Genomic DNA, 72,089 nt, shown 5'->3' on the forward strand with positions numbered 1-72,089 from the left:
AGGTCTTTAAAGACAGGAATACAGTCGCACATGGTAGAGGTTTACTCATGTTTTGCGGTTACTTTGCTGCATCAGGCACTGGATGTCTTGATCATGTGCATGGCATTATGAAATCTGAAGACTACCAAATAATTCTGGGGTGCAATGTAGGGCCCAGTGTCAGAACGTTGGGTCTCCGTCAGAGGTCATGGGTCTTACAGCAGGACAATGACACAAAGTGCACATCAAAAAGCACCCAGATATGGTTTTAAGACAAAGCACTGGAGAGAACTGAACTGGCCAGCAATGAGTCCAGATTTCAATTCCATAGAACACATGTGGAGAGATCTCAAAACATCAGTTGGGAAAGGGAACCTTTCCAATCTGAGAGACCTGGATTTGTTGGCGAAAGAGTGTTCCAAACTTCCAGTAGAAAGAGGTAAGAAATAGTAGTGCACCAAAACCAAAAATTCAGGATGCATTTGGCCAAAAACTGAAATGGACAGGTTTTTATTTATAATATACATTTTTGGTTCAATAGACTTCAATGGAGATGCTGCAGAAACCACATGTAGAGTTTCTGACACGCTTGCTGTTTTTGATGTGTTTCTAATCTGCCCAGCAACAAGTTGGCCAAAAAAAAACCCCATTAGAAAAAAGCATCAAACACCTGTGGCAAAATCGCATTGCAAAACGTAATCTGCATTGGTGTGAACCAGACCTGAAATGCATTAAAAAGCCATCAAAAATGCATGTATTGTGCGCAAATTTTTTTTTTTTTTTTTTGTCATACCCTTCACACTCCTCCTATACATACTACTGTCATACCCTCCACACTTCTCTCCTGGTACATACTACTGTCATACCCTCCACACTTCTCTCCTGGTACATACTACTGTCATACCCTCCACACTCCTCTCCTGGTACATACTACTGTCATACCCTCCACACTCCTCTCATGTACATACTACTGTCATACCCTCCACACTTCTCTCCTGGTACATACTACTGTCATACCCTCCACACTCCTCTCCTGGTACATACTACTGTCATACCCTCCACACTCCTCTCCTGGTACATACTACTGTCATACCCTCCACACTCCTCTCATGTACATACTACTGTCATACCCTCCACACTTCTCTCCTGGTACATACTACTGTCATACCCTCCACACTCCTCTCCTGGTACATACTACTGTCATACCCTCCACACTCCTCTCCTGGTACATACTACTGTCATACCCTCCACACTCCTCTCCTGGTACATACTACTGTCATACCCTCCACACTCCTCTCCTGGTACATACTACTGTCATACCCTCCACACTCCTCTCCTGGTACATACTACTGTCATACCCTCCACACTCCTCTCCTGGTACATACTACTGTCATACCCTCCACACTCCTCTCCTGGTACATACTACTGTCATACCCTCCACACTCCTCTCCTGGTACATACTACTGTCATACCCTCCACACTCCTCTCCTGGTACATACTACTGTCATACCCTCCACACTCCTCTCCTGGTCATCCGTCTGTCATACCTTCCACACTCCTCTCCTGGTCATCCGTCTGCCACCATATTGTTCGTACTCTATGCCTATACATCTTACCCACTACATCAGTTCTTCAACATATATCAAATATCTGCAACGTTGTTAATTCTGGCTTAGGCACACTTGCTAGCCCAGATAAAGAAAATCTTCACTAATTAATTTTTTTTTTCTGCCCATTATTGGTACTCATTTATTTAATGATTACTACTAAAAATTATAGTAACATTTAGAGGAACATGGTAAGTTAAAAAATAATCTGCTTGTCACGCTTACCCCTAACGGAGGTGGTCAGAGAATATAGCTGGCTTCTGTGTTTTTCACCTATAGCAGCCCCCTTTCCAATAAGGCAAGCAGGCCTACTGGTACCTGGTTGCCCCCAGGACTTATACACTATGCTATAGTGCCTAGCTACCACAACGGGGCAGGCCCAAACTGAGCACAAACAGGTTCTTGCGGTTGGCAGACAGAGGTTCAGTGACAGTCCAGGCGCAAGGCAGGTAAGGTTCAGAATATCCCTGGTCCAATTCGTAGTCAAAAGGCAAGCAGAGTTCAGAGAATAGTCAATATTGGATCCAAGGTCATAAACCGGGAAAACTAAGCGGCAGGGCAGACAAGCAGGGAGTTTGAGCGCATACTACAAACGCTATCACAAGCATGAGACTGCAGGCTTGGCTGCCTTGGCTCCACCCAGAGACTGGCCACATCAATCGCCATACGGGTGGCCAGACAGACAAACGGGGAGAATGTATCACAACCAAAACCAGGATGCTGCAAAGAGACCAGCAGCTGTGATGGAGCAGGAGCGCTAGGTGCTCCTGACACTGCCCAGCTTCAACCATGCTGAATTCATTACTGCTGGTCCTTCTTTCTAGACCTCGGCAAACACTAATACAGCAGGCACAATACAGTATATTAGATGAACAGCACTTAATGGAAAAAAAAAAAAAAAATCAATGTACTGATTTTCCACTGTTTCGTTACTGTGTAGCATAATTGTTTAGGTAGTTAATGTCTGCAGCTTGCAAAACCTTGGGGTCAGTGTATATTGCTGTTACTACTGGTTTGTTTTGTTGGTTGTTTTACCTTTTTGTTTTTCTTTAGCTATAACTACAGCATTCTTATTAAAGAAAGTACCTTTTTCATGTTCGTTCAATGTATTCTGTTATTCTGGACCTGTACTATGTGTAATATAGCAATAAATATTTTTACTAGCATAAAAAAGGTGATCCAGGAATTATCCGATTTTTGTCTCTTGAAAGCAGGAAGGATTTTTTTTTTTTTTCTCCCGCTGGAGCAAATTGGGATAATGCTTTACTGAGCTTTGTTTGCCTTCCTCTGGATCAACTCTGGGTATAGGATTGTGTACAGTATATGGAGGGGTTTTTTTTTCCTCTCTGGGTTGAACTGGATGGTCTTTTTTTTTTTTTTTTTTTTTTTTTTTTTTTTTTTTTTTTTTTCTTCAATCAGACTAACTATGTAACTGTATATAACTTGACATAGAATTCCATTGTAGTTTTGTACAGTTGCACCCTGATTACAGATTGTGCAAAACAGTTGAACCTTGTTGAAAATTCTGCAACTGAAATCCTTGGTAAGGTCTTTGGGAAAACTTGCATGGTATTTTGTAGGTTAATACAAATGAATGGAAATGTGCTTTTCCCTGGAAATACCATATAAAAAGTGTAATGCCGTCAATTACTTATTTTAGTTTTGAGTGGAATGGGGAATAGATTTGACATGATTTATTGCAGTGCATGGCTCAATTGAGTAGAGTTTCTTCTCTGTTTTATCTCCATAATAACGGTCATTGGGACGGGAAATCTGGGGAAATGGACAACAATTATAATTTGACAGAGGTTCTAACCTTCTCCTATTCTACTAAAAGTCAAGCTCGCATTGCTGTTTTCTCTGTTAGAGAGATTTCTGTGATTCCTTGCACTGTCAAGAACACTATCTCTCCTCCAATAGGGACAGAAATAAAAACCCAATAGAAGGCGATCTGATATTGTTAATGTTTTTATGTATTCGCTAATCGCACTTCATGGGGTTTAGTGTTCCTGTTATCTTGATCTTGTAAAACATTACTGATTTAATCCACACGTCCATAAGTTATTTCTTTGTACAGCATATTTTTCTGTTTGTCTCCAGTGGATGCAAGTCCCACCCTCTATTGTAAGCTTCAAATTGATGTTAAGTACACTTTATCATTTGTTCAATAACAGGATTGAACAAGAAAACCTCAACCGAAGATCTAACCCTTTCTCATACCATCCAAAAAAAAGATGTCTTGGCTGGAGTTTTACTTTAACTTTATTGTAACTTGTGTTTTGAGCTGTTTTACTGATCCATCCATCTGGTGCAATGTTTTTTGTAAATTAATCTGAGACTATATTTTATATTACAGCTGTTGAATGTTCAACTCCAGATGTAGCCAAAGCTAAAAAATTATCTGGATTTGCTGGTCCGTACTATTTTGATTCTGCTGTCACATTTGAGTGTTTACCAGGCTTTATAATGAAAGGCGCCAACTTGGTCAAGTGCAATACCAGCAGCCAGTGGAATCCTCCATTACCTACATGTTATAGTAAGTTGCACTCTAATTTCCTTTTAATGTGCATGTGCTGGTAAAATCAAGTTGTTCACACACTATGCTGTTTTTTATATTTTAAACAAATATTAGAACTAGGTAATTTTGGTGACTGTAAATTACTGTATCTCTGCTGTATCTTATTTGTTGGTACTTGGCACTTGTGTCTGTAGGTATTTTAAGTTAACTATTGGGCATGGGGTTGGGCATCAGCCTCAAGTGGAATTAATGCTGTCTGGAGAGTTTCTATAAATGTTGCTTTGTTAGGAAGGGTCTCAAATCTGTGCGCGCTTTCAGCTGGTGAGTCTATTTACCCAAAGCAGAGACTTCAGAACATAGTTATTGGGGGGGCTACTTGAATCGGTGGTATATCAGAGGGATCCCATTGATGCAAGCGGTATAGTCAATGTTTTTTCTTTCCAACTCTGAAAGTTGGAGAAATTGTTATTTTACAGATGTGTGTAATGTAATCTTCCAACTATCTATCCCCAGTGCAAACTGAAATTTTCACCTAGCCTGTGATATTCTGGGACATAGAAACATTGGCTAGAATATCTAGGGAGAGCCTACAGAATCAAATATGAACATGCACTTTAACTTTTTATCCCTCTTTAACACTGTAACCCTATTTTGCCCTTGCTGATTGGTAATTAACTTTGTACACTGTTATTGTATATTTGAAATAACCTTCTCTTTGTTGGATCATGAAAAAAAAAAAAGCTTGACAATAAGCCAAGAAATATCTAAAACATACCCTATTTTGACCATATAATGACACTATTTATCAACTTTAAGAGGTTTAAGAGTTCAGATTTTTTTATGTGCAATGATATGCAAAAATAAATGACCTAAATATATTTTGCCCGTAGTTTATCACGTTGTCTTGTTGCCTTTTGCCATAGTTTGGATTATTCTTTAGAAGATCATCCTTAATTACCACCATTTGTTCTGCACTTGCTACTCCTCCTGAGCTTGTTCAGAATACATAGAGGTATAATCATTAGGTGAGGCTGTGCCTTTAAATGTGCCTAGTGTTCAAACTCCTACAGCCAGGCTCCTACATTTACCTAAACCCTGGAACACCAAACTGATAAATACTGTGTAGAGCATTGTTCTCAAAACTCTTTGGCAGGTGCCATAACTAGCAAAACAAATTATGTAACCAGAAGAGATAGGACATGTGGACATTTTTGAAAAAACTACTTGTCCAGGGACTAAATAGGTGTTCCAATCTACTTTTCCCTCATGACAATCTACTTTTAAAAAACAAATTTAACCAAAGCCATATTTAAATCTGAGGTGTTAGGAATGTCTGGGACTTTTAAAATCAAAAGAGGCTATATGGCAACTTAAACATTTTAAATTTTTTTTTTTAACATTTTGGTGTTTTATCTTCTCCTCCACTCCCTACCCGGTCTCCAGTACTGCACCCAGGAACTAGCAGGGAGGAAAGAGACCTTGCAGTGTAATGAGCACGGATTGTGTGCTTGTCTCAAAAGGGGAGGGTCAGGCTTATCCTTTATCACTTTCACTGCCAGAGCCATTTTTGTGTTTTTTTGCACACTTTTAAAAAATCATTTTAGACTGTAAGATTACACAAAAGCTCCAAACATGATATATTTTCTGAAATCCAAGAACCTATAGAATAAAATAGTGGTAGTTCAAATTTTTTATGTCACATGATATTACTGCAAAGGTCTAGGAAACGCTAAATTTTAGTAAAAAATACACAATTTTAGGGCACAAAGCAATAAATGACTATTTTTTTGTAGAATATAAAAGATGAGGTTCCACCTAGTAAATATCCAACATGTCAAACCTTAAATTTGTGTGCACTCATGATATGGCGGCAAACTTCAGTACCCTATATTTTTTTTATAAGTGACCCTTTTAAAGCTCCTTATAGGTCATCAGTTTAGTGTTATGGAGGAGATCTGGTGCTAGCATTATTGCTCTCATCCTAGTGTGCATGGTGATACGTAACACATCACAATTGACATTTTCATGCGTAGGCGACCCTGAATGTGCTTTTACTTTTTGGGGGTGGGCTCAATTTTTTATATTTTTTTGAGGGGATGTTATGTGCTTGGGTGTTTGTTTTGTTTTTGTTTTTTTTCTATAAAAAAAAAAAATTCTACTTTACTTTTTTTTTTTTTCATCACATAGGGGGCAGAAAGTCCCCTAATGTGATGATTTTTTTGGTGACAGGTTATATTTAATGACATCCTGCATGTCTCCCATGTGCTCCCCTGAATGTAATGAAGAGTACATAATATTGATTTTAACCTCCTGTGCTTTTAAGTGAAAAAATAAATAACTACAAAGTTGCTGACACCCAACCCTATACCTATGGGTGAAAATTATGCTAAAAATATAAATCTAGTGGTATAAGCGCTACTACATACATAATAATACCAACCACATATAATAATGCAATAATGTTAAAAAATGCATAAACTGGGACAAATACAAAATGATCTGATCCTTCCCCGAGGATGTCACGTGATAATCGGACGCAATGCGTAGGAACGTGGTGACGTATTTCCAGCGTGGACGCCATCTTGCTACACCTGAAACCCATTTAATCTACACCATAGCATATGGTTTGAATGCTTGTCTCTGATATCAAGTGAGTGGGAAATTGGCTGTGCTATGTTTTTCTTTATGCAATAAATGGTAATACACTATGGAGGATCTCTTTTATGTCATTAACCTCTTCCATACAAGGCACTTTTATCCCCTTCCTGCCCAGGCCAATTTTCAGGTTTCAGCGCTCACACTTTGAATGACAATTGCGCGGTCATACAACATTGTACCCAAACTAAAATTTTATCATTTTCTTTACACAACTAGAGCTTTTTGGTGGTATTTAATCACCACTGGGGTTTTTATTTTTTGCTAAATTAACAAAAAAAGACCAAACATTTTGTAAAAAAAAACATTTTTTTTTTTTTTGTTATAAAAGTTTGCAAATAAATAATTGTTCATAAATTTAGGTCAAGATGTATTCTGCTACATGTCTTTGGTGAAAATAACCCAAATTTAGGATGTATTTTTTAGTTTGTAGGAAAGTTATAGAGTTCACAAACTATGGGATAGATCTGAATATTGATCAATCCTGAAGTACTGACACCCAATCTAATTTGTTGAGGTCCAAGAATGTCAGAACAGTACAGATATCCCCCAAATGACCCCTTTTTGCAGAGTAGACAGTCCGACGTACTTCATAAGAGGCATGGCGAGTTTTTTGAAGTTTGTATTTTTTTTTTGTCATAATTTTTTGGAAAATGAGAAAATTAAAAAAATTTTCACTTATTTTTTTATTTTTTTTACATACTGTCACCAGTGCAGTACAGCGTCATATAACTGGCATGGTGGTGATCAGGGACACTGGTGACAGTATGAAAATTAAAATAATTTTAAATTTTTTTTTTAACATTTTTTTCATATTTAACTATGACCAAAGTAGTACAATGTTACCATGGTAACATCGTACTACTTTGGGGAAGTGATCAGTATTTTTTTATTTTACACAATTTGCTTATAGCAAAGAATGACTTTGCTATAAGCAAGCATTTACCTGAATGACATCGATTCATTCAGGGTGGTTTTTTTTTTTTTTTTTTTTTTTGTGCTTAGCTGTGATTTGGCCATGGCTAATCACATGACACAGCTAGGCTGTGATTGGCCCAGCTTGTGCATGTGATCGCTGTGACCATTCACAGCTAGACACATTAGTATACAATGGATGGCATGAATGAAGCCATCCACTGCATACAACGGTCATGTGACCTGCTGTGATTGGTCACAGCAGGTCACATGGTACCAGCAACGGGGCCGGTACTCAGATCTGTCATCGGCCATGGTACAAGGCTGGTGACGGCTCGCGCGGCTCTGCAGGCATCCATATGGCATCCACCCGGAAAGGTGAGTGTTTTTGCCGGCCACCATTCGGCCATAGGCCGGGCGGAAAGAGGTTAATATGATCCATATGTGAATTGGCTGTATTACGGTTACGCATATCTGGAGGGGACCTGAGATGTATAACGCATACCACTGAAAGGGTCTTTACTATTTGGAAGGATACCACAAAGGAGAATCTGACCGTGGAGGATCCTTTTGTGATCCCACAGGCATATTGGCCCATTGGGTCACAGTAAGGAGGTGAGGAGGCAATTCAGCTATTTTGACTTTTATTACCAGTGGCTATAACGCACATCCACTGTATTGCCTGTATGGTCTTGAAGAAATAGTGGATCACCTGGCATATGTGCACTTTTTGGACTGTTAAAATTATTAATTTATTTTTGTTTATGTATATTTCACTATACAATTATTTCTAGTTCTTTTTGATTACTTTTATGTGATATTAATTGGGGGAGGATTGTTGTGTTTTTTTTTCCTATATTGTTTTATATATATTTGGAGTCCTTTTTTGAATTTGTCACTTTATATAGGAGGTATACGCTTTTTTTTTTTTTTTTTAGGGGATTCACTTTTATGTGTCACTTGGTTTGTTTTTTTTATTGGGTTAATTTTAGCCACTGATCCCAATTAGGGATTTGGGTTGTCTGTTTGTCTATTTATATCTTGTGTGTTCACTTAATTGGGTCCACGTGGTTTCACGTTTTTGTCATTTGATAGATCCCGGAGAGGATCAGATCACTTTGTATTTGTCAGTTTATGCATTTTTTAAAATTTTTTAAGATAATTACATTATTATATGTGGTTGGAATTATGTATGTAGTAGCGCTACACCACTAGATTTATATTTAATGCAGTGTACATCACACTGCATTACATTCTTTCCAGGCCTCAAAGGTCGGGAATCTGAATGGGGAACTGGAAGTGACGTCAAACGTCCCTTCCGGGTCCGGACAAGAGAGGGAGGGGAGCGGACTTGTTCGCTCTCCTCCCTCCCCTCTAGATGCTGACTGGTACTGCGGGCTGTGTGATAGCAATTGGGCGGCAGCGTTGCTGCCCGAATGCTTCCACCTGACAGGTGGGCCCTGCTGCTCGCCTGCAGCAGGGCTAAAGGTTGAAAGAAGCTACCTGTCCAATGCCCGGAACTACATGTCCCGGGTGATAAAAATTCAACATCCCTGAGAGAGCGTAACACTCTTAGATCTCATACAGAATGGTGGATACTTGGGCATTTTACATATACCAAAATACCTGCCTAAGCAAGTAAGTGGCACCTGCCTGGCCGAAAAACTATGAGATGGCATCATCCCACCCTACCTTGTTGCTAGAGCAGGGGTCTCCAAACTTTCTAAACAAAGGGCCACTTTGTCCTTCAGACTTTAGGGGGAGCCAGACTGTAGCCAGAGGGAGTGGAAATTTTCATGGAATCAGTGGTAGTAGTAGTGGTAGTAAACATTAACACATTTGGTATAAGCGAGAGGAATTGTGCCCCATAATTGGTATCATTGGGACAAAGCGTGCCCCATCGTTGTCGGTGGGAGGACAAGTGCCCCATAATTGGTGTCAGTGGGAGGAATAGTGTTCCATTGTTGGTATCAGTGGGAGATGTGGTGCCCCATTGTTGGTGTCATTTGGCAGAATTGTCTCTTTTCAGTGAGAGAAATAGTGTCCCAAGGGCTGGATAAAGACAAGCAAAGGGCCTCATCTGCCCTCGGGCCGCAGTTTGGAGACCACTGTGCTAGAGCATTGGTAAGACACCCTCAGCTGTTACTGTTCACTCCTTTTTATCACATGAGCAGTTCACTAGCTCTTCTCACTGAGCTCAAGGTTACTTACTGTGTCAGGGAAGAGAGTGCATGTAAAAGGTCTTGAATTGTCTGTGAAGTGTCTTCGCAACAAGGTGGGATAGGATGTCATTTCTGGGATTTTATTTTTTTTACCAGACTTCAAGAGGTATGTAAATGGCCTACACTTACAGGTGAAACTCTAACAATTGGAATATCATGCAAAAGTTCATTTATTTCAGTAATGCAACTTAAAAGGTGAAACTAATATATGAGACTCATTACATGCAAAGCAATATAGTTCAAGCTGTGATTTGTCATAATTGTGATTATGGCTTACAGCTCATGAAAACCCCAAATCCACAATCTCAGAAAATTAGAATATTACATGCAATCAATAAAACAAGGATTATACATAGAACAATATCGGACCTCTGAAAAGTATAAGCATGCATATGTACTCAGTACTTGGCTTGTGCCCCTTTTGCAGCAATTACTGCCTCCAATGCGGCGTGGCATGGAAGCCATCAGCCTGTGGCACTGCTGAGGTGTTATGGAAAACCAGGATGCTTCAATAGCGGCCTTCAGCTCTTCTGCACTGTTCGGTCTCATGTCTCTCATCTTTCTCTTGGCAATGTCCCGTAGATTCTCTATGGGGTTCAGGTCAGGCGAGTTTGCTGGCCAATCAAGCACAGTAATCCCACGATCACTGAATCAGGTTTTGGTGCTTTTGGCAGTGTGGGCAGGTGCCAAGTCCTGCTGGAAAATGAAGTCAGCATCCCCATAAAGCTCGTCTGCGGAAGGAAGTATGAAGTGCTCCAAAATCTCCTGGTAGATGGCTGCGTTGACCCTGGACTTAATAAAACACAGTGGCCCAACACCAGCAGATGACATGGCTCCCCAAATCAACACAGACTGTGGAAACTTCACACTGGACTTCAAGCATTTTGCAGTGTGTGCCTCTCCATTCTTCTGCAAAAGTTGCTTTCATCATAAAAGAGGATTTTGGACCACTGAGCAACAGACCAGGTCTGTTTTTCTTTAGCCCAGGTCAGACGCTTCTGACGTTGTTTGTTGTTCAGGAGCGGCTTGACAAGAGGAATACGACATTTGAAGTCCATGTCCAGGATCCGTCTGTGTGTGGTGGCTCTTGATGCACTGACTCCAGCCTCAGTCCACTCCTTGTGAAAGTCCCCAACACTTTTGAATGGCCTTTTTCTGACAATCCTCTCCAGGCTGCAGTCATCCCTGCTGCTTGTGCACCTTTTTCTTCCACACTTTTCCCTTCCACATAACTTTCTATTTATGTGCTTTGATACAGCACTTTGGGAACATCCAACTTCTTTTGCAATTACCTTTTGAGGCTTTCCCTCCTTTATGGAGGGTGTCAGTGATGGTTCTCTGCACAACTGTCAGGTCAGCAGTCTTTCCCATGATTGTGATTCCTACTGAACCAGACTGAGAGACCATTTAAAGGCTCAGGAACCCTTTGCAGGTGTTATGGCTTAATTATCTGATTAGAGTGGGACACTTTGAGCCTAGAATATTGCACCTTTTCACAATATTCTAATTTTCTGAGATTGTGGATTTTGGGTTTTCATGAGCTGTAAGCCATAATCATCACAATTATGACAAATCACGGCTTGAACTATCTTGCTTTGCATGTAATGAGTTGATCTCATATATTAGTTTCAACTTTTTAAGTTGCATTACTGAAATAAATGAACTTTTGCACGATATTCTAATTTTTCAAGTTTCACCTGTATAGCAAGAGCATTATTTAACTTTGGTCAAAACTGAAGTTTGTTTTTATATACAGGTGCCCCTTCCCTGCATAGAAAGTTTGTTGGTAAAGGTGAACTAACCTTTTTAATTAGTACTCTTCCTTTGCAAAAAAAATGAAGGATTAAAATTAAAAATGATTGAATGCAATTAATTAATTTAACACTAAATTGGGTATAGAGGGGAATAGTAAGAACCCATTTGTTTTGTTTTTTCAGTGTTTAAGTAGGGGAGATTCACCCTCTTTGTATTGGTGGCAATTTTCACCAGAACAGAGTTGGGAAGTCCAGAATCTTACTATTTTCATTAGATCAGATGTTGAGGTGTCTAGAGATCCTCTCTTGAAACTTTGTATTTTGACAGCGTGGACTCTGCTGTCAGAATACACTGGTCAGTGGCTGCAGCCTCTGATCTTAATTTTTCCAATAAGCCCATTTGACAGAAGTGGATCGTTAGATCAAGAACCAGGGAATGATTCTTTCCTGTGGGACACGAACAGCCAAAAAAAAAACTGATAGAGATTTTACCTTTTCCATAATCGCAAAAGTTCATCAAAATGGAAAAATTATGTACTTGAAATCATTTGTTTGCAGGCATCTCATTTTCAGTTCTTTTTTGTTTCTGCAGTTCTGGGTTGTGTACCTCCATATGCTATTGCAAATGGATCATATAGCCCTGCAAAAGAACACTATGCATACCAAGACATTGTAACATACCAGTGCAATGAAAAAAAGTTTGCACTTCTAGGACAACCTACTGTGAGTTGCACCTCATTTGGAAATTGGAGTTCTGATGCCCCTAAGTGTGTTGGTAAGTAAATTTCATTTTTTACATTGCATTCTGACAGCGTGGACTCTCTGCTGTCAGAATACAATGGTCAGTGGCTGCAGCCTGTGATCATAAAAAATTTTCCAATAACTCCATTTGACAGAAGTGGACCGTTAGATCAAGAACCAGGGAACAATTCTCCAGAACCAGGGAATGATTCTTTTCTGTGGGACACAAACCGCCAAAAAAAAAAACTGAGGTTTTACCTTTCCATAATAGCAAATACTCATTAAAATGGAAACATTTTGGCTTTTAGATGTACTTGAAATCATTTGTTTACAGGCATCTCATTTTCAGTTCTTTTGCTTCTGCAGTTCCAAGTTGTGCACCTCCATATGCCATTACAGATGGATCATTTAGCCCTGTAAAGGAAGACTATGTATACCAAGACGTTGTAACATACCAGTGCAATGAAAAAAAGTTTGCACTTATAGGACAACCTACTGTGAGTTGCACCTCATTTGGAAATTGGAGTTCTGATGCCCCAAAGTGTGTTGGTAAGTACATTTAATATTTTACATGTTTTCATTTCCACAAAAGATGTACATTTTTACAAAAAGTTTCACGAAGTACCATAGTTACTGCTTTTCACAACATACTGTATGTTTGTATTTGTATGTCGAAGGTGTAATCTCTGCAACCCCTCTGGCTTTTTTTTTTTTTTTTACCCCTTATTCCATATGTCTCACTATTACATCTTTCAATGCCAGGGGATTGAACTCCCTATTCAAAAGGAATTTGTCATGGAAAGAAGCCCTCACTCACAACTCATACCGAATTTGTGTGCAAGAAGCATCTTTTTCATTTCACAAACCCCCTTCATGTTCCCATACACAATAAAATAAAAAAAGTAAAAAAAAAAGACCCCAATGGTAAATATATAATTATTTCTGCTATAGTAAATAACCAAACTATGACTATTGTCAACATTTATGCCCCCAATACCAATCAAATGTTTCTATCGAAACATTATATGAAAATTAGAGCCTTTTTAGACTTTTTTTTTTTTTTTTTTTTTTTCCCCACCCCCCCACAAATCATATGTAGTGATATTAACCAAGTAGTGGACCCAGCACTAGACTCATCCACTGCTGCTCGAAAACATTCCACTGCTTTGTCCTCCTTGCTACACACCGAGGACCTACAGTTAGGTCCATATATATTTGGACACATTCACAATTTTTCATACTTTTGGCTCTGTATGCCACCAAATAAATTAAAACAACCCAAATGAATTTGAAGTGCAGACTTTCAGCTTTAATTCAAGTGGTTGAACATAAATATCAAGTACAAATTTTAGGAACTGCAACCATTTTTTATACACAGTCTCCATTTTCAGGGGCTAAACTGTAATAGGACAAATTAATATAATCATAAATAAATTGTTCATTTTTAATATTTTGTCGAGAATCCTTTACTGGCAATGACTGCCTGAAGTCTGGATCCCATGGACATTACCAAAGACTGGGTTTCCTCCTTTATGATGCTTTTTCAGACTCTAACTGTAGCTGTCTTCAGTTGTTCTTTGTTTGTGGGTTTTTCTACCTTTTTTTAGTTTTGCCTTCAGTAAGTGAAATGCATGCTCAATTGGGTTGAGATCAGGTGATTGACTTGGCCATTGCAGAATAATCTACTTCTTTTCCTTCAAAAGCTTCTGGGTTGCTTTTGCAGTGTGTTTTTTGGATCATTGTCCATCTGCACTGTGAAGCGCCGTCCAATTAACTTTACTGCATTTGGCTGAATCTGGGCTGACAGTATATCTCGAACCACTGCAGAATTCATCCATCTGCTTCTGTCACATCACCAATAAACACCAATGTTCCAGTGCCACTGGAAGCTCTGCATGCCCTTGTTTTACATATGACGTTGTGTGCTTTGTATCATGAGCTGTTCCAAGCCTTCTCCACACTTTTTTTTTTTTTTTTTTTTTTTTTTTTTTCTTCCTGTCATTCTGGTACAGATTAATCTTGGTTTTATCCGTCCAAAAAATGCTTTTCCAGAACTGGTCTGGCTTTTTTAGATGTTGTTTGGCAAAGTCTAATCTGGCTTTTCTATTCTTCAGGCTTATGAATGGTATGTACCTTGTGGTGAACCCTCTATTTGCTCTCGTGAAGTCTTCTCTTGATTGTAGACTTTGACAATAATACGCCCACCTCCTGGAGAGTGTCCTTCACTTGTCTGGATGTTGTGAATGGGTTTTTCTTTACCATAGAGAGGATCCTGCGATCATCCTGTTGTCTTCCGTGGACATCCATTCCTTTATGTTGCTGAGCTCACCAGTGCATTCTTCTTTCCTCAGAATGTACCAAACTGTTGATGTGGCCACTGCTAATGTGATCTCTTTGATGGATTTGTTTAGTTTTTGAAGCCTTACAACGACCTGTTTTTCACTTGCATGGACAGCTCCTTTGAACGCATGATGTAGGTTCACAGCAATAGATTCCAAATGCAAATACCACACTTTTAATCAACTCCAGACCTTTTTACCTGCTTAATTGATGAAGAAATAATGGAGTAGCCCACACTTGGCCATGAAACCGCTTTTGATTCAGTTGTCCAATTACTTTTGGCTCCTTTGAAAAAGGAGGGATGGCTACTCTTAAGAGCTCTAATTCATAAACCCTTCCTCAAATTTGGATGTACATACTTTCAAATTAAACCCGAGTGTGCACTTTCAGCCTCTATCCATTATATAACTATAGCTTGAATATGTTTGGTAAATACCTGAAAAAACTAAACTTGTGTCTGTGTCCAAATATATATGGACCTAACACATATATATATATATATATATATATATATATATATATATATATATATATATATATATATATAACCTCTGGAGATGCCTACACAATACGAAGAGAGGTTACACCACCTACTCATGCAGAAAACCAATTTTTTTTTTTTTCTTATAGAGCTGTTTCTTTCTGACAAATATGCCCATTAATCTGTTCAAGAAACACAAATTGGGCTTATAACATGGTCCGATCACACTCCTATAACACTGAAATTGTCTCCTTCTACCCCTATTAAAAGAGGGGCGATTTGGAGACTGAACACGTCTCTCATAAGAAACAAATCGCATCAAAGATCGAGAATTATTTTTCTTTGCTGAATCTGTATTATTTATAACCCTGTTGATCTATGGAATGTGCACAAGGCCTCTCTGAGGCTACCCTATCAAGATAGGAGTCCATGAGAAAAAACCGTGCAATGCTACTACTGACCAATTATTATATTGCATACGTATTCTTGAACGAGCCAATATACTATTGCATGGTTATTCCTTCTTTTTTCCTATATTGTATACTATGAAAGGTTTCTTAATAAACTATGTTTAAAAAAAATATAACTGGATAATAACAATTGTAGGTAATAACATCAAGGATAGTTGATTCAGGGATTATCTGATTGCTCCCTGGGTAATCCAGAAGGTTTTCTCTCCCCACTGGAGCAACTTGGATTATGCTTTATTGTTTTCGCCTTTCTCTGGGTTAACTGTAGGTATAAGATTGTGTATACTGTATGTAGGGTCTTCTATTCATTTTTTTTTTTTATTTCTGTTGGTTGAACTAGATGGACTGTCCTTCTTCTTCCTTCCTTCCCCCCCCCCCCCCCCAACCTGACTAAGTATGTAACTAGGTTTCCACCAGGGTGCAAGGCGCTGTTCTTGTTCTGCTGTGCTTTTGAGAGCAGCTACATTTTGGGGTATAAACCTGTACAACCTTCTGAGGAAACAACTGCCTCTGTCTCTATCAGCCAATGTCCACCAGACTTTACAGAACCTACAGAGGTTTGGGTGGATCCTAAGTCTTCAGAAATTGAAACTCATAACCAGTGCCAGCTTTTTAGGTAGGGAAAGAGCTTTGGAAACCTTCTGGATGCAGGTGGCTTGGCTGCTGGAGGAAGTTTTAATCTGGATCAGTATTCTGAAACCGAGGACAATTCAGTTGTCTCTTTAAAAATGTAATTCTCTGGTGGAAGATCACCTGGCTAGGACTCAGTTGCACAATGCCACAAAGGTGGCTTACATCAACCATCAAGGAGGTGTCTTTTTCTCACCCACATCATGTAATCGAGATATAGGGTATTCTGGTGATCATCATTGCACTGAACTGGCTCAGAAGGACATCCTTCTCGGACCTAGTCAAAATCTAAGAAATCTCTCAGTAGTCCCTCTTGGATCATCTGGATCCTCTGTCCCAGGAGCTGTTCTACCATTCTCCTTGCTGCTGGTTTTAATGCATGGTTGTTTAAAGCCCAGGTACTGAGGGACAGGGCCTTTCAGATTTGGTCATCCCTAGTCTCTTGGGTTTCAGAAATTGACTTCTTACAAAGTCTTCCCTCGCACTTGGAAAGCATACTTTGCTTGGCATAAGGCAAGAATGTTCGAATTCAGGGTGTTGTGTCCTGTCTCCTGTTTGGGTTGGATCAGAATTTGGCCTTGAGTACCATCTAGGGTCATTTCTTAGGCTTGGAAGTTGTATTCGTGACCTCCTAACTCTTTAGTGAGCACTTTGCGTCTCACTCTTTACATACCTTCCCAAGTGATGTGTCATGGAATCTCAGCCTAGCCCTGTTGGTCCTTCAAAAACCATCATTTTGAGTCTAAGGAATATTCCTCAGTCTGCCCTTTCTCACAAGGTTGCAATTCTCATTGCTATAATTTTCTGTGCGATGAGTCTGAGTTGGTTGCCTTTTAAACTGTAAAGAACCCTTTCTTGTGCTGCAAAGAGATAAGAATGTATTGAGACTTTGGCTTTTCTTCCCAAGTTGGTTTGTTTTTTACCTTTTTAACCAAGACGGTGTTTTACCATCTCTGTTCTGATTTTCTCTGTTGCCTGAATGTAGTACGAGCTGTTAGGCTGCTTCCACACTGATCTGTTTTCTTCTGTTTTTGCGTTTTTAAAAAGTGGAAAAAAACATAAAACCATTAAATCCTATGGAACCATTAACTTCTATGAAACTCTTGACATTTGTCAGTTGAAGGTCTGCCACATTTTTCAGTTGAAGGTCTGCCACATTTTTCAAAGTCCTGCAAGCTGCATTTTTGGTGCATGTTTTGGTGCAGTAAAAAAACACATACCAAAAAAAACCACCCTCTCCATGAAATGAATGTAAAACACGGCAAAGACACACCAGCAGTTGCGTTTTTTGTCACAGGTCCTTTTTTTCACAGGTGCACAATGCACTGGATCCACAGCAAAAAACGCATATGCATTTTTTACCATGTTTTTGTAACCGAGCAGTGTGAAAGTAGCCTTAGAGTTTTATCTGTTACAGCTCCCTTTTTCAACATTTGGACTCTCATTCCTGAAGGCGCCCATAGGGGACAGCCTCCTTCTCGTTCCAATATTGCTCATATTTGCATAGCTGCCATCTGGTCTTGTTTCTTGAGGTTTGTTGAGTTTTTTTCCAGATGTATCTTCAGGCCTCAGCTGATGCTGGCTTCAGTCATAATATTCTTCTGGCAGCTCTGGTAATTATTTTTTTTTTTTTTTTTGTATGTGTTTTTTTTTTTTTTTTTTTTTTTTTTTTTTTTGATTGTCTTGCCTGTGAAGTCTTTCTTGGAGTACATTATGAGAAACCAGTCCCTCCCCTCTGTTCTTATGGTACATTCTATCATTATTTGCTACAAATTAAAGGCATGAGTAGGTGTTATACTGGGCTGATCTTTTCTTTGCCATTTTGCCAATCACCTGAAGACAGCAGCAAAAACCAATGGCCTGAATACTTATCCTGTGTCCTGTTAGTCCAAGAAAAGTATTTTACAGCTACAGCAAAAATATTGTTTTATCTGTATTTCAGAAGGGCACATTATTACATTTTACATATATTTATTAACCTAAAGATTTTGTAGACTGTTTTTTTGTTTTTATAAACATTTGCATATGTATCGCACAAGGCATAAAGCAGTGGTAACATACCAGAAGATACAATATTGGTTGCTATAGATGTTGGGGCTCTGTAATCAAGTATCCCCTGCTAGAAAAGGTTGGAAATTTTCAATCTTTGAAAAATAAAAAGTATAGTTGTAATGGATATTTTTTTCAACTGTTCATTTTCATTTAGCTAAATTGCATGTGTACACCCCCAACCACTGTCTCTGTGGCTAAAGGGGGTAGCAGTTGGGGGACAGTAAAACCACAGTTCAACCTAATGTGTGAATGAGCCCTAATAGTGCAGCCAGTCAGTGTCTCAGATTTCCACCATATAGTCAGTGTCCAGAAATGTGATTGGTAGTCAGGAAACTGTGTAAATTAAGCCCCTAGAAAGACTGAAGGTGTTCCTTGAATTGTGGGCCCCTCTGTAAGATGAGGCTGTGAAACCGTTTCACATGTTGTAATGTTCTACTCAGGAGAAGAAGCAAAGTGTGTTTTGCGGTGTGTTAAAAATATTCTATTTACAAAAAAATGCACTCTCAGTTGCATTCTCCAAAAACATGGCAAAGTCTCTTGAAAAGACTCACCATGTCTCTTAGAAGATACCTTTTAGAGTGTTTTCTTTCCAAAATGTGGTCATTTTGTAGGTGCTTCTGTCCTGGTGCTCCATAGCCTCCAAAATTGTAATAAGTAATCAGGAAATTTAATAATTTCCTGCCCCTAGAACTCCTGAAGGTGCTCCTTGAATTTTGGGCCTCTCTACATGGCTAGGCTGTAAAAGTCTCTCATGTGGTATCCTCATACTCTGGAGGAGTAGCAGAATGTGTTTTGATGTAATTTTACATATACCAATGTGCTGTGTTAGAAATATCTTCTTAATTAAAAACTTCATATAAAAAGAATTTTAATTTTCATTCTGCATTTTCCAAAAACTTGTAGCAAAGGAGTGGTTGTGCTGTGGATGTACTAGAGAATTAAAAGTATTTGGGGGTACACATAAATATTATGCTGGACTGGAGCAAGAACACTGAAATTCTATAAGAAGGGGCAGAGCCACCTCTATTGTTTGAGGAGGCTTGATGTCTCTTAACATCTCACGAATGATGCTGAAGATGTTTTTATCAGTCTGTGCTGGCTAGTGCTCTCCAGTATGCGGTTGTGTGTTGGGAATGCAGACTTAGGGTCGCTGACACCAGTAGACACAGTAAACTGATTTGCAAGGCCAGTGATGTTGGATTTGAGTTGGAGTCTTTAACAACAGTGTTGGAGAGGAGAATGTTGTCCAAGGTATGTTCAATCTTGGACAACTCCTCCCGCCTACTCTACAATACACTGGCCAGTCTGAGGAGAACCTTCAGTGATAGATTGTTACAACCACAATGCACCACAGAGCAACACCGGAAATAATCTTTGCCTGTGGCCATCAAATTATATAGTTTTCTGAGTTCTGGATGTGAGGCTTTAATCTGGTTTATGATCCAGATTTTATTGTAGTTTTTATTTTATGTTGGTATTGGATTAACTATGTGTAATGATTTTTGGGTAATGTTAGGGAAAGTAATTTCCAAGTTGGTAGTCTGATTTTCTGTTATTTTTTTCAATCTGTTATTTATTCTATGTAGTATTTTAATACTATGGTATGGTTGATTACAGTACAGTATTAATTTAGTTTTATGTGGTATCAATTGCTGTTATTGGTAATTTTGCTGTGCCTTATTTGAGGTGTTTTGAATGCAATTGTATTGTATTAATTTTCCTTTTGAGATTAATAAAGTATTCTGAATAAGAAAAAAATTACACTTTCAAAAGGCTTACTATGCCTTTCAGAAAATACCTTGGGATGTTTTCTTTTCATAAGGAGGATATTTCTCCCGTCCTCACACTTCAGGGACTCAAGAAATATGGTAGGAAATAAAACACATAATTTTTAGGTGCTTCTTGGATTTTGGGACCCTGTATGTGTCTAGGCTGTGAAAGTCTCTCACATGCGGTATCCTCATACTTGAGAGAGTTGTAGAATGTATTTTCAGGTGTAACTATAAGTATGCCTATGGTGTGTGTGTGTGTGTGTGTGTGTGTGTGTGTGTGTGTGTGTGTGTGTGTGTAATAGCTTGATAATATGATCGCTTTGTGGGGGGAAAAAAAAAATCGCAACTTCAAAAAAACCTATACCTTTTTTTTGGTATTTTCCAAAAAGCAGTCATTTGAGTGGTATTTGCACTGTACTTGCATTTTAGAGCCTCAGTGAGATAGGTAGTTGGTATATCAGGATTGATCAAATTTCAAATAGATACCATAGTTTGTAGATTAACTTTCACAAAAACTAAATCTACATAGAGTTTTTTTTTGTTTTTCAAAATGTAGCAGAATATATTTTGCTCCAAATTTATGAAGAAAGATAATTTGTAAAGTTCTATAACAGAAATATGGAAAATGTTTTGCTTTTTTGTTTGTTTTTTCCTATGTACAGTAAAGCGGTAAAAAAAAAAAAAAAACCTCTTTGCCAGCAAAAGAGAGCTCTAAAATCCGGTATAAAATTAATTTGGGTACAATGTTGCATGAGTAATTGTCATGAACTAAAAGGGGTGAACTAGGCCAGTAGTTAAAGTGAACTTCACTGCATCTGAGCACCACAAAGCAAAAACTCTATTGTATTCATTTTTCATATTTAAACGTAAACTCAGCCATGTCTCCATGCTTTATTTTGTTGAGAAAACACCCCCTTCCCTAGCATATCTAGCCATGGCCAACTTGAGTAAGGGCAGATGATTCATGTGGCATTTACTTCCTAGAGTCCATCTGTCCTTAGCTCATGCATGCAGGCAGGAGGGTGTGTCTAGTTGAGAAAGCCCATCCTAAAGACTCCTGGGATATATGACCATTTTCCTAGGCATTGGAACCGGGAAGTAACTGAAGAAATGTAAAATAAATGTTTAACGCAAGAAAATATGATCTACTTTCCTATCTATTTACTAATGCTAACCGCATAAGGATTAAAAATGGATAATGTTGAGAGGGAAGTTCCGCTTTAACCACTTGCCTGCTGGTCACTTTTACTCCCTTCCTGCTCCAGGCAAATTTTCAGCTTTCAGCTTTGAATGACAATTGAACGGTCATGCAACACTGTATCCATATGAAATTATCATTTTTTTCACAAATAGAGCTTTCTTTTGGTGGTATTTAATCACCACTGAGTTTTTTTTTTTTTTTTTTTTTGTACTATAAATGAAGAGTGAATTTTGAAAAAAAAAGTTTTTTTTTTTTTTTTTTTTTCTTTGTTTCTATTACAAAATTTTGCAAACAGGTGATTCTTCTTTCACTGATGTGCATTGATGAGGATTCACTGTTGGGCACTGATAGGCTGCACTGGTTGGCATTGATGAGGAGGCACTGATGAGGCTGCCCTAATATGTGGCACTGATGGGCACTAATAGGCAGCACTGAAGGGAACTGACTGATGGCATGGACGGGCACTGATGGGCAGCACTTATGGGCACTTTTGGGGCTGCACTGATAATCAGGGCACTGAAATGCCCTGATTATTGGTGTAGATGAATCCTTTTACAGTTGCCAGTTATCGGCAGTGTTTTCCTCACGATGTGGCAGCGTGAGGAAAGTACTGCCAATAACCAGCAAGTGTTTACACGGTGATCAGCTGTGATTGGATACAGTTGATCACGTGGTAAAAGGCCACTGTGATTGGCCCTTTACCATGTCATGTGATCAGATGTGCCCAAAGGACACAGCGATCAGACTGCGCCAGGGTCGGGGGGAGGGGGGGGTGGCGCGTACATGGAGGACGTTATGACTCCTTCCCAGAACTGGATGACCACGCTGTAGTCATTTAGCATGGTCAAGCTGAGGTTAATATTATTCTGCCACCACATTCTCTGGCAATTTTATATGATCAAAACTGGTCCCTAGTCATAGCCAACATCTCTCCTCCTCCTGTCCTTTTTGGCCTATAGCTACACCTTTATTTATGATACATACATTTGCTATATCTGGTAGCACATAAAACCCATCAACAAAGATATAGCCATATTAAAGGGATGCAGGAACTTTGAAAAATGGTTAGACAAGTTATTTTTCTATTTTATCATGTATTGGGGGAAAAAAACTTTACAAACTTAATGGAGATTTTCAGAGTATTTCCTTGTGGCCACTCCTTGTGTTTTCTCTTCCCCCTCTCCCTTTCCCAACAGTGAATCAAAATCTTACCTACTCTATTGAAAAATTTTTGGCTGGAGTTTTACTTTAACTCTTTAACTTTTGTTTTCAGCTATTCTACCATATCTTTTTTGTAAATTAACCAGAGTTTGCATTTTGCTTATTTACAGCTGTTGAATGTCCAAATCCAGATGTAGCCAACGCAAACAAATTATCTGCTTTAAATAGCCCATACTATTTCAATTCTGCAGTCACATTTGAGTGTTTTCTGGGCTTTACAATGAAAGGCTCCAACGTTGTGAAGTGCAATGCCAGCAGCCAATGGGACCCTCCGTTACCTACATGTTCTAGTAAGTTGTACTATAATTTCCTGTTAGTGTGTGACCTAGCAACTTGTTTTTACCAGCACTCGCATATGTTATACTTTTTAAAAATTATTATATCTAGTTCTCTTTTAATGACTAGATTTACTGTATCTGTGCTGTTTCACATTTGTGGGAACTTCACATGTGTCTGTAGGTATTTTAAGCTGTTAACTGTTGAGCATAGGAGTAGAAATCTAATTTTGTTGTAAGCAGCAGTATAATCTAATTGTTACTGAAATTTCCTGTGACATTCTGTCCCTTAAATGTTAAAGTCACCACCTTTTTTCAGGCAGAATTTTCATGATAAATAGAAGCATTTTCTAATGTCTTTTCTTCCCATGTCATCCCAATGTGCTCATCTCTCTGACCTAGTCCATGGCAGCTTTGAATCTGCATCTCTCTGTTTAAAATTGAAAAAAGACCTGACTTCCTATAGCATGTGACTGTCCCAGAAACTCCATATCCCATCATGCATTGTCTTACTTCATCACAGAATAGGGCATGTTTTACAACTCTGGATCTCACCTCCCTTATTACTATGCAACCTTTTTTTTTTTTTTTTTTTTTTTTTTTTTTTTTTTTTTTCCTTTCCACCCATTTTCCTAATTTTTCCTTACAATTATATGGGAGGGAGTGGGAGAAGATGCACTAATTTCACTATTTGGGCCCCATGCACACCGAGTGTAGTGGTATGCATGTTGTTTGGCGTGTTTTTCCTGTGACACCCATAGGGTAGCCCATTGATTTCAATCGGCTGCCCTACATTGGGCAAAGCAGCCCATGGGATATTTTGGCGTGTTGTGGTATGCACGTTTTTTTATCTGCATGTTTTGATGCATTTGTCATTTTGTGTGTGGTTTTTTTTTTTTTTTTTTTTTTTTTTTTTTTTTTTTTTTTTCATGCGGCAAAATGAGTGTTTGCTTCTGCGTTTGGAGTCCTGCTAACAAATAATGGCACCAAGAACGTGATTAGCTCATTTGGGTGTATAAAGGTGGCCATACACTATACAATCTGTGCTATTTCTGTTTACTGACAATGACTGCATGTAACTACAGAGGTGGGTAGGAGCAATCTCCAGGAGTGGGATGGTAGGTGCAGGGTGTGGTTTAATGAGGTTAGCTGTTGACGTACTTCCTCACTGTACCAGTTTTCATGTCCTAATGGATGGTTACAAGGAAGTAATGGAGGGGTTTTCTATGCAATAAACTGGAGGCTGAGATGAGGATTGCACTAAAACATGGAGAACACTTTTTTTCTTTCTGCAACAGAGGTACATTAACAGAGGTATATTGGTACATAGGAAAGCTGCAATTTAGAAGAAAAAAAAAAGGTGAACTTAGCCTTTAATGAACTAAAAAAAAAAAAGGATTTTACAATAAGTCACAAATCCCAATATTATGTGCCTTATATTTTGAGATTTATGCTTTATATTCTTTGTTGGAGTTTTTGTAGAGCTATACAAGGAATGTATCTTTATTTTGTAATTCATCATCCTAAATCTTTAATGTTTTATGTCTTTTAGGTAGCAATGTTGCAGCAATTATGGGTAAGAAAACTCAATTGTTCAGCCATTACCTAGACTTTATTCTGCTGATCAAAAGTGGAAAGTCCTCTTTTCTTCCTCCTCCCCCTCTAACCGCCACATTTGGCCCCTTTTGGGGGGGGGGAGGGAGCAAGTACCTGGTTTTGATAGGTACCCGCTCCCATTTCTGGCTCAGTTCGCCACTCCCCACAGCTCTTAGTCAAGAGGCGGCGCCAGTACCCGGCTGTACTACACTGGTGACAGTATGTTAAAGAAAATACTTTTTACTTCATTTCCAAAAAATTGTGACAAAAAATTACAACTTCAAAAAACTTGCTATGCCTCTTATTAAATACCTTGGACTATCTAATTTACAAAAAGGGGTCATTTGGGGCGTATTTGTACTGGCCTGGCATTTTTAGGCCTCAGGTCTCTCTAACTTTCCTACATTTCTAAAGAAAAAATATAACAAACACGCGGTTTATTTTAGGAGGGTGGGGGGTTAACAATTTTCAGTATTTCTTTGTTTATTTAGCAAAAAATAAAAAACCCAATAATAATTAAATACCACCAAAAGAAAACTCTAGTTTTTTGGAATTTTTAGCATTTTTTCACAAAAATAAAGTGTTACAGTGCTGAAAGATTAAAATTGGCCTGGGCAGGAAGGGGGTAATTCCAGTATTGATGTGGTTAAAATACTAAACTTTTTTGTCAGGTACATCTTGCACAACCTGATTACCTTCTCTATCTCCTCGTCCTCCAACGCCTACCCCTCCAAATGTCACACTACTACCAGCTGTAACCTCCGCAACCTTAACCCTGGCCCCCTCCACTCTGCAGCTGATCAACTCCATGACAGCATCCTCCCCCTGTCCTGCCCCGACTTGGCTATGACTGCCTACAACAACGTGCTGTCAACAGCCCTTGACTCACTAGCGCCTTTAACCACACGCAACATCAGACCCCGACCGCTCCAGCCCTGGCAGACTGATCACACCAAACGACAGTCGTGCCCTGGAGCAACTATGGCGCAAAACCAAATCCCAAGAAGCCTTCACCCTCTACAAATCTGCCTTGCACACCTACATCTCCTCCCTCCACGCAGCCAAACAAGCCTACTTCCTGACCCTCATCAAGGCCCTCTCCTCCAATCCTCTCCGAGTCTTCTCCACCTTCAACTCTCTACTCTCGCCACCCCCACCTCCACCCAGCACCTCACTCACTGCCCTTGAGATTGGCAATCACTTCAAAAACAAGATTGACACAATTCGAGAGGACATCGCCGCAACTCACACGCCCTCTCAACCCATCCCCTCTCACACAGCTACCCCTTCATCCCCCCTCCCCCTCGACATAACCCACAGGGACTTCGCCGCTGCTCAAACTCCCTCCAACCCCGTCCCCCCTCATCACCCCTCTCCCACGGCCCCACCACTGCTCTGACCACTTCCACCCCACCCTACATTCCTCAAACTGAAGCTCCCCCAACACTTCGCACCTTTGACCTTACTACCATCGAGGAAGTCTCCAAGATCCTCTCTGATGCCCGCCTCACCACCAGCCCCCTCGACCCTATCCCCTCAACTCCTACGACCTCCCTCCCCCTCCATCCTACACTCCCTCACCCACATCTTCAATCTCTCCCTCTCCTCCGGCACTTTCCCCTCCCCTCTGAAACATGCACACATCACCCCCAGACTTAAAAAGCCCTGGACCCCAATGACCCAAACAACTTCAGACCCATCTCCCTGCTCCCATTTACATCCAAACTCCTTGAGCGCCTAGTCTACACCCGCCTATGCTCTCACCTCAACGACAACCTCCTCGACCCCCTACAGTCCGGCTTCCGTCCCCTACACTCCAAAGAAACTGCCTTACTCAAACTCTCCAACGACCTGCTAACCGCCAAAGCTAATGGCCACTATTCAGTGCTCCTACTCCTTGACCTCTCTGTGGCCTTCGACACAGTCGACCACCCCCTCCTCCTCAAACTACACTCCCTCGGCCTCAGAGATTCTACTCTCTCCTGGCTCTCATCCTACCTGTCAACGCTCTTTCAGCGTTACCTATAATGCTACCACCTCCCCCTCACTCCCCCTCTTTGTTGTGGTCCCTCAAGGCTCTGTCCTCGGGCCCCTTCTCTTCTCCATCTACACCTCCTCCCTTGGCCAACTCATACACTCTCACGGCTTCAACTACCACCTCTATGCCGACGACTACAAATCTATCTCTCAACCACCCACCTCACCCCCTCAGTCTCTGCCCGAATCACACACCTACTGAGCGACATATCAGACTGGATGTCGCTCCACTTCCTTAAACTGAACCTCTGCAAGACCGAGTTTCTTGTCTTCCCCCCCCCCCCCCCCCCCCCCCAGCCCGGACACCACCCCCCATTGACTTCTCCATCACATCCAGCAACGCCACCATCAAACCCGCCCTGCAGGCCAGAGTTCTTGGTGTCATTCTGGACTCCAACCTGTCCTTCCAGCCCCAAGTCCAATCTTTAACAAACTTGTGCAGACTCCACCTCCGCAACATTGCCAAAATACGCACGTTCCTAACTCCAGAAACCACTAAACAGCTCATCCACTCCATCATATCACGACTTGACTACTGCAACTCCCTCCTCACTGGCCTGCCTCGCCGCTGGCTATCCCCGCTTCAGTCGATCCTGAATACGGCTGCCAGGCTCTTCCACCTTTCCAACCGCTCTGTTTCCGCCACCCCCCTCTGCCAATCCCTCCACTGGCTTCCGATTGCGCAACGGATTAAATTCAAAATCCTAACACTGACGTACAAAGCTGTCCACAATACTGCCCCGAACTACATCACTGACCTAATATCCAAGTACCGCCCAGCACGCACACTCCGCTCCTCACAAGACCTCCTTCTCTCTAGTTCCCTGGTCTCCTCCTCCCATGCCCGCCTCCAGGACTTCTCCAGGGTGTCACCCATCCTCTGGAACTCCCTGCCCCAACCCATCAGATTATCACCTACGCTCCTCTCCTTTAGGCACACCCTAAAAACCCATCTCTTCAGGGAAGCCTACCCCACCCCCTGCTAACTTGCCGACCTTCTCCACTCTTCCTACCACTCCATCCCCCACAGCTATCTCCTCCTGTGCCACCATCCCCTCCCTCCTAGATTGTAAACTCGAAAGAGCAGGGCCCTCAATCCCCTCATGTTTTGCAGGGCCCTCAATCCCCTCATGTTTTGCATAGTATTGTTCTGTCACATGTTCTGTCCCCCTTTGTAATGTACAGCGCTGAGCGAACTATTGGCGCTTTATAAATACTGTATAATAATAATAATAATCTTGCATGTGCATATAAAGCTCAATAAGTAAATAATAACAATAAACTGGCATTTAAAACACACAAGTGAAGGAGTGAGAGAATTAACTTGACTCTTTTCTATCAGCTCAGTCTAAAGTTTCAATCAGACAAAAACAAGCCCCAAAGCAGGAAGGTTTATCTGTGCTATCTATGTAGGTAGTCCTACTATACTGGGCCTCCTTTTATCATATATTAAATTCTTGTAAAAGATAGATGGATTTTCAGTTTAAAAACTTATTAATAAAAAAACTGTGTAAAATCTAATTAATTCAGTCTGAGGCCAAGTGACCGGCTTGTGGAGGATTTAATGAAATGAATATACCATGTAAACAAATTGTGATGACTTCACAATAAAGTAAAAATTGGCAGACTTGACAAGAAACAGGCAATAATGACAGTATGTGAACAAGAAATGGGAAATTGTGACAATACGCAAGGAACAAACAGGCAGACAATATAATACGCAAGCTACAAAACAGACAAATTATACCAAATTTTTACAATATCGACATCATATTGCTATCTAGTGGGTGTCGTTTTTTTTTTTTTTTTTTTGTCAAATAACAGGTCCAATATAGTTGATAGCTTGATAGTGGCAGTTCTGCAGGGGATTTAATTAGTCGTGTAGTGCTTTAACCACATGCCGCCCACCCACTGTAGAAATACGGCAGCAGGGCGGCACGGCTGGGCAAAAGCACATTTTAAAATGTGTATTTTGAAAACCGGTAGGGGGCATGCGCGAGGCGACGCCGCCCTACCTGTCCCACCTATCACAGCCGCGGATGTCTGTTGCCTGGTCACAGCCAGTCGTTACCGGCTATGTCCCGCCGATCTGCGGCAATAGCTGACAGAGCACAGCTGCAGTAGCTGTGCTTTCTGTCAGTTCCCTGACAGCTCCAGGACATGCTGATCGGGACAGAAGAGTTTCTCTCTCCCGATCAGCGGTGTTCCCTGCACTACACACCCCCTCCCCTTAGTAAAAACACTCCTCTCACACAGACAACCCTTTCCCTGAATAATAAACTTAACCCCTTCCTCCCCAGTGCCATTAGTACAGTCAGTTTTTTTTTTTTGTGTTTTTTTGCACTGATGACTGTATTGGTGTCACTGGGGGTGTCAGTGACCCCAAGTCAATACCCCCCAATGTCAGAATGTCCGCCGCAGTCCCGCCATAAGTCACTGATCGCCGCCATAAGTCGCTGATCGCCGCCATTATTAGTATAAAAAAAAAACTAAAAATCCCAGTATCTTTCCCGCCATTTGTAAACACTATAAAACTTTCACATAAACCAATTAATTTACACGTATTGGGTTTTTTTTTTTTTAGCAAAGACATGTCGCAGAATGCATTTTGGTAGAAATTTATGACTAAATTTGATTTTTAAATTTTTTTTACTGGACATGTTTTATAGCAAAAAGTCCAAAATGTTTTTTTGTTTTTTTTCCTCAAAATTGTCAGCCTTTTTTTTTTTATAGCACAAAAAATAAAAACCGCACAGGCGATCAAATACCACCGAAAGAGAGCTCAATTTGTGGGAAAAAAAGGATGTAAATTTCATTTATGTACCGTATTGCATGACCGCGCAATTGTCCGTTAAACTAGCGCAGCGCTGTGTAGCAAAAAAAGGCGTAAATTGCAGTATCTATACCATAGTTTGTAGACGCTATAACTTTCACACAAAGCAATCAATATATACTTATTGGGATTTTTTTTACCAAAAACATGTAGCAGAATACATTTTGGCCTAAATTTATAACCAACTTTGAGTTTACGATATATTTTTTTTTATAGCTGAAAGTAAAAAAATATTGTTTTTCTTCAAAATGTTTTTGTTTATAGCGTGAAAAATAAAAAGCGCACAGGTGATCAAATACCACCGAAAGAAAGCTCTATTTCTGTGAAAAAAAGGACGTAAATTTCATTTGGCTGCAGCATTGCATGACTGCACAATTATCAGTTGAATTAGTGCAGCGCCGAGTAGCAAAAAGAGGCCTGGTCATTAAGGGGGGTAAATCCTCTGGAGGTCAAGTGATTAAATAAATGAGTCCTACCAAAAAATAGCAACCCCAACAATAAGCAAGCAAGAAACAGACCCTGTATATCATATCTTGTCTATCATTTAAAAATGATTGAACTATCTCAGTTTGTTCAAGTGTGTAGCCCTGTTATTTTATTTTTTGTTTTTTCGTAATATAAATATACAATTATATAATTTGTTTACTTTTTTTTTTTTTTTTTAAAGGAAACACCATTCTTATCCTCACAATGATCCTTATGGGAGTTGTCACTTCTGAGATGTAAATCGCAAAAGAATATTGCTTACGATGAAGTGCCTACTGTTGCACTAAAACCTGCCTGATGTGAAGTGCCTATGAAATGCCTTGATGTACTGCTGATTAATTGCACTAAATTTATGTAAAAAAAGTTATCTTCATTGAATAATAGCTTCAAAAGGGATAGGCGATTATATATTTTTTTTTAAACAAAGATTTCATATTTATTTATTTTTTTTGTTCTGGTCATTTTGCACTTGTGAATATTACCTTTTTTAAAAATTGTGCCTTGCATTATGTTGTAAACTAAAAAATACACTCCTGGACTCTCGTTAGATTTGCATAGGTGAATAGGGTTGGGCCTTAAAGGATGTTTTAATAGCAAATAAGTGTAAATACTGGTAGGGGTTGTGTAAATAAACTATATAAAATTATATTGTAGGGGAACAATATTTTAATTCACAAGACTACATTCAGATTTGTGTTTTAGTAATGTTCACTATACTGTGTGTTAATGCAACAAGCAGTAGTGTGTAAACCGAAGTGCGGTGGGTTGTTATGCCATTCATTTTGAACTGCACCCCAATATACCTAGTCAGTCTGTGGTGCACTAAATCCCATGTGCATTGTTGCAATGTACAGGTGTGAAGCAACTGTGCATTGTAATGTGCTGCATTGGAAAAATAATGTTGCAAGTCTGTTAAAAACTGAAAATTCCAAAATAGGCTGCCTTACTGCATTGCTCATTAATGCACTTTGACACATTAAGTCTGCACTTAATATTCAATGATATGGAAAAAAAAATTGCCGAGTGTCATCTCAGACTAAGACTGAAATGGCTGATAGTGTTCCAGTACGGATACTAGGTATTTTTGTCATGGCTTCAAGTGTTACTAAACTCACAACGATAAAATCAGTCTGTATATGCAGTAAAGCATGCTTGTTATACTCACTGTGGAACCTAAGGGGTTAATCCTCTGCATTGTGTAAAAAGGCTGTTTGATCCTGTCTTCTCTGATCCTAACTTTCTTCCAGTGTCTCCCTCTTATCTCCTGATGAGACATATCGAGTGGAGTCACTCTGCACGTGCTCAGTTTGGTGTGTATTGTTAAAGAGGTTTTTTTTTTTTCTCTTGATTGAGTGCATGTTATCAGAAAAGGGCCAATCAGCACTGTTCAGACAGAGGTCAGGGGTTCTGCATCCTCCTAGAGCAAAACCTCCTACAAGCTTTAACATTTGCTCTGCAAGACACTGACAAAAGACACAAGACTTGCACTTCTATGTTCTGTGTACTGTGGGAGACCAGATATAGTGAATGCAGGGTTATGGGTTTAGTAACACTTTAACCTCTTTCTGCTGACGTGGTACATATATGCAGTGGGTGGGTGTTAATGCCAAGCAGCCACATATATGCATCTATTTGTAAACAAGTTACTATTCTGAGAGTATGCTCATAGCACAGCAACTAACATGTAACAGAACGCTACCAATGTATACTTGCGGTCTGGAGCTTTCCGATCATGTGACAGCCAATCACAGCAGTCACATGATCGGAATACCTGCCTTTGCCCCCTGGCATTTAGATCCAGTTTAAGGGCCAGGAACTGGTGGCACCATCGAAGCCTAGCTGAAAAATTCCTATGTACATGGCGTTCCCCTGTGCTGCCTTGTTGCAAGAATGCTCCATACCTGTGTTGGGAGTTTGGTTTTTTGTTTTTTTTTTTAATTATTTTCTTACTGGGACCCCTTGTCTGCAGTAATTTTTATGCAAGAGGTGAACTTAGCCTTTAGTTATAGTTCACTCTGATGTGCCTTATATTGCACATACAGTATCCCATGGAAGTGAGTACACCCCTCACATTTTTGTAAATCTTTTGATATCTTTTCATGTGACAACACTGAAGAAATGACACTTTGCTACAATGTAAAGTAGTGAGTGTACAGCTTGTATAACTGTAAATTTTCTGTCCCCTCAAAATAATTCAACCCACAGCCATTAATGTCTAAACCGCTGGCAACAAAATTGAGTCCACCCCTAAGTGTAAATGTCCAAATTGGCCCCAAAGTGTCAATATTTTGTGTGGCCACCATTCATATTGTCACATGAAAAGAATATAATAAAGTATTTACAAAAATGTGAGGGGTGTACTCACTTCTGTGTGATACTGTACCCACAAAGTAGCAAATTGTAGCAACCATTGTGTCTCTGTACCATGCTGCTCCTTTTGTTCAAAATTCAGAGAAGAGAAATAAATTGTATCTGTTTTAAACTTTTTTTTTTTTATACTGCATACATGTGTATAAGGGGACTAGTGTGTAAAAGAAAGTGTGTGCATTTGGGACATATTTAAGTATGTATTTATAGAACCTTCTAAAAATGTCTGTTAAGGCTTGGTTCACACTACTGCGACTTGGGATACTGAAGTTGCTCCAAGCTTAGAAAAGGTTCCTGTACTACTTCAAGGTTACTTCTATCCGACTTGTGCCCATATACTTTAATAGAAGTTGCCTCCAAGTCTGATCCTTCTCTATATTGATGTGATTTGGATCCAACATTACAGGAAGATTACCCAGGCATTCCCTGAAAGTTGCTTGAGAGTTGCTTTAAAGTAGTACTCAAGTCACCTGACAAAGTCGTGCAACTGTCAGGTAGCAGTAGTGTGAATCGAGTGTTCCCAATGTGCTGTGTTCCAAATTATGTGTACTTGCTAAAGCAAATAGGCATATGAACTTGAAGTGAAAAGTAGTGCATGTATATAAAAAAAAAACTACAGATATCTGTAGGATGATGTCCTATGACAGACCACACAACACTGTAGTTGAGTGTACCACACTCACACAACTCTAGTATTGGCAAGCTTCACCCTCCAGTTATTGGTAAAGTGTAAATGCAAAAGTATTAACAGCACCACCATTGAGTCTTTTTTTTTTTTTTTTTTTATTTCAGCAGCAGCCAACATTTTGATCCAGAGGTCATGAAATAGATCTGCACCTTGTGGAATAAATAAATCACTTGAAAAGGACTTATTGTTGGTGCCTACATTTTTGCACTTTAGCTTTTGATCAGTTTAATCCATGCTCTTCATACAAAACTCGATTATTTTCCTTAAAATGTCAATTAGATATCCAGAAAACCATATTGCCCCCATTAAAAACAAAATCCATGGTGGCCTCGCATATTGCGTGACACTCACAAAGCCTCAGTATCAATATGAAAAAAAAAACAAACAAGATCAGGCACACCCTGCACCATTAAATGTGGCCAGGAGGAGGAAGAATTTGTAATAGTAGTGCACTCACATATTCTCCAACATAAATGGTCTTTTGTTTGTCATGGGAATTGCCACTCAAGGATCCAGCATGTTGAAAACCTCAAACCACTTGGATACAAAAACAGGGGCTGCAAAGTAGTATTTTAACCCCTTCATGTTTCACACAAATATGCAACCTCACAGAACTGCGCTTTTTTCCATGGGGCCGCATATTTGTGTACTTGTCTTTGTGCTGGAAGCGTGCTGCACAGCGCATTCCCAGCACAAAGACCGGGGTGTCACTGAGAGCCCCGGGTCCCGTTCTAACGATCAGGACCCGAGACTCCTGATTCCAGGTCACATGATCACTGTGATAGCCAATCAGAGGCTATCACAGCGATCAGTCACTGTATAGCCCACCCCCCTTGTTGTGTTTGTTTTTTCTGTGAATGGAGGAGGGAGATGTATTGAGAAACAAAAACGATTTGTTAAAAGAAAGATAAAAAAATAAATAAAAAATACCTAGTTCAAGGTTTGATCTATTTCAGTGCCAGGGTTAGTGTTTGGGTCAGGGCCAAAGGTCAGGAATTTTTTCTTGTAATTGGTATCAATGTCAGTGTGTGTTTTTAGGTTAAAAAAAAATGCGCACTATTGTTTCTGGGCTGTACTACGGGTACAAACAAAAAATAACATATATGGTGTCGCTACGATCGTCAAGAGATGGAAATTTGATTTTGGGTTGCTCTTTGGTGGTAGATTATGGTAGTAACGACAAACTCGCAGCTAAATTTAAAAAATTTTTTTTTTTTTTTTTTACTATTTTGGGCCAGTTTTCCTTTGATAACAATAATAAAACAAAAAAAAAACCCCAGGATATCCAAGACCATTTACCACCAAATGAGAGACCAATTTGTCATAAAAAAAAATATAAACCGTATAATTCACCTGGATGTACAAAGTAGTTGTGGTGATATGTACAGTTTTTTACTAACACATGTCAACGTTGCACAATTGTGCTTAGGCATTAAGATTTGTTTTACCCTTAGGCGTGAAGCGGTTAATAGTGAAAAACTTTTAAAAACAATGGTTCCACTCCCAGGTTTGTTAGAAATATGCACTTGTTCTGTGGTCTCTAGAGGATGATAGAGCCTGCCATGGCCAGCTATTAGGCTTGCTAGCAACATCCTCCATAGCCATGGGCTCTACTCTGCAGTTACTTACTGGCCTGGATTGGTTGCTAGGGCACATGGCACATTTTGGGGGTTTCTCCTTTAGCAGTGAATCCAATTGGGTTTGCCAGAGTACAGTTATAGCATACCAGGAACCACTAATCAAGTGTCTAAACTACAGACCAAGAGTATCAATACATCTAAGGAGCAGTCTTATTGTCATGTAAATTATAAGGCGCATATCAGTATAAATATAAAATGTACCTAACTTGGCTACAGACAGCAATATTAACCTTACAGATGTGCGAATCCATTTCCACTCTATCCAAAACGTAAAAAAAAATCCCTTTTTAGTTATGCTTTAATGATCTCAAAGGTGTTTTCTGGTGTAAAAAGAGAAATTCTTTCCTATAATTTTATACATCATGGACAGAAGACCTTTAAGGAAAATATAGGTAAGGAACAGGGGTGGACTGACCATTTGGAAACCCGGGCACTGCCCGAGGGCCAGGGGTCAGTAGGGGGCCCCATGAGATGTCCCTGGTACCTTTTTTTTCATAGGCTTTTTTGAGTTTGGGCAAGGACACAGGGGCCCCATGATCCCCTATTGCCCAGGGGCCCCATGAGTTGTCAGTCCGCCCTGGTAAGGAACATGCAATTTTGCAGTTTCTAGACTGCTCATGTGATTATGCAATGTACTGTTTTCTTGCATGCCCATATAATCTTATATATTTTAAACCGCACCATCCAACCCCTAAGAAGCCCTTTTAGTGAGCACATAAGGCTCATCAAAATTGGCTCCTTAGACCAGTGTCCCTGAACACTTGAAAACCTAAAGCCATGGAAGGTATAAACATTTTTCGCTTTGGAAATGATTCCCCCTAATGTACTGCATTTCAGGCTGAAAGGTTCAGATTTTCTAGATGTATACACTCTACCATGTCTCACTTTGGCCTTAATGCAGAATTAGCACTTAATACCATTTTTTTTAAATCTTGTTTGATTATTCCCTTTTTTTAATAGTATAAATTGTTATCCGAATACATAAATCCACAATCAGATTGTTTTCTGCCTGTTCCCTTTGTACATCCATCCATATTCCATTATATCCAGGCTGATGGATTATATCTCTCTAAAATACTTGTTGTGCTGTAAGTAGTAAAAACTGTACCATAGGTCCATCTAGTGGCAGGACTATGCTGGTTACAGTTTTTTGAAAAATATAATTTAATTTTCCTTTTTTTTTTTTTTTTTTACAATAACCTCAAAATACAATTGTGATTTTATATTGATAGATTCCTATGATGGAGTAGATGTTAGTTAGACTTTTCCTTAGGTGTATTGATACTTCTGACCTGTAATGAAGACACTTTAGATTAGCGGTTCTTGGTTCACAAGTAAATGTACTCTTAGTACATCCAATCCAGCAATTTGATCTCTGGAGAGAGTGGGAGGACAGTATATAACTGCTGGCCACGGCAGACACTAAACATTACCAGAGGCCACAATACAGATGCATACTACAATGAGCATGTCAGTGCAGCCATTTGCAAGCCTACCTCACCCTCACTTAACAGCCGATCTCCTCCACTCCTCCTACCATTCCACCCCCCACAGCCATTTCCTCCTGTACCACTAGCCCCTCCCTCCTAGATTGTAAGATCGAAAGAGCAGGGCCCTCGAACCCCTCGTGTTTTGTATTGTTACTGTATTGTCTCATGTTCTGTCTCCCACTATAATGTACAGCGCTGAGCAAACCTTTTGGCGCTATATAAATACTATATACTTTTTTTTTTTTTTTTTTTTTTTTGTCTTTCAAGAAATGTAGTACTTCTCTACCAATGGGACATTAGTGCTGCCTTACTATTTTGTATGTGTCAACTATTTATCAACTCCTTCCTTTGGATTTGATTGTAAGAAAAAGGAATTATGTTAGGTGGGAGCACATATGCACTAACCTATTTTTTTATTATTATTACTATTATTGGTCAATTTCTGTATTGCCCTGCAAGCCTAACCAAAACTGAGGACAGAGCATATGAATTGGAGGTATTTTAGATTCAAATGGAAACCCTACAAAATGTAAACTTTATTTTTACATCTAAATAGAATGTTAGGGTGTTGTCCTACTGTCCCTAATTCAACTGTAGAGGTTTCCAATGACCTAATATAATCTATATTGAGACATTTTATGGAGCCATCCAAACAGGACAAAAGATAGCGGGAAGCAGGACAAAGGAGAGGGAAGGTAGAGTATTCATTCTGATGACTTTGATACCTGATGCCAACTGACATTGACTAGTGACTGTGACAGCAATGCTGCCTGTTGATGGACACCCGACAAATGTCTGTGCTTTGATGTTTTATTGATGAGATTGACCATGGTTTGCTGGATATCTGAAATTCGAAGAAAGATGAGAGGGTTTTGTATAAGTATCATGGAGTAAACTGAGGTATGCTCTAAAATGTATAGAGTAGCACAGGAGTGAAAATGCGACAAATGTATTTATAAATAACTTATTGCTATAATTTACACTGCATAGACAACTACTTTTTCTCTGCACTGGAAATTGCAAATATCTTCAATGGTAGGCCATATAGAAACAGACCTTTACATGCAAATGTTTAGCACATACCTCAATGCTTCTTATCAGATAGCTGTATAAACCTTATGTCATTGTACGGTCAAGGTGAAGCAAGGCATGCAACCCAGTTCTGCAGTTTTAGAATAGTTAGGTGGATAATAATTTATGCCTGTGAGGTGTTGAATTATGTAAAAGATAACACACATTTATTTTGCACTGGATTAATGAAAAAGTGAATGAAAAATGTTTTGGTAAAACAAACTTTTTAATTGTCATCAGGATCATGCATATTTGTGTTAACTTGTCACATGGGTTGGAAAATGTCCATCAGGTTTAGCCAAAAGAAAAACCTAAAACAAAAAAGAAAATGCTTCTTCTAGAATCTAAACTTAGTTGATCAAAAAGAAGGCAAAGAAACCTTATAAAAATAACACTGAAAATATTGATCCAGAGAGTACCCAACTGCCTTTGGGAATAGAGAAAATGTTTCCCTATTATGTGTTATAACTATTAAAGTAGGACTATAGGCAAAACTTTTTTTTTTTTTTTTTCCCATTTTGGATTTTGTAAGGGATGGTTTTAAACCCTATGTTTTTTTTTGTTTTTTACTGTTACGTTCTGTCCCATTGCCAAAATAGGAAGTGAGAGGAAATCCCTGCAAATTTTAAGTTCATTAATTGAGGCCCCCAAGTCACCAGAACTAGTGCCCCCATTGGAAGATTTCCTCTTATTTTTCTAGGGACAACCCAAAATAGGGGATTTTCTTTTACTTTTAATGATAATGGTAAACCAGACAAATAGAGAGGGAAAATCTTCCTAATGGGGGCACAGACAACAAAATCCTGATAGGTGTTTTAATCCATCTCCACTCTGTCTATAATGAAAAGCATTTTTTTTAGTTTTGCTTTATTAGCCATTTATATTTTGTACATTAAGATACTTGTGCCACTTTCTTTGAAGAAATCTACTAAACTGTCTAGAACTAGCTCCCACAGAAAAGTGTTTAACTTTTTAGAATTCTGGAAATGCAAAGAACTTCTCACATACAGAGGTATGCTTTATGTAAAGGCAAACTTTTTTTTAAAGCTTTGAATAAATTACATTTGTATTGCTATTTGTGTCACCACTAGAAAGAGTCACCTCTCTCTTTACTCTGTGACCATTGTCACAAGGACAAAAAGTGATGCAAAGTGCAAAATTTAAGAGTTTTCTCACCAGAATAATTGAAGATATAGTTTCCTTGGGGGGCAAAGGTTTCAGTGACAGTTTTCAAAGATAAGAATTTTCCTCACTTTCGAGAGATTTCCTTATTTCTTGTTACTTCACCAGGACAAGAAGTAAAGAGAAATCTCCCCAGTGATGCACAGACAGCCAATAAAATTAAACCAAATAGGGATTTTGAAACCTTTTTTTCCTTCAGGTGTAAAGGATGTCCGTTTTTTTGTCTTTTGCGGTGACCTTCAAGGCTATGTTCGGCTTTTACATAACCTGTTCCTATGCAGATGAGGGCACCAGTACTTTAAAATAGGCTGTATCATTTGTTTAAATGTTTAATGCAAATTACATGTCTGTAGGCCTTTTTATGAGACCCATGAAGCCTGGCCAGAATACCCTCAATGTTGACATTCCTACATTCTGGTTTATTTTCAGGACCTGCGCTACAGCAAAACGCTCCATGAACTTTGTACTTTTGAGGACAAGTTAACTGATAATCTCTTTAGTTGTCCTCAAAGGAGCAGGCTTTTTGGCAGTTTGTTGTAGCTCATGTCCAACAACGGAAGTATTTTGGCCAGGCTTCATGGGTGATAGAAGAGGTTTATAGGTATGGCATTTACATTTAACAATATCTTACAAATGGCTCACTGTAATTAAAACTACTGGTACCCCTTGTCTGCATAGGTCAGTTTATGAGGTGAACATAAGTTATAAAATGAATAAAGTTTGCAATATTTGTATGTATTTATACAAAGCAGTTATATCCCCCATTAAATGCCTCTTTCTGAGAGTGAATAAAGTCATATACCACTTTTTATACATGAAATATATTTCTTGCTTTAAAAGACATTGCATTCTGTGATTTACAAGGAAACAGATAGTTTCTATCATTGATGTACTCAGTTTTACCCCCTCTCCACTCCTTACTTGATTGTATGAAGTGTTGATGAGAAAGCATGGATTCTGATTTGTTCATTGACTTATTTCATTAGTCATTAATGCTGCTTTTTTATTAAAAATTTCTGTAAATTGAACTCCACCTTGGAAGTGCCTGATGAGAATGGTTTGAGGAACTATCCTGTAGTGAATTACTCTGTGAAACTATTCTTTACTTGTACTCTGTTTAAGGGTATAGTGTCACATGCAGCCATTGTCTTTGGCATAAAATCAATTGTATTCAAATAGAGTATACTTTGAGAGGCATTAATTTGTATACTGTATCCTTCTTCTAATTAAAAATAAATATATTTTTTGACTGATCTGATCAGCAGTTTTTCTTGTTGAAACCTGAAAATGAAAAATCTTAGGACAGGCACCCTAAAGGCAATAAAGGATAAGAACACCTTTTGGGAAAAAATAATAAATGCACATTTTTCTAGGGAAAAAAAAATGTGCATTTATTTTTTCCCTACGAAGTCTGGAAAGCCATGATCCGTGGGTCAGAGGTGCAATGTCAGACTTCTGCAGACAAGCCCTGCAACTTTAAGCCTGTACCTTCATACAGGCTGGCTGTCCACAAGCTGCAGGGCTTGTGAATGAACTATGAGACTGCTCATCAGCAATGCCACAGTCCATTCAGAACAACAAGCCATTTGCTGCAAAGACTGACGGTACTTGTAGTTCAAGTCATTCACAAGAACTGTGAATTAAAGACGCAGCCGTGTGGGAAGTACCCTGCACAGCCATGTTATTTTCAAATCGTGACAGCAGGTTCGGGGAGAAAATCCTTGGTCGCTGTCACTGGAAAGGGGGGGGGGGGGGGAGAGGCTGGAGCTGCTAGAACATATTCCAAAACTTATTCTGTAAGGACTGAAATCTAAAAAGTCTCATTTGACAAGACCTACCCTTATTTTCAAACTTTCAGTCCTACTTTTACTCTGTCCCTGTACATCAAGATTAAATGTTCCAAAGGAACAGAGTAACTTGCGTCTTCACCTAATCAAACACCCTTTAGTAAATAAATGTCTAGGATTATATTAAATATTTTAGTTTGAAAATCTTCTAAATCCATAGCTTGCTGCTAGGCCTGCTCAGGGAAAAAAAAAACCCAAAAATCACATGTGTTACAAATGATGGATAGCTTAATGAGTTTGTCAGAGTAAGATTTTTGTTTTCTAATAGAGATTTAGGAGCCATTGACACTAGGTTCACACTAGCTGGTGGTAGGGTTGCCACCTCATCCCTTTAAACCCGAACACATATTAATTACACAGATTCTGAGGCTAATTTAATGCAGATAAGGCACTAAGTGAGTTTAATTGCCGCCTTAATCAGCTACAGATCGTGTAATTATTGTGTTCGGTTTTAAAGTGATGAGGTGGCAACCCTAGCCAGCGGGCTGGTTGCGAGTGCAGGAATCGCACCTATTCCCACAACCCCCATCAGCAGAATCCTGCTTCTCTTGCAAGATGAGTGGGGGCTGCCATTCATTCTCATTGGCACCCCCATGCTTCTCAGCCCACAGCGTGAGCGTGGGTGTGAGAACCACAAGAAAACTGCATTGTCAAAAAGACCATTTGGTTTTCCTGTGGCCACGGTTTTAAAAAGGTGCATGCACCTTTTTTGTGCTGGAAAGCAGCCCATTCAAATGAATGGGCTGCTGTGCCTGAGCAAACATGGCAGCACTAGTGTGAACCAGGTGTTAACAGACAGAAGGCAAACAAGGGTACACACACCTAGTACATGCTTAAAATGTATTTATACTAATAAATGGACATGCAAGATTTGTTATGATTCGAAATTCAGATGACGTTTTCATTATTCAGATTTATCAATAATAATGAATTTCAATGAATCTGAAATAAATTCTAACATAAATTAATATGAATTTGAATGAAAAAAATGAATATGAAATGGGAGTAAATTGCAATAAATACAATAAGGTATAAAAGTGAAATAAGATGGTTCCTACTTCAGCTGCTTTTATAGAGTAGAATAAAACACAATCGAATAAAATAGAGAAGAAGGAATAAAACCATATATAAAAAAATGGAATAAACATAGAATGAAAATACCCATCTTCTGCAAATTCAAATCGATTTGAAAATAACTAGTTTACCAAACGAATCAGAACCTACAAAACAAATTCTGAAAACAAATCAAACGAGTTGAAATTAAAATTATTAACTTAACAAACAAATCCAAAACTAAACACATTTTTCAGGCATGCACATTTCTAGGAAATTTACCGTATTTTCCGGCGTATAAGACGACCCCCTACTTTTCCTGTTAAAATGTAGTGTTTGGGCTATACTCGCCGTATAAGACTACCCCTCTTCCAATGCACACCAGTGGGAAGAATCGTGCCCCATCATTGGTGTCAGTGGGAGGAATAGTGCCCCATCATTGGTGTCAGTGGGAGGAATGGTGCCCCATCGTTGGTGTCGGTGGGGGGAATAGTGCCCCATCGTTGGTGTCAGTGGGGGGAATAGTGCCCCATCGTTGGTGTCAGTGGGGGGAATAGTGCCCCATCGTTGGTGTCAGTGGGGGGAATAGTGCCCCATCGTTGGTGTCAGTGGGGGGGGGAATAGTGCCCCATCGTTGGTGTCAGTGGGGGGGGGAATAGTGCCCCATCGTTGGTGTCAGTGGGGGGGGGAATAGTGCCCCATCGTTGGTGTCAGTGGGGGGGGGGAATAGTGCCCCATCGTTGGTGTCAGTGGGGGGGGGAATAGTGCCCCATCGTTGGTGTCAGTGGGGGGGGGGGGGAAGTGCCCCATCGTTGGTGTCAGTGGGGGGGGGGGGGGCAATAGTGCCCCATTGTTGGTGTCAGTGGGAAGAATAGTGCCCCATCGTTGGTGTCAGTGGGGGGAATAGTGCCCCATCGTTGGTGTCAGTGGGGGGGGGAATAGTGCCCCATCGTTGGTGTCAGTGGGGGGGGGAATAGTGCCCCATCGTTGGTGTCAGTGGGGGGGGGAATAGTGCCCCATCGTTGGTGTCAGTGGGGGGGGGGAATAGTGCCCCATCGTTGGTGTCAGTGGGGGGGGGAATAGTGCCCCATCGTTGGTGTCAGTGGGGGGGGGGGGGAAGTGCCCCATCGTTGGTGTCAGTGGGGGGAATAGTGCCCCATCGTTGGTGTCAGTGGGGGGGGGAATAGTGCCCCATCGTTGGTGTCAGTGGGGGGGGGAATAGTGCCCCATCGTTGGTGTCAGTGGGGGGGGGGAATAGTGCCCCATCGTTGGTGTCAGTGGGGGGGGGGGAATAGTGCCCCATCGTTGGTGTCAGTGGGGGGGGGAATAGTGCCCCATCGTTGGTGTCAGTGGGGGGGGGGGGGGAAGTGCCCCATCGTTGGTGTCAGTGGGGGGGGGGGGGGGGCAATAGTGCCCCATTGTTGGTGTCAGTGGGAAGAATAGTGCCCCATCGTTGGTGTCAGTGGGAAGAATAGTGCCCCATCATTGGTATCGGTGAGACCAATGATGGGGCACTATTCCTACCAATGACATTTGCTGGCCCCTGTTCCAGTATGGTGCTGCTGCAGCCAGCATATGTGGTTGCAGCAGCACCTCTGTATGGCACACTTACCGGCCACTCCACTCAATTTTCGTGGGGCTGCTCGGCTCCGCCTCCTCTCCGTTGATTGGCCGCCTGTGTGCCTTTCCTGAGCTACAGTTCTGGTGGCCAATCACCGGTGAGGAGGTGGAGCCGAGCAGCCGCGCGAACATCCAGTGGCTGAACCGAATGAAGGAGCAGCCGCGCTTCCTAGACCGGATCCAGGTAAGAGACAGCAGCCCCTACCCAGCTCTGTACTTAGTGCCCCTTGGAAGGGGGGGGGGGTGGCGGTGGCACCGCGCCACCCCCTAAAAAGTGTCAGTATGCCGTATACGACGACCCCCGACTTTCGAGAAGATTTTCAAGGGGTAAAAAATCGTCTTATACGCCGGAAAATACGGTACTTACAAGCTGACAAATGTAACACTTGAATACTGCTCAGATGAGAACAAAGGACGTCCGATCGGCTGCACTCCAAACAATCCACTTTATGGAACCAAGATAGTACTGTCAGTGATACTTTTTTTATTTGCACTAATCACCTCAAGCAAAATGGAACCAAGATGAAACCAATACAGACAGTGGAAATACAGTGGGGGACTGGCAGGTAAATGCGTTTCACACTAAAGACAGCATTTATTCATTACCTAGTGGACCCATGTACAAAGTGTTGTTTTTAAACACCAGCAACAGGTATTCCTCCTAATCAACACTGGGTCCACCTCTTGCTACACCAAACCGATTTAAAGATAAAGACAGTTCTGCAACTAACAACAATTTTAACATTTTACCCCTTGAAATATTACAGATATGCTTATCCAGTTCTGACCCAAACAAACATTCTCAGTGCAAAGAAAAACTTGCCAACTTTTTTTTTTACTGTTTTATTGAGTTTTTATAGAAGAACCAATAGGCAGCATATCAACAAAACACTGCCAAAAACAAGAAAAGAAAAACAGATAAGCTCCACTGTTACATAATAATACGACAGTGCACAGCTGTCAATAGAGGTACAGAGACTGGAGTACAAGATATGAAAAAGCAAGGGCATCAGAAACTAGTCCTAACTTACAGTATTGTGTAATCAACAGCAAAGGATGAATAGGAATATTGTAAAGGAGGGGCACGTTCCCCAATGAACAAATAGAACAAAGCCAAAACACTTGAGCCAGACATGGAAAAAGGAATGCCTACAGTCACCTTGTAAGGTAATATCTAACTGCCCTAAGGTAGGGCTGCCATGTCTGAATTCTCCAACCAATTTTTGTTGAATCTGACCTGACATCCTCGGCTGTTCTGGGAAGCTTTATGTAATGGATAGGTGGAAATCTCTTGTTTATTCAACTCTCACAAGGACAGGGGAGCAGCAGATTTTCAAATAAGGACAATTGCTTTCATAGGATAATACAATAGGGTACTCAAGAGTTTCCTGGTAACCTTTCTACAAGCCAGAGGTTTCACAAGACCCGCCAGGCAGATTCTCAATTCCTGGGGTATCTGGATAGCTGTTACATCTGTTATGAATTGTAGGGCCTGTGAACAGTATCTGACTATCTGTGGCCAAGACCAGAAAATGGCCAAGAACAGAAAATGTGGAGAAAGTCTGCCTGTGTGCCAGGGACGTAGATAAGGGGAGCATCAGAGGAGAGTTGCCAACCATCCCTGCAGGCTGCAGAACCCTCGAAATTTCTGAAAGCCGCAGGAGGGAGAGGAGGAGATGCGGCTTCCAGCTGCTTCGTTGAAAACCATACATGAGATTGCTGCTTGTCACCACCCCCAAGGCCACCCCTCCCAAACACCCCTAGTCTCCACCGCTGCACAGAACGGTTCAGTTTTATTTCTGCCTCACACCACCGCTGTGTTCTTCTCAGTGCCCAGCCCATCCCTCCATCCTCTGCACTAATAGGAGAAGAGGGGAGAGAGGCTGGATTTGCTCTGCTTCCCCCTGTGCCCACCAACACTCCAGTCCATGCAGCTTCAGAGGAGGTGTGGGAAACTGAACAGGAAGGAGTCATGGTGAGTTTAACCTAACCTTCAACCCCCCCTCCCCTCCTTCCACCCCCCTTCCATCCATCCCTCCCTCCCTCCCTCCCCACTCTTCCTTCCATCCTTCCACCCCTGCTCCCTTCCTTCCATCCTTCCTACCACCCCTCCCTTCCTTCCATCCACCCCTTCCTTCCTTCCACCCTTCCTTCCTTCCACTCCTTACTTCTACCCACCCCTTCCTTCCCTTCCTCCCTTTCACCGACCCTTCCTTTCTTCCTTCCACCCACCCCTCTCTTCTATCCACCTCTTCTTTCCTTCCTTCCACCCACCCCTTCCTTCTTTCCACCCTTCCTTCCAGCCAGCCCTCCCTTTCTCCCCTCCTTCCTTCCACCCACCCCTCCTTTCCTTCTACCCACTCCTTCCTTCCACCCACCCCACCCTTCTTTCCATCCACTTCTTCTTTCGTTCCTTCCATCCACCTCTTTTCTTCCATCTACCCACCCTTTCTTCCATCCACCCCCCCCTTCCTTCCTTCCACCCACCCCTTCCTTCCATCCACCTCTTCTTTCCTTCCTTCCATCCACCCCTTCCTTTCAGCCACCCCTTCCTTCTACACACTCCTTCCTTCCACCCACCCCTTCCTTCCATCCACCCACCCCTTCCTTCTTTACATCCTTCCACCCACCTCTTCCTTCCTTGAGCGCGGTAAAAATGCAGCTCAGTAAAAAATGCGAGCTAACCCCCCCCCCCCCCCCCAAAAATAAATTATCTACAGACCTGTGTATTGCGTCACACTGACCTGAAGAGCTCTTCTTTCCTGCTGCTGGCACCTCTCTAGAGACCCCTAGCCAGGATGAGAGGTGGAGTGCAGTTGGTATCACTGCGCATGGGAGGAGCCAGCACTACAGAGGAGGCATCAGCTTATGCAGCACTTGCTTCCTACTACAGCTCCAACTTTACAAGTAGTTCCTCTGTATTGCACTCTGTTTGATACTCTGGGGTGGGCGGGTCAGCAAGCCCAGAACATGATCTGCTAGTCACCTGGCTGTGATCTACTGTTAGTTCTCAATCTACTGGTTGCTGACCCCCAGTGTAAAGGGTCTATGTTCTTATTTAACCACTTTCCCACTTACATATACATGATTTAGCATTTTTGAGTAGGGGGCGTCCTCGAGCCCTACCCGCGTTGCCATTTGCGGCCGTGGCTGTCAGTCACTGGGTCCCAACCGGTGATTAACAAGCATCTCTGACGGGCAGGAGGACTGTTTTGTTTACTAACAGTCCTCCTCCCTGTCAGCTCAGGCACACAGCTCTGAATGTCTGTGCACAGCACAGCCATCCAGGGCAGTGTGCTTACAGTGAAGCACACAGACCTCGCCCCCTACCGCCATTTGTAAATGCTATAACTTTCACGTAAACCAATAAATTTACATGTATTGAGATTTCTTTTTTTAGCAAAGACATGTAGCAGAATACATTTTGACCTAAATTTATGATGAAATTTGATTTTTTAATTTTTTTACTGGACATGTTTAATAGCAAAAAGTCAAAAATATACTGTTTTTTTTCTCAAAATTGTCAGTATTTTTTATTTTATAGCGCACAAAATAAAAGATGCACAGGCGATCAAATACCACCGACAGAAAGCTCTATTTGTGTGAAAACAAGGATGGAAATTTCATTTGGGTGCAGTATTGCATGACTGCGCAATTGTCAGTTAAAGTAATGCAGCGCCGTAGCGCAAAAAAGGGCCTGGTCAGGAAGGGGGGTAAAACCTCTGGAGGGCAAGTGGTTAATGTGCATTTTGGCGCTTTTCTAAACACACATTTAGATGCTTTAATGCACATTTTGGCACAGGTTATTTTAACATGCATTTTGGTGTGGTTTGTAATGCACATTTTGGCACTTTTCTTAGCACGTAGTTTGGCACTTTTTTAAGATGCATTTTGATTTTTATGTGCATTTTGGCAAACAGCACATCTGCTAGCCACGTTTGAGTGTCATTAACAAATAATGGCACTGCAAACATGACATGCATTTTACATGTGTTTCCAGAACACACACAAAAACACAGGTAAAAAAGCACCAGAATGCACATCTTTTATAAAAATCAAATTTTTTAAAATGTGTTGAAAAAAGCAGAAAATGTTAGAAAACTGCACCAAAATGTGCATTAAAAAGGCCCAAACAGTGAACTTGAACCTTTTTTTTGGCGTGGACTGTTGTGTGTTTTTTCTTAAGCACATTTTGGTGTGTTGATAGCATATTTTAACACAATTTGGCATCACAGCAAGAATTGTGCAATTCTGCATTGCTCAGATGTGAATGGGTCCTAAATGACACTATACGGTGTGTGTATATATAAAATTAAAATATATGTATAAACATATATAGTTATAATTTATATCAATGGTGCTGATATTAGGAAGAAAGAAGCCTTCTTCCTCACATAACAGCAGCTTCTCACCTATATTCTCCAGCTCTGGGACGCAGATATTTTACAGAGATGTATAACAAAGTGATAATAATTGTGCGCTGCCAAACCCAAACAAGTGAATAAATATACATTCGGTGTTAAGCACAGCTGTTGCAATCACTAGTTGTAGATGTTAAACACAAATTTATAAAAATAAAACAAAGAAACTGTGTTGTGCTGCTGTGAAATACTAAAGAAACTATAACCATTATGTGCATAATACGTGTAACCACATCCAATAGCACAATCTCTCATATATCCCATGCAAACGGGTATAAATCTGTACAGACTCTTGAAATTGATCCTCCTGCTGGTGTTTGTACCCTTCTCCCTGGTGCTGTGAGCAATCCCTGACCACCCAAAAAGTGTGTCTGAAATGGACTCTCACCTTCATACCCAGACTTATTTAATTAAAAACAGGTCAGAAGCGCTTCCTCCCCATCTGTGAGGTATGAGTATGGGCGTCTCTGTGGGTTATAGGACTCTCTCTCTTCCACTGCAACTGGTGTAAGAATGCTCCTGTAACAGATGGGCTGTCATGTGGAACTCTCAAAACAAAGGAACCTGCCATAGTGTAGTGTGTAAAATACCAACTAGTTTTATTAAAATTGCATGTACATTCAACAAGATGAAATGCCGCTATAAAATACTGATGAAATCCCTGACCTCGGACAAGACCTGTGATGAATGCAACCCGTCGGCTTTCCTGTCACCCAAGTTTCTCCCACGCGTATCATCACCGATCACGTGACTTCCTCAGGGGTAACCTAGGTGACATGCGCTAGTCCTTATATAGATCCTGCTCTCTCCGTATCATCGTCAGTGACTGAGATCAATCCCATGGAGACAAGATACCTAACAGATTGGAGTGTTAATGCTACCTAGTTGACAGATGGAAAGATGCTCAAAAACACTCCTCTAAAACCGGCAAATCCAGATTAAAGGAGCACTCCTCTGAAAGGACACCAATAAATATTCTAAGAATGTATAGTGCTCGAAACCTCTAACCAGAATATTAAAACGGGCACTCCTAAAGGGGAAACACCAATAAGGGCATATATAACATAAAGATAAATACATACAAGAAGTCCATAATACAATCTAAAAACAAAATCTAAAGACAAAAACGCACAGAAATTCCAAGTATTTGGAAGAGAAAAAAAGGTGTGGAAGGAAACCACAAAAAATAGAGGAAGTAGAAGGAAGAATGGAAACCATGGATAAAATTGGAGACCTAGCAATTACCAACATCAGAGAACTGAAAAGAGCCCAGTCCCTAATGCAATAGATTTGAACCATTAGGGGAAGATTATAGAAGAGAAAGATCTCCCCACTATAACCATGAAGGGCGAGGCCAGGATGCACTTAGACCTTTTTTATACAGAGGCAGAGCCATTACCCCCCCCCCCCCCGGAGAGAAGGCCAATCAGGCTGGGACAGAAGAAGCCTTGAAAGAAGAGGGGATGCCGGACCAACACACAACAACAAAAGAAAAAGAGAATATTAGGTAAAGGAGTATTCAATCTAAGTGGTGTGCCTCTATCCAAGGATGAAATTAAAGTATTGGATCAGGATCTAAAATATGCTCCCCAAAAAACTTGAACAAATTTTAGACATTCATAGGAATACAAAATATGCCAGAAGTCTTAACATTAAGAAATATATGTTATCCAACCCCCAAGGAAAAGGAATAGAGACAAGTAGATTACATAATTCCTACCAACATAGCACACATAAAAACAAATCACTGTTTAACCCCCATATCAATGATAACAAATACATTGAGGTATTTCTTAAAATGGTGACTGATGATTTAGATAAATTACCTATTAAGAAAAGAGAGATAAAAAATGCTATAAGAAGCCTCAAAGACAGAACAGATATAATAATCCTTCCGGCAGACGGGGGGGCTATTGTGGTGTTATCTAAGAAAAAGTTCCGAGAGGCAAGACTTCTGAATGATGAGGACACATATACATATATTAAACTGAGAAATAACCCCACATGGAATACAAAAGAAACCTGAAAATATTGGTCAAAAAGGGAATCAGGAAAAAGATTTTAAATGAGAAGGAAGCGAAGTACCTGATTCCTGAAACATGTCAAGTCCCTATAATATATAGTGTTCCTAAAATTTATAAAGACAAGATTAACCCACCTGGCCGACCAATAGTTAATGGAATTGAGTCAGTCACAGCTGGAATGGGGGAGTACATTGATTGTTTTTTACAGCCAGTAGTCAACAGACTAATGCAGGCCATAGATGGGTTGAAAATCAGCCGATTTTTCGGCCGAAAATAAAATCGGCCGATTTTCGGATCGTTAGTGGGCTAATTGTTTGGCCATTTTTTGGTATTTTGGCAGATTTTTTTTATCGGTAAAGTTGGAAAAAAATCGGCCGATTTTGCCGATCGGCCGATTTTTGCGGCAATGATGGGCAAATCGGCCGATCTTTTTACCGATAAAAAAATCTGCACATGAGCAGTGACCTGCAAGAGGAAGACAAAAAGAAGTAGAAAAAAGAAGAAGAGGATGAAGAAGAAGAAGGACGAAGAAGAAGAGGAAGAAGAAGAAGAGGAGGAAGAAGAAGAGGATGAAGAAGAAGAAGAGGAAGAAGAAGAGGATGAAGAAGAAGAAGAGGAAGAGGAAGAAGAAGAGGATGAAGAAGAAGAAGAGGAAGAAGAGGATGAAGAAGAGGATGAAGAAGAAGAAGAGGAAGAAGAAGAGGATGAAGTAGAAGAAGAGGAGGAAGAAGAAGAATAGGAAGAAGAAGAGGATGAAGAAGAGGAAGAAGAAGAGGATGATGAAGAAGAGGATGAAGAAGAAGAGGAAGAAGAAGAGGATGAAGAAGAGGAAGAAGAAGAAGAAGAGGATGAAGAAGAAGAGGAATTCCAGTCCGGCAAAAAATGTCCGCTATTTCTTTGACAGTTCCTTGACATTTACAGCGGTTACAACAATGTATCTATTTGTTTCCAAATAAAAACATCTGTATCCTAAATGGATACAAATATATTGTTGCAACCGCTATAAATGTCAAGGAACTGTCAAAGAAATAGCGGAGCTCTCTGCAGGGACACTTTTTGCCGGCTGTGGATGGGATGAAAATCGGCCAATTTTTTTTACCGTTGCTGGTAACGTCGGCCGCTTGAACGACCGAATTTCGTTTTTTTAAAAGAAAAATCGGCCGATTTTCGACCCATCTATGGCCTGCATAAGGCCTATATAAGGGACACCAAACATCTACTACAAATACTTGAAGTAGAACAGAACACAAAGAATTTAATTATGGCTTCAGCAGAGGTTGCATCCCTCTACACAATCATCAAGAGGCACTGGAATCCATGAAATGGGCATTACCATCAAGCATCTAAAATGTCTTTTTTATAAAAGAAATATCTGTTGGAATGTTTCTAATTCTGTGTAGTAAATAACTATAAGCCATGGGAGCCAAGGTCGCACCTAGTGTCACTAATTTATTTATGGCCCAATGGGAGGAAGATGCTATCTACAAAAACAGACCTAAAGAACTAATATTATACAGACGATAGATGCAATACTATGGCAGGGTGATGAGCAGAAATTAAAAAATGTCTTAACCAATTTGAATAATAATAAGAAAAGTATAAAATTTACTTGGATAATGGAGAAAAAAAATGTAATTACCTTGATTTGGAGATCTACATGAAAGACCGAAGGTTATACACTAGGACATATTTTAAAGATGTTGATAGAAACAGCTACATTCCAACTCATAGCTGTCATTTTAATCCATGGTTCATTAATATACCTAGAGGGCAGTTGGTCAGATTAAGAAGAAATTGTACAACCAAGGAATGTTACAAAGAACAAGCCCAAATTTTAGGGAAAAGATTTATTGAGAAGGGCTATAATGAAACCTTTATAGAAGCCAAAATAGAAGCTGTTGGACGAATACAAAGAGAAAAGCTGATAGAGGACAAAAAGTTAAGAGAGACTAAGGATATGCAACTGCCTGCTGAATTATAATGCACAATATAAAAAAGTAGAAAACATAATTAAAAATATTGGCCCATTTTAAAAGAAGAGAATACAGGAACATATCCAAAATATTAGTAAAGGCTCTACAAAACACCAATTGTCTAAACATTTTGTGACACATCATAATAAAGATCCATCTATGCTGAAGTTTTGGGGCATACAGGCATTTAAAAAACATTGGAAAGGGTAGTCATAAAGTTAGGACTCTCAATTAGTGGGAGTCCAGATGGATTTACTCACTTCAGACTTTAGCACATAAAAGCCTTTATGTTGATTTTGTTATAAATTGCTTTATTAGCACTAATTTGCCAGTATACAAACGGTTTATGGGGTGCTAGGTATATATACATATATTTTTTCTACAGGTGATATAGTTTTGTCTATAGGTGATATATTTTCTTTCTGGCTATCCTAGACACCACATCTCATATACTAATTTTACTTTATGTATTTGTTTTTTTTTGTGATTCCCTTCCACACCTTTTTCCTCTTCCACCTACTTGGAATTTCTGGGCGTTTTTGTTTTTAGGTTTTGTTTTTAGATTTTATTATGGACTCTTTGCATGTATTTATCTTTATACAGCTAATGCTCATTCCTGTGCAGCTAATGCTTATTCACGTGTACCAGCACACAGACAAGCCCAAGCTAATATCCAGCATGTACTGACACGTAGGTACTCTTCCCACATTGGCGTCAAGCTGCTTATTTAACCACTTGCCTACCAGGCACTTATACCCCCTTATTTACCAGGCCAATTTTCAGCTTTCAGCGCTGCCGCACTTTGATTGACAATTGCGCGGTCATGCAACATTGTACCCATATGAAATTTTGATCATTTTCTTCTCACAAATAGAGCTTTCTTTTGGTGGTATTTAATCGCCACTGGGCGCTTTACTTTTTGCGCTATAAATAAAAAAATTGCAACAAATTTGAAAAAAAAAAAAAAGTTTCTTTGTTTCTTTTATAAAATTTTTCAAACAGGTATTTTTTCTCCTTCACTGATGTGCGTTGATGAGACAGCACTGATGGGCACTGATAGGCGGCACTGATGGGCACTGATAGGCAGCACTAAAGGGCACTGATAGGCAGTACTAATGAGGTGGCACGGATAGGCGGCACTGATAGACAGCACTAATGAGGTGTCACGGATAGGCGGCACTAATATGCAGCACTGATAGGCGGCACTGATAGGTGACACTGATTATGGGTACTGATAGACGGCACTGACTGGCATCACTGCTGGGCACTGACTGGTGGCACTGACTGGCAGCACTGCTGGGCTGCACTAGTGGGTGGCACTGGTGGGCAGCACTGGTGGGTGGGCACAGGTGGGTGGCACTGGTGGGCACAGGTGGGTGGGCACAGGTGGGTGGCACTGCTGGGCACAGGTAGATGGCACTTCTGGGCACAGGTAGGTGGCACTGCAGAGTGGCACAGGTGGGTGCACTGCTGGGCACAGGTGGGTGCACCGCTGGGCACAGGTGGGCGGAACTTGCGGGTGGCACTTTTGGGCACCGATCATCAGGGCACTGATCATCAGTGCCCTGATGATCGGTGCCGATCCCCGCTCTGACAACTGCCGGTTCTCGGCAGTACTTTCCTCACAATCTGACAGCGTGAGGAAAGTGCAGCCGAGAACCGGCACTTGCATTTCCCTCTGATCAGCGTGTCATTGGACACCGCTGATCACATGGTAAAAGGCCGCTGTGATTGGCCTTTTACCACATCACGTGATCAGCTGTGTTCCCTGGGGCGCGCAGGAGAGCGCGTTCTGAGAGGACGTCATATGACGTCCACCCAGAACTGGCCGGCCGCAGTGCAGCCGTCATTCAGCTATCTGTGGTCGGCAGCTAGTTAAAGGAGACTCAGCTGTGTACTAATCGCTGGATGTTCTTCAGCTTCCTGTGACCCATGTTCCTGCTTGTACTGACTGATCTTCTGTTGCTGACCTAGCTTGCTCCTGACCTTGCTCTGTGGATTCTGGATTCTGACCTTGGCTTGCCTTAGATTACTCTCTGCCTGATTTGCTGATGCTGACCTCGACTTACCGCTGACTATTCTCTGCTTGATCTCCTGGTGCTGACCCCGGCTAGCTACTGGACCTCGCTCTGCTTGCTAACCTGGTACTGACCCCGGTCTGCCTCCTGACCACGCTGCTGTCTCACTGTGTATGACCCTGGCTCACCTTGACTACACTCCTGGCTGTGGCAATCATCTGCTATCAGTACCTGTGTTTTTTGAGCCTTGTACCTGTGTCACCACATTCAGGGGCGCTGAGACCAGAGCCGCAAGGGCAGCCCTCTTGTCAACTCGGCCTTCAACCAAGGTACATGACAGTTATGTATGCCCTTATTGGTGTTTCCCCTTTAGGAGTGCCTGTTTTAATATTCTAGTTAGAGGTTTCGAGCACTATACATTCTTGGAATATTTATTGGTGTCCTTACATAATCCTTTAATCTCGATTCGCTGGTTTTAGAGGAGTGTTTTTGAGCATTTTTCCATCTGTCCACTAGGTAGCAGTAACACTCCGATGTGTTAAGTATCTTGTCTCCATGGGAGTGATCTCAGTCACTGACGATGATACGGAGAGAGCAGAATCTATGTAAGGACTAGTGCATGTCACCTAGGTTACCCCTGAGGAAGTCACGTGATCGGTGATGATACGCATGGGGAGGAACTTGGGTGACAAGAGAGCTGACGGGTTGCAGTCATCACAGGTCTTGTCCGAGGTCAGAGATTTTATCAGTATTTTATAGCAGCATTTCATCTTATTGAATGTACATGCAATTTTAATAAAATTACTTGATATTTTACACACTACACTTTGGCGGGTTACTTTGTTTTGTGAGTTCCACCCGACAGCCCATCGGTTACAGGAGCATTCTTACACCAGTGTGCAGTGGAAGAGTGAGAGTCCTATGACCCACAGAGATGCCCATACTCATCTTTCACAGATGGGGAGGAAGCGCTTCTGACCTGTTTATAATTAAATAGGTCTGGGTATGAAGGTGAGAGTCCATTTCAGACACACTTTTTGGGTGGTGCACTTTTTGCAGGGATTGCTAAGAGCACCAGGAAGAAAATTACAAACACCAGCAGGAGGATCAATTTCAAGATCCTGTAGATTTATACCCGTTTGCAGAGCCTATATGAGAGACTGTGCTATTGGATGTGGTTACACGTATTATGCACACAATGGATTATAGGTTATAGTTTCTTTGGTATTTCACAGCAGCACAACACATTTTCCTTGTTTTATTTTACAGAGATGACCAGTGAGACCTTCAGCTCTCACCTTCATAAACTGGCCATCTCTGTAAAAGTGAATGACAGAAGGGTGGGTCCTGTGTTGAGAAGTGAAGAAAATGTTCTCCGCTCCTCACCTCACCTTCATAAGCTGGTACACCTGAGAGATCAGCTGTGATCATCAGGATCTCGGCTTTTCTCGCTTTCATAAATAGACACCTAAATCAGGTAGTCACAGTCCTCCCTATTGTTTCTTCCTTACAAGTACATCATATTTTGATCTTGGTTTAGAACTAGCCCAAATGTTTTTCAAAAATGCAAAACGTATTATTCAAAAGCATTTTACAGGGAGACTTATTGGTAGAGTCTGAAATATATACAAGAATCTGGGAATAATATCTAGTTTAAAACAAGGCCACTCTACCAAACCATGAATGCTGCATTTTTGCCCAATGTTTTTATTTCTGTTGCATTTTGGTAATTAGTGGCTGGTAATTTAACATGTACAAATCCTCCAGTGTCGTAGCCAAATAAATACCTAATATGTCAAGGCTTTTTCATGCCAGTGGAATGTAAAGTCTTTCTTTAGAGTGCTTCCCTCTCCTTCCTCTAAAGATACATTCAATGTCTCTGTTTTATTTATATTACCTTCCTAACCACAGAAAAGGCAGTAAATTATTTTAACAGTACTGGAAGGGCAATGCGAGGGTTAGAAACAAATAACAGTAGATCATCATCAAAGAGACACATTTTACATGCCATATTAGCTATTGAGGAATTCTTTGTAATGGCATCGGCTAGATTGAAATTGGGCGATAGCTCTCTCACAGAAAGGGATCTTTTCTTTTTTGGGGTATTATTGTTATGTGGGCTTCCTGAGATTTTCTAGTGAATAGACATGAATCTGAGACTGCATTGTGGGTACGTAACAGAACTGGGGAGAGCTGATCTATCAATGTCTTATAAAAAGCCATGTGAATCCATCTGGGCTGGTGCTTTTTCCTAAAGGCAATTTTTAAATAGTTTCCTTTACTTCAGCTAGCCCAAATGGGGTTGCTAATAACTCTGCAGCTTCCTCTGATATTGTTGGTAGCGCTGTCATTCCAATATATTCTTTTATTTTTTCTAGGGAACAGTTGGGTAAATTCTTAGAGACTACGGACTTTGTTATATAACTTGGTAAAATATTCCTGAAATGCTCTAGCGATTTTTTCCTATGTAAATACTGTCCCTTGGGATGGGCATACTATTTTTTTCATATATGAACAGAACTGCTTTTTACACATCGAATTAGCTAACATCGTACTCGACTTATTATCAAATTCATAAAGATTTAGCTTTACTCGTTCTCGGTGGCGTATAAAAGATGTGTCCAAAATGGAATATAATTGTGCTCTTTTCTGGATTGATATGTGATATACTACACCATCGATGTTTGTCTTAAGACATTGTTCAAGCTCAAAATTATCCTTTAATAACATAGATATTTTGTTATTTTTTCTATCTTTCTTAAATTTTGATCCTATTTAAATTAGTTTCCCCTGTAGGACACATTTTAACTTTTCCTATGTATCTGGCAGTTGAGTAGGAGCTGTCAGATGATTTATCTCAAAGTCATCCATAGTCTCCCTTAAGATCTTTAACACTCTCTCTTCTCTTGTGTACATTTGTTGTGTTTGTGTCCATTAATAATGATTCTAGTGTATTTTTAACAAAAATATTGTTTTATTAATTTTTGGGGGGAGGGGCACCCTGTCTGGGGGCCCTGTGGTTTCTAACAGCAGCCATAGGCATATATGTTCCTAATAAAACCTCTCTTCCTGTATCATTCAATCCTTCTCAGGTGTTGGAGAAGTGATTGCTCTTGAATGGTTAATGGCACTGAAAGGAGATTGTCTCACTGTGGGAGGTTGCTGCTGTCCCCTGATGTGTTCTTTTTGGACCTATTTTCATTCCCTTAATGACCTTTCCTTGCGAAGGACAATTGTGGTCATGGATTATTGGTTTCAGGAGTGACTAGCGGAGTAGCCAGCTTATTTTTCGGTGTGGCCATTTTACGTTATCTTGTCTAGGATGAAGCTATCTCGATATGCCCCAAATTCTTTGAAAAGCAGCCCCCCCATCTCTTAAGTCCCAGAAAGTAGTTTTCCAAAAATATTGGAAGCATACTCATATATGACCTCATTCCCTCATTCATTTATGACATGCCTCCATCTGTTTTACATAGTTTATTGAAGAAGAAAGATGTTGTGCTCTAGAGGTTTTTCTACAAGCACTTCTTAACAGGGCAGTATTTTCTCTTACAGTTGTGGCCAAAATTATTCAACCCCCACTGAAATTGAGTGTTTTGGCCAGTTTGACATTGCTTTTGATCATTCAGTCATCTTGCTTACATTTACATTAAAGAGGCACTTGTAGGTCAGACAAATATAACATAACAGTTATAATGAAATAACCACAAATGTCTTTTCTGTGCTCACAGCATTATCAGTTTTATTCAACCCCCAAGTGACATTCAATCTTAGTACTTAGTACAGCATCCTTTTACAGTTATAACAGCTTTTAAACGTGAAGCATAGCTTGACACAAGTGTCTTGCAGCGATCTACGGGTATCTTCGCCCATTCTTCATGGGCAAAGGCCTCCAGTTCAGTCACATTCTTAGGCTTGCGCACTGCAACTGCTTTCTTTAAGTCCCACCAGAGGTTCTCAATCGGATTTAAGTCTGGTGACTGCGATGGCCACTCCAAAATGTTCCAGCCTTTCCTCTGCAACCATGCTCTAGTGGACTTGGAGGTATGCTTGGGATCATTGTCCTGTTGAAAGGTCCAACGTCTCCCAAGCCTCAGGTGTGTGACGGACTGCATCACGTTTCCATCCAATATCTCCTGGTACTGAAGAGAATTCATGGTACCTTGCACACGCTGAAGCTTCCCTGTACCTGCAGAAGCAAAACAGCCCCAAAGCATGATTGACCCTCCACCATGCTTCACAGTAGGCAAGGTGTTCTTTTCATCATAGGCCTTGTTCTTCCTCCTCCAAACATAGCGTTGATCCATGGGCCCAAACAGTTCTAATTTTGTTTCATCAGTCCACAGAACACTATCCCACAACTTTTGTGGTTTGTCCACATGGCTTTTGGCATACTGCAGTCGACTCTTCTTATTCTTTGGAGACAGCAAGGGGGTACGCCTGGGAGTTCTGGCACGGAGGCCTTCATTACGCAGTGTGCGTCTTATTGTCTGGGCTGAAACTTCTGTACCCACATCTGACAAATCTTTTCTCAGTTCCTCAGCAGTCACACGGGGACTTCTCTCCACTCTACGCTTCAGGTAGCGCACAGCAGTCGAAGTCAGCATCTTCTTTCTGCCACGACCAGGTAGCGTTTCAACAGTGCCCTTTGCCTTGAATTTGCGAATGATGCTTCCTAAGGTGTCTCTTGGTATGTTTAACATCTTTGCAATCTTCTTATAGCCATTGCCCTTCCTGTGAAGAGAAATCACCTCTTCTCTTGTCTTCCTGGACCATTCTCTTGCCTTCACCATGTTTGTAACCACACCAGTAAATGTCTAGAAGGAGCTGAGTATCACAGTCATTTTAAAGCTGCCTAATTGGTGCTTATTATGCTTGATTGCTGCTCGGTGACATCCACAGGTGTTTTCAATACCTGATGGAAAGCACCTGTATGAACCTCTGTTCTTCAGAGTGGTAGTCTTTAAGGGGTTGAATAATTGTGGCAATGAAGAAACCACATAAGAACCATTTACTACTGTATTACATAAACAATTGATGTCATTTTAGTTGCATTTGGGTAGTTACAACGTCCTTGTAGGATTTGATTCTGAATACAATTCCAAATGTACACTATAGTCCCTAAACCCCTTTACAGCATTGGGGGTTGAATAATTTTGGCCACAACTGTAGTTTTCATTGTTTTAATATAAGGATACTATATCTGTGTTACGAAAAGTGGAAGTTGTCCTCCCCCCCCTCTATCCCCGTAGTCTTCTGGGACACATGACAGGTCTCAGAAGACTACGGGACCATTCACAAAGTGCAGCACTACTCGCGCATGCGCAGTGAGCGCCCGGCTGTGAAGCCACAAGCTGTCACAGCCGGGAGCCCACACTGAGGATGCAGATGCCAGAAACACAGGGACGACTGGTGAAACTAGTTGTGGGGGGGGGACACCGCAGGATCGAGGGACAGGTAAGTGTTCATTTTTTAAAAGTCAGCAGCTACAGTTTTTGTAGCTGCTGACTTTTTTATATTTTTTTTTACTTTCCTGAAACTCCACTTTAAGGACCAGGCTTTTTCTGGCACTTTTTGTTGACATTTTTTTTTAGAGATCCTAGAGAATAAAATGGAGATTGTTGCAACTTTTTATAGCACACATTTGCACAGCAGTTTTTCAAACTTCATTTTTTTGGAAAAAATACACTTTAATAAATTCAAAAACAAAACACAATATATAACCCATTTCTTTTGTAGAATTCAAAAGATGATGTTACGCTGAGTAAATAGATACCTGACATGTCATGCTTTATTCGTGGAATGGCGCCAAGCTATGGTACCTTAAAATCTCCATAGGCGCAACACTTTAAAAGGTTACCAGTTTAGAGTTATAGAGGAGGTCTAGAACTAGAATTATTGCTCTCACTCTCATGTTCGATACCTCTTATGTTTACATATGACCTACGTATGCATTCGCCACTGTGCGCGAACACGGGAGGATGGGGGAGCTTTAAAAAAAAATGTTATGACTTTTTTTATTTTTACACTGTCCCTTTAAAATTTTTTGATCACTTTAAATGTTATCGCAACAAATATAAAAGTCCCTTGTGATAGCAAATCATGACAGGTCCTCTTTTTGGAGAGATCAATCTGTCCTCTACAATGGAAAGCATTCGATCAGAAAAAAAACCCATTGATCTAATGCTTCCCCCCCAAAAAAATGGCCTTGTTTACATTTGGCCAGAACTGGAAGTGATATCCTCCTAGGTCATAGAGATTAGCTGAGGCCATCCTCAGCAGCAGTGGAGGAAGGGGGGTAATCAGCCACTCAGAGCACTTTTAGCAGAAACAGAAGCAGCTGCTGTAAATTTTAAAACTGGGGTTATGGCATCCAGCTGCAGCCACCACCCTGTTATTCCACTTCAAAACCACAATTATTGTGGTCTTGAAGTGGTTATAATGGTAAGGGAGTTTTCAACGCAAGAGACAGATCCACGACTATGGAATATTAAGGATCTTACCGCAGTGAATTATACTGGGCCATCATCATATCAGAATAGTAATAGCGACAAATTCATGTTGAATGTATAAAAAAGCTGGAAGCGAGATTAATATAACGAATTTAACAAAGGATGTGTTTGAGTAAAAACTGCGGAATAGCAAGTGTATAAAAAGTGAATGGCTACTATATTCACCATCTCAAGGTCATTTGTACTGCTTTGTATGTCACCTATTGTGTGTCAAAGAATCTCCTTTTGCAACATCAGGATTCAATGACTGGAAACACGGTACTGAAGTATTACCACATGAAGCTTTCTTGCTGCTAGAGATTTGCCATTTTGTGGAGAAAATCAAATTATTGGTCACCAAAAAATGGAAACCGTTTCAGTATACTAGAAGTGTTGAGTGAATTTGAGACTTTATGGAAACCGTTGAAGGGGGAATCCATCATATTTATCAGCAAATGTTTGTGAGGAACTTATTAATTTGCTGGGACAACAGGTTCTTGGTGTCATTCTTAAAGAAATAAGAGTCAAAGTATTACTAGGTGTGGAATCTACGCCAGATGTCTCAAACGTGGATCAACTAACATTTACTATTCTGTATATTCAAGGCTGTGAGCCTGTGGAAAGTTTAATTAAATTTATACAAATATTTCTCATGGAGCAAAGGCTCTAGCAAACACTGTTATAGACTTTCTTAATGAAAATTAAATTCCCTTAATAATCTGCCATGGTCATAAGCATGAAAATAATAATAGGTCTGCTTGGTACACTCAGCCACCACATCCCTAAGTATGAACAACCAGTAAAAAGAAAACTTAAAAAGTTGGGATTTTAGAGGTGCTGATATCTTCTCTCAGAGCAATAACAACCATTATTTATAAAACAAACAGCTTTTATTGTACAAGTAGTTTCAAAGTGTGTGGGATATTACATATACCCCAGGGGCGGACTGACAACTCATGGGGCCCCCAGGCAATAGGGGATCATGGGGCCCCTGTGTCCTCGTCCACACTCAAACCACACCCAAAAAAGCATATGAAAGGTATCAGGGGCATCTCATGGGGCCCCTTACTGACCCGGGCCCTCAGGCAGAGCCCGAGTTTCTGAATGGTCAGTCCGCCCCTGATATACCCAGTATATGGGAATATGTGATATCTCACAAACGTTGAAACTAATTGTACAATAAAAGCTGTTTGTTTGATAAATAATGGTTGTTATTGCTCTGAGAGAAGATATCAGCACCTATTTAAGTTTTCTTTTGACTGGTTAAACTGCCATGGTCAATCATGTGACAATGCATCTAACATAGCTGTTAGGAATGGACTTGCCAGTAATGGTGGGACTCACCTGCCTTGTGGGCTGCAGTACCAGGGCTGGCCAGCGGGTGCTCCCAGCAATCAGAGACTCAACCCTGCAGCCAGCCAAACACCTGAAACTGCTTATGCAGGTGTATTTAAGTGATGGCCAGACCTGCAGTCTTTGCCTTGGTGTGTGTTTTTCCTGGGCCCTGTATCTTGTTCCTGCATTCCTGTTCCTGTTCCTGTTCCTGTTCCTGTCTTGTTGCTGACCCTGTTTGATCCTGACCTCTGCTGACTTCTCCTGTTCTGATCCCTGGCTTGTGACCCCGACCATTCTCTGCCTGGTCCCCTGTACCTACCTGCCTGTTAGTTGCTGTACCCGGCTCGTGACCTGACTACTCTCTGTCTGCTCCTCCTGTACCTACCTGCCCATTTGTTATTGACCCGGCCTGCCTGACGACGCTTGCATTGTATGTACTGTTATCTGTGGGTGGTTTGGTTTGTTTGCACTGTGTTATGTTTTAGTATTGCACTGCGTTTATGTTTGTATTGTTAGTGTTAATAAATCGTATTGTTTATAACATATCTGAAGCCTGCGTTTCCCTGCGTCAGTCACATACCTCTGGTCATACCCTGGAGCCCTGACAATAGCTGGATGCTACATTGGGTTGCAAGCACAGATTTGAGAACTGAATGAGTTTATTATTTATGTCCTTTGTGCTGGACACAACCTGAACTTGGTGAGAGTGAAAGCAGTAGAGAGTTCTTTACAATCTTCGAATTGTTTGTACTTCATTCAGCGTCTTTATTCCTTTTTCTCTGTTTCAACACATCAATAAAATATTCTAGTTTCATCTTTAGGAAAATATTTGGTTGTCAAGCACCTGTCTGAAACAAGATGGCCATCACATTTTGATGCTGTTCATGCTCCTTGTGTAGGTTTTGGTAAAATTATACATGCACTTGATTCTATATCAGCTGATACTGAACAATAAACAAATGCATGGGGAGAGGCAGACTATATAAGAAAATGGAGAGCCTAGAAACTATCTTTCTGGTAATTCTTTGGAATGACATTCTTGAAAGAGTGCCATCAATATTTTCGAGTCTCTCAAAATCTATCTTCAGAAAATTAAGGATAAATTTAATGAATATGCATCAAAAGCCAGGAGTAGGTGTCCAGATTTAGATGATAGCTACAGTATATAAAAAAAACTACGGAAAATGAAATCATATGTCTTACTAGATATGGTAGAAGAGGAGACATATTTCAGTGAAAGTGAAAAATCTAAGGAGAAACATTCCTTCCTGTTCTGGATTCTTTCATCTGTGAATTAATGAAACATTCAGAAGCTTATCCATTTATTGGAAATCAATTCTACTTCTTTGGTGAATTGAAAATAATTGATTCTGATGAGCTGAACAAAAAGTGTGAACATCTTGCTAATATACATCACCATGATCTTGATCCTAATGATCTTTTCACTGAATGTGTCCTTCTAAAGCACTACATAAGTAATGATGAAAATTGTGAGACACTGTCTGCACTATATTAAAAAAATAACTTCAGACAACTTGCAAGCTGTATTTTCCAATATTGAAATATTTGTGTATGATGGTTACTGTAAGGGATTTCTGGCAAGACGAACCGCGTTCGTAAATGCGCAATCACGCACTGTAATGTACCGCCTGGCGGTACCTCTAGCAACCCACGGGATAGGATTCCCCAGAGCACGGAATCTAAGTCCCAGTCTGCTTGTTCACCAGGGCCCCTGATGGTGGGGATGGACTTGGAGCAGACAGAGACCAGGTCGCGGCCCCTGAGTACACCCACCCGTGGTAGAGGGATCCGCCAGAGGTATCTGCTGGATAAGAGCCTGACGTGAAGAGGCGGATGGGTCCGTGCAGGACGGATGGATGGCTGAGCAGAAGCGTGGTCAGACAGGCCGGGTCAGTAACTGTGGGGACAGTGCAGTACAAGGCAGCAGGCAAAGAATAGTCGGGTCACTCGCCGGGTCAGTAACGGGAGGTCAGATCCAATGGGGGGCATCCAAAGAGAGGTCAGGCAAGCCAGGGGTCAGGGCAGGAGAAGACAGCAAGGTCAGGATCAATCAGGGTCGGCAACAATCAATCAGCAGATAACAGGAGCAGGAACAAGCAGATAAGACCATACGGCAACCAGTGTCAGTGCAGAGCGGATTTAAATACCGCGCCCTGCACTGTCATTGGTGCCAGGCACGCGCCCGCAGTCCCAAGTGCGCATGCGCGAGTTCTGCCGTCGTCACGGCCGCCCAGGACCTAGTGCCCGCACGCCAGTGTGAAACGGCACACTGCGCCTGCGCCGAGCTACACGCCGCGGCGGCTCCTGACAAACACACGCACGGCGAAGATTGACACCAGACGGCCTATTTAAGGAGTGTCTGTGTTCATGTTCAGTGCTGACTGGTGTTCAGCTCCCCCGTGTCCTGCTAGTTCCTGTACGATTCCTCTGTTGCTGGACCGGCTTGTTCCTCACCTGACTTTGATTGCTCTCCTGATACTGGTTCCTGACTTTGGCTCTGCTCCTGACCTTGGCTTTTCCTCCTGATTCTGTACCACGCTGCCCGACTGTTGATGACCCTGGCTATTGCATGACACTGCTCCTATCTCTTGTCCTCACTACCTGCCTTGCTCTGCTGCACATCTGGCAATCTACCAAACCTGCTCTGCCTGCTACTCCTGTGCCAAAATCAGAGGATCTTCAGCCTTCCAAGGTATTCATCTGCAAGAGCTGCAAACAACAACTACTGGCACTCTTGTTCCCCTGGGTCCTAGACTCCCTCTGTTTCAACCTCAGTGGGGTCAGGGCTAGTGACACAAGTGAGACCGACCTCGTCAATTCAGTCTCCCATCAGGTACGTGACAGTTGCTAACTGTGCAGGAGAATTTTCATTTTCATTGATAGAAAAAAAAATCAGCTTTCCAGCACAATGGGACAGGAACGTTTGTACTGGCTTTCCTTGATGTGTATTGAAAGTGAAATATTGAAGACTATTGATTTTGCAGTAATAATGAAACAATTTTTGGTAAAGAAAATTCACAAAGTTTCTGTTAAACAATGAAGATAGTAATTTTCTTTTTTGACAATTACCGTAGTATGTGTTTTAAGGACTAATAAAACAACTTTCTGTAAAGAAAACTTGCAAAAGTTTGTGCTAAATACTTTATTAAAAATAAATAATTCATAGTAATTCTCTTTTGCCATTTTTATTTGTATAGTATAACAACATATCACGTATAGGCTGAATGTTTTGTTTTTCAAAACTTTATATATTGTTTGGATATTTGTGTTGATTAGTCTTTTGATCTATGACATGTTTTCTTATTGTATTATAATCCATTTTATTGAAAGTACTAAGAAATATGTGCTCAAGTCTATCAACTATGTATACTTTATTCTTGAGAATAGGTGCGTAAATTGGGACAGACTTGTTGGGGCCGCAGTGCATTACTTTGCCCTGGGGCCCATGATGCTATTAAGATGGCCCTGGATCTCTCCAGCCCTCAAATGACTGGGGTCATAACTGGACACATATGCAGCACCATGGCAGCTGCAAAAATAGAGGTTAAGATGGCACCATTATCAGTGGATAGGAGAATAGAAGGTTTAGTTTCTCATAAGATAACAACAGAAATACCACAGCAGTTGGAGGCCCTAGCCTAGATATTGATCTAAGATTTGAATAATCACATGATCACATTAACCAAGAGTTCATGTTTATGCTTTATGCAGACACCTCCAGAACCAGCCTTATGTCTAGGGAATTGATAGCCTTTTATTATTGCAAGGAATAAATAGAATAAATGTACTTAGCAGTTCTAAACCTGTATGTATTTTGACAAATGAAAACTGTGATTGTTTGGACAGCCTAAACATAGCTATTCATTTCTAAAATCTGTTCATTCTATACAGTTAATCAAGAAAACTATATTTTATTCTTTCAGGTGATAAGGCACATTCCATTGAAAGGAAGCAGTATTCAATAAATTAGCGTTTAATACTATAAAATGCTTGGTAAGTATTCAGTGCATATATTTAGAATGTTTTGCAAAAAAAGGAAAAATATTTAAAGAGAGAAGTAGACAAGTCTTGGAATTATATTTTATGCCATTCTATGAGGAAGTGAATCCTAAAAGATTTAATTTTGTTTCCTCTTTTGATGTTGTAATTACACATTATGCTGTTTTTGCATAATATTACTAACAACTTGGGCTTCACTATGCTTAGAGCTTATTCACACCATTTCATGTGGCAGCAGTGCATTACAATATGTTTTCAAAGTGATGCATTTTTAAAGATTTCATTTGATATACTTAAAATGTCTCTCTTGAAGAAAGGCATTAAAAAATGCAGTATGATGTTGAGCAACACAACTTGAGAAATGTTACATTTGAAATCCTGTTTTTTTGCATTCGTTGATGGATACAGGGTAAGTCAACCAGTGTCAATGCACTGGCATAAATGCATTTGCCTCACAAATTGTAATGTATGTGAATTTGACACAACTAGGGCACTTACTTCTAATAAAGGTCAATTAAAGGATTGCCTATGTTTACTTTAAATTAACCATTTTGAATGGAATTAAAAAAGCAAATAGAGGTTTGCTCTGAAATGTATTAGGCATTTGGACTTAAAAAAAAAAAAGGAAATATCTTGTGTAAGGTGTTTTTGAACATCAAAGGTTGAAAGGAGCTAAAATGTACAGACCCTTTCTCATACAGCCTGATTTATCTGCTAAACATGTTATGTATGCACTATTAGAAATTTCATAACAACTTCTACATCAGCAGTCAAGTAGCTTTTTCGGGAACCCTGAATTCAGAGGAAACCTGTGTTTTAACAAAGAAACTTTCATTTCCCAATTTTGGTTTCAAGAAAAGAAAAAACAGAAAACATATATACTGTACATCTGCTTGAATTGGCCATCTAAGTTCAAAATGTCATCTTCATCTTCTCTGTTACAATATACAGTCAGGTCCATAAATATTGGGACATCGACACAATTCTAACATTTTTGGCTCTATACACCACCACAATAGATTTGAAATGAAACGAACAAGATGTGCTTTAACTGCAGACTGTCAGCTTTAATTTGAGGGTATTTACATCCAAATCAAGTGAACAATGTAGGAATTACAACAGTTTGCATATGTGCCTCCCACTTGTTAAGGGACCAAAAGTAATGGGACAGAATAATAATAAATCAAACTTTCAGTTTTTAATACTTGGTTGCAAATCCTTTGCAGTCAATTACAGCCTGAAGTCTGGAACGCATAGACATCAGCAGACGCTGGGTTTCATCCCTGGTGATGCTCTGCCAGGCCTCTACTGCAACTGTCTTCAGTTCCTGCTTGTTCTTGGGGCATTTTCCCTTCAGTTTTGTCTTCGGCAAGTGAAATGCATGCTCAATAGGATTCAGGTCAGGTGATTGACTTGGCCATTGCATAACATTCCACTTCTTTCCCTTGAAAAACTCTTTGGTTGCTTTTGCAGTATACTTTGGGTCATTGTCCATCTGCACTGTGAAGCGGCGTCCAATGAGTTCTGAAGCATTTGGCTGAATATGAGCAGATAATATTGCCCGAAACACTTCACAATTCATCCTGCTGCTTTTGTCAGCAGTCACATCATCAATAAATACAAGAGAACCAGTTCCATTGGCAGCCATACATGCTCACGCCATGACACTACCACCACCATGCTTCACTGATGAGGTGGTATGCTTAGGATCATGAGCACTCCCTTCTCTATACTCTTCTCTTCCTATCACTCTGGTACAAGTTGATCTTGGTCTCATCTGTCCATAGGATGTTGTGCCAGAACTGCGAAGGCTTTTTTAGATGTCGTTTGGCAAACTCTAATCTGGCCTTCCTGTTTTTGAAGCTCACCAATGGTTTACATCTTGTGGTGAACCCTCTGTATTCACTCTGGTGAAGTCTTCTCTTGATTGTTGACTTTGACACATATACACTTACCTCCTGGAGAGTGTTCTTGATCTGGCCAACTGTTGTGAAGGGTGTTTTCTTCACCAGGGAAAGAATTCTGGGTCTTTTGGTGTTGCTGAGCTCACCGGTGCATTCCTTCTTTTTAAGAATGTTCCAAACAGTTGTTTTGGCCATGCCTAATGTTTTTGCTATCTCTCTGATGGGTTTCTTTTTTTTTTTCAGCCTAATGATGGCTTGCTTCACTGATAGTGACAGCTCTTTGGATCTCATCTTGAGAGTTGACAGCAACAGATTCCAAATGCAAATAGCACACTTGAAATTAACCTTTTATCTTCTCATTGTAATTGGGATAATGAGGGAATAACACACACCTGGCCATGGAACAGCTGAGAAGCCAATTGTCCCATCACTTTTGGTCCCTTAAAAAGTCGGAGGCACATATGCAAACTGTTGTAATTCCTACACCGTTCACCTGATTTGGATGTAAATATCCTCAAATTAAAGCTGACAGTCTGCAGTTAAAGCACATCTTGTTTGTTTCATTTCAAATCCATTGTGGTGGTGTATAGAGCCAAAAATTTTAGAATTGTGTCGATGTCCCAATATTTATGGACCTGACTGTATCATGTCTTACAAATAGTTTTCCCCATTTGCCCCATGTTGCTACTGTCCTTTTTCCTTAACCACTTCATGACAGAGGTTTTAAACGAAACCTAATGCATGAATTCAGTTTTGCAACTTTGAAATGTGTTAATAAAACTATACACTATATACTATAAATATAATCATGTGCATATAATAAGTCCCAGATTGGTGAAAGTGCTCATGCTCAGCTTAATTGCAATACCTTGATTTGTCACTCATCCCAAAAAAGTGCTCCACAGTGCTCCAAAGAGTGCCCCACATGGACTCGCCAATGACCATCTATCTCTAGAATGGTCTATAACGCTTTAGAGACAATACTCAATGAGCCAGTTGTCTTCAAATCTCCACAGGTTGGAATAGACGTTACCATAAAAAAAGGAAAAGAAGAGGATATCCCATACTGTAAAACTGTTTGGTAGTTTATTGGGGGGGTAAAACGATTAAAACTCACTCACAAGTGAAGTGCCTGTGCCCGGCACCCAGTGTACTCAGCCTTGTTACTCCTAAACATAAAAGCCGCTGTGCTGAACGCTCCTGAGAGCGTCGTGCTGTCCATGGGGCGGAAGTGACATCAATGAAAATTGCGTCATCAAAGCTTGACGCATTTCAATCAAAGATTGTCTTCAGGAAGTGCAAAATCCACCTTTTTGGTGATGGTATTTATACCCTTCAACTGGATATTAATTTGGTATATACAAACTACAACACTGCTGAGTACATTAGGTGTTACACAATTTTGGGCTTCATGCTGCTTATGCTGACATTAGTATGCCATATACATACAAATTTAGTATAGTATAAAACCTTCCATAATAATCCACAGAGTTCATCCCCTTAAAGGGGAAGCAACTCAACTAGATCCGTAAAAAATTATAAATAATAAAAATTCCAAAAATTAAATAAACAAATATACCTTTACATAACATATATTTCCACACATACAAAATGACAAATGCCAGTCCATAAATCAAGTACTGGCGAGGAATAGAAGGAAAACCTCAGTGGTAGTTTTAGTCAACATACCCGTTTTGTTTTCACTTAAAAATCTGTTAAAAAACAATTTAGGTCTATTTCAATGTTTAACCCCTCCGGTGTCAAGGTTTGAAGTTCATATATCCACCTTGTTTCATTTTAGATTTCTTTAACCATATGGGATCCTACCAGTGTCTATCTATTGTATCTATGGTGTGGTGGTTTATGTAAGGATATATTCTACTTATAAAGGGCGTGTCCCTTTCCCTTAGATGAAATATTACAGTGCCTCCAGCCGTTAAAATACGGCAAATATTTAGTAAACCAATAATTTGGACACCTTGATAATTTGATCATCACTTATTATTATACCTTGAATTCTTTTAGCCAATATGATTTCGTACCATACACACAAAATTTGCCTTATAATAGATAAATATAAAAATTTATTTATGTACAAAAATTATATATATATTAACACAAAACGCAAAAGACTGGTGATAAATTAATATTGATACACACAATCAAAGACATACCCTACCAATGTAATACACAATACTAATGTTTCCAAATAATTAAATCAATATCACAATTTCTAAATGATCTGATTAAAAATTAAATTTATTAATAACTAATAATTTCGAGTATCTCAAAGGTTATATTCTCACAAGCCGTGGCCATAGGATTGCAAGAAGCTATTCCTTGATAAATTATACTCTGATTATTAATATTTAATAAATTATGAAATATGAAAATTTTTTATAATATGACACCACACAATTTTTAACAGTAAAACAGGATCTCTCTACATATATATATAACTACCCAATATTGTTGTGATACACTAAGGTAATTCTATGATTCCACACAACAGAGAAAATAGGTAATGCAAAGTCAAATAAACAGTCTCACCACACCCGGAATTCAGACTAGGGAACTCTCCCGTGGATTTAGCTGGCAATGGAACGCCTTCAGAATGATGACCACAGGAGAAAGTGAGATAGAGTTCAATAGTGTGGGAGAATGTAGGAAGTTAGAAGGACAGAGGTTTAGCAATTTAGTAAAGTTTGGAAGTTTAAAAGGGTGGAAGAGGGGTTATAGATAGGTCTCTTCAGATGTCTTCAGATTCTTCTAATCAGGTCTTTCTTCAGTCAGGTTTTTTCTTTTGATCAGTTTTCTTTTGATGAGTTTTTTTTTCTTAAAGGTGCATGGGCTTTTATATCCACTAATCCATTGTTCTAAGATACCTTCCCACCAGGCTTGTTGATTGGCTAGTTGAGAAATGTGTGTATATAAGCTATTTCTTACCTGCCCGCCAGATGGCAGTCATGTATCATAGAACAATTTGAGTATTTGAGATGACTCATACCTCGGGTGGAATTTTAAGGTAATTTCAGGGATTAAATATACGTCTTTTTCCAGATATAGAAGTGATCATACCTATAATATTCTAAATAGGGATCATGGAATATACAGTCATGGCCGAAATTGTTGGCACCCTTGATATTTTTCCTGAAAATCAAGTATTTCACACAAAAAAGGTATTGCATTAACACATGTTTTGCTATACACATGTTTATTCCCTTTGTATGTATTGGAACAAATATAAAACAGAGGCAGAAAAGCAAATATGACATAATGTCACACAAAACCCCAAAAATGGGCTGGACAAAAGTATTGGCACCCTTAACTTAATATTTGGTTGCACACCCTTTGGAAAACATAACTGAAATCAGTCGCTTCCTATAACCATCAATAAGCTTCTGACACCTCTCACCCGGAATTTTGGACCACTCTTCCTTTGCAAACAGCTCCAGGTCTCTCTTATTGGAAGGACACCTTTTCCCAACAGCAATTTTAAGATCTCTCCACAGGTGTTCAATGGGATTTAGATCTGGGCTCATTGCTGGCCACTTCAGAACTCTCCAGCGCTTCTTTGCCATCCATTTCTGAGTGCTTTTTGACGTATGTTTGGGGTCATTGTCCTGCTGGAAGACCCAGGATCTTGGACGCAAACCCAGCTTTCTGACACTGGGCCCTACAGTGCGACCCAAAATCCTTTGGTAATCCTCAGATTTCATGATGCCTTGCACACAGTCAAGGCACCCAGTGCCAGAGGCAGCAAAACAACCCCAAAACATCATTGAACCTCCACCATATTTTACCGTAGGTACTGTGTTTTGTTCTTTGTAGGCCTCATTCCGTTTTCGGTAAACAGTAGAATGATGTGCTTTACCGAAAAGCTCTATCTTGGTCTCATCTGTCCACAAGACGTTTTCCCAGAAGGCTTTTGGCTTACTCAAGTACATTTTGGCAAACTGTAGTCTTGCTTTTTTATGTCTCTGTGTCAGCAGTGGGGTCCTCCTGGGTCTCCTGCCATAGCGTTTCATTTCATTTAAATGTCGACGGATAGTTCGCGCTGACACTGATGCTCCCTGAGCCTGCAGGACAGCTTGAATGTCTTTGGAACATGTTTGGGGCTGCTTATCCACCATCCGGACTATTCTGCGTTGCAATCTTTCATCAATTTTCCTCATCCGTCCACGACCAGGGAGATTAGCTACAGTGCCATGGGTTGCAAACTTCTTGATAATGTTGCGCACTGTGGACAAAGGCAAATCTAGTTCTCTGGAGATGGACTTGTAACCTTGAGATTGTTGATATTTTGCCACAATTTTGGTTCTCAGGTCCTCAGACAGTTCTCGTCTCCTCTTTCTGTTGTCCATGCTTAGTGTGGCACAGACAGACACACAATGCAAAGGTTAAGTGAACGTCTCTCCTTTTTATCTGCTTTCAGGTGTGATTTCTATATTGCCCACACCTGTTACTTGCCCCAGGTGAGTTTACAGGAGCATCACATGCTTGTAACATTCTTATTTATCCGCAGTTGTGAAAGGGTGCCAATACTTTTGTCCAGCCCATTTTTGGAGGTTTGTGTGACATTATGTCGAATTTGCTTTCTTTCCTCCCTTTTTTTGTTTTGTCCCAATACACACAAAGGGAATAAACATGTGTATAGCAAAACATGTGTTAATGCAATACGTTTCGTGAGAAATACATGATTTCCTGGAGAAATATCAAGGGTGCCAACAATTTCGGCCATGACTGTAGGTGTATATTCAGTTATTCCTTCTTGAAATACCATCCTGTCTGTTTCCTGATAAGACATATAACTAATGCTAGTTTATAATACATCTTACTTTCCATCATCTCAATACTCAAGTTAGTGATATATAGTTCCCATTGCTGAATATTTGGTGGTGTGTGAAACCTATTCTTTATAACATCTCTAGATACTATGCTTTTGTAGTATATCTTTGTAGTTAGATACATTCAATTTTTTTTAGCTTTAAATGTCCTGAATTTAACTTCTTTGTTTTAGAACCAACATTTTCTATGTGTAGGGAAAAACTCTCTGTTTGCCTGGCTCTTGTATTGGAGTCACAGTAAACAACTATTAATACTTTCACCCTTGGTGGACAATAGCATATTGTGATAGTTTGAGAGTTCTGTTGGTTTATC

The 72,089-nt window shown here is 40.4% G+C and overlaps 1 protein-coding gene across 1 annotated transcript; it reads left to right on the forward strand.

Annotated features, from left to right (window-relative positions):
• Nucleotides 1-285: 285 nt before the first annotated feature.
• LOC149432431 (complement receptor type 2-like) lies at nt 286-39,476 on the forward strand. The gene is made up of 7 exons (XM_089665208.1): nt 286-418; nt 3,943-4,122; nt 12,243-12,425; nt 12,758-12,940; nt 22,669-22,848; nt 24,386-24,409; nt 29,967-39,476. Exons 1-7 carry the CDS (start codon nt 286-288, stop codon nt 30,023-30,025), a joined length of 942 nt encoding a protein of 313 aa, XP_089521334.1. The 3' UTR covers nt 30,026-39,476.
• Nucleotides 39,477-72,089: the final 32,613 nt, after the last annotated feature.

This window comes from Staurois parvus, unplaced genomic scaffold (genome assembly GCF_062004578.1).
Source record: "Staurois parvus isolate SC_StPar_1 unplaced genomic scaffold, SC_StPar_1.0 ptg002145l, whole genome shotgun sequence".
NCBI classification, from domain to species: Eukaryota; Metazoa; Chordata; class Amphibia; order Anura; family Ranidae; genus Staurois; species Staurois parvus.

Coding starts and splice junctions, on each gene's coding strand:
- LOC149432431 (XM_089665208.1), top strand. CDS start 286: ATGAGTCCAGATTTCAATTCCATAGAACACATGTGGAGAGATCTCAAA. Junction 22,849..24,385: donor TCCGTTACCTACATGTTCTA/GTAAGTTGTACT, acceptor TATGTCTTTTAG/GTAGCAATGTTGCAGCAATT. Junction 24,410..29,966: donor CAATGTTGCAGCAATTATGG/GTAAGAAAACTC, acceptor TTTTTTTTAAAG/GAAACACCATTCTTATCCTC.